This window comes from Mytilus edulis, chromosome 14 (assembly GCF_963676685.1).
Source record: "Mytilus edulis chromosome 14, xbMytEdul2.2, whole genome shotgun sequence".
NCBI classification, from domain to species: Eukaryota; Metazoa; Mollusca; class Bivalvia; order Mytilida; family Mytilidae; genus Mytilus; species Mytilus edulis.
This window is the reverse complement of record NC_092357.1, coordinates 30,770,776-30,832,252: the sequence shown is the minus strand read 5'-3', so window position 1 is coordinate 30,832,252 and position 61,477 is coordinate 30,770,776. Positions and strand designations below refer to the sequence as shown.

The following is a 61,477-nucleotide window of genomic DNA, read 5'->3' as shown; positions in this document are numbered from 1 at the left end:
AAATATTTGATATAGCATAGGTTTATGACACAGAATGAGTGTGGTCTAATGAAACTTAAAAAAACCAAATTGACCGATTATGGTTTGATATCCAAAATCTAAATACATGGATTGATTCAGCATATCAAAGAATCTAAAAAATTAAGTTTTTTGATGAAATCAAACATAGTTAGATTTTGTACAATTTGGACCAACTTGAAAACTGAAACCATAATAAAAAATTTAAATACATTTTTAGATTCAGCATATTAATCAACCCAAGGAATTCAATTTTTGTTCAAATTTTGAACCCTTTCGACCTTGATGTAGACCAATTTGAACACGGGACGCACATAAAAAATCTAAATACACGGTTTGATTCGGCATATTAAAGAACCCCAATAATTTATTTTTGATAAAGTCAAACAAAGTTTAGTTTATGACCCTTTGGACCTCATGTGGACAAATTAAAAAGCGGGGACCAAATTACAAAAAAAAAAAATTAACATTTTGATTAATCATATCAAAGAACCCGGAGATTTCAAGAATAAAACCCCATTGAAATTGGTCAAGAAATAAGCAATTTATACAATATATATGTTTGGACCCTAATTCCTAAACAGTTTGGGCCATAACCCTCAAAACCGAACAGTCCTTTTTTGATATGGAAACTTGTAGTACAATTTCATAAACTTATACACAGGTTATTGCCTTGAAACTAGAAACTTATTTTGACCTCTTTGGGCCCCTTGTTGTTCCTAAACTGTTGGATCCATAACCCCAAAGTCATTCTCAACCTTCTTTTAGTGGTTTCACTCATTTTGTTCAAATTTCATTCACTTAAACGTAAGTTATTGTCCGGACGGACGAAGTATGTTTTTATTCTAAAAATGTGCACACGATCAACGCTTTTACAATCCTATGAAATTACTTAAAGAAGCAATCAATACTTAATAATCACATTTTTTAGCTAGATGGCGAAAACACGATTTCTATCAAGTTTTTCTTTAATTCACTTGTAAACTTCATTGTTGGACCTCGTGACATCATGAATGTTACATTTCATTGTGTTATGAATGTCAATTTCAGAAGGACGCGAGATTACTGTTAACCAATCAAAGTAAACATACATGCGATGTTTTTATGAGACAATGGGTTTTTTTTAACGCGACATTTATGTTTACTTTGGTAGTAACATTCGTATATGGAAGTTGATGTTATAAAGGTGCATAAATTAATTTGTTTAAAAAGGCATACTGTAGATTAATTAGGTACCCTTACGGAGCATATGAGATCGCCCCTATTTTTGGAGGGGTTCGTGTTGCTTGGTCTTTAGTTTTCTAAGTTGTGTTTTGTGTCCTATTGATAATATGTCTTTTTCCTTTTGATCCATGTCGTTATCAGTTTATTTTCGATCTATGAGTTTGATTGTGCCTTTGGTGTACTTCGCTTTTCTTTTTTTTTCAACATATACCCACCTGAAAATGTATAAAACAGCATTTACATCCCTACATACTTGATTAACTGCCTTAAAAAATCTTAAAAGACAAAGAAACGAACCCCCCCCCCCCCCCCCCCGATTTATACACTTTTGAACCTCTGGTTCATCATGGACCTATTTAAAAAATTCTTATGAACGTAGTGTTATAAAGAGGGTTTTTCCTGACATCGCACTCGGACTTCTCTAAAACCGAGTTTTACTGTTGTGTGTTTGTTTTTTCTACCTTGGCTAGAGGTATAGGGGGAGGTTTTAAATCTCAAAAAACATGTTTAACCCCGCCGAATGTTTTGCGCCTGTCCCAAGTCAGGAGCCTTTGGCCTTGTATCATTTTTTATTTTAGTTTCTTGTGTATAATTTGGAGGTTATTGTGACGTCCATTATCACTGAACTAGTATACATATTTGTTTAGGGGCCAGCTAAAGGACGCCTCCGGGTGCGGGAGTTTCTCGCTGCATTGAAGACCCATTGGTGACCTTCCGTTGTTGTTTGCTTTAGGGTCGGGTTGTTGTCTCTTTGACACATTCCTTATTTTCATTTTCAATTTTATTATTCTCTTTGGTAAAATTCAAGACAATGCATTTTCCCTCTAAGCTGCATCCCAACTGTATGTACTATTAGTTACATAGTTTGCTAGCAAAATTTTAAGGAGTCATTGATGTTTAAAAAGACTAAGAATGAATCTAAACGTTGACACGAGAGAGAAGAATTGCCTTGTCTAGCTTTGGCGACTTTGGTAGCAGACTAGACATGTTTTTAATTTTTTATTATTTGATGTAATGACTTTTAAAAATCATTCCGGATTTAAGACATCATTGTATGCACTTTATAAATACGAGAGCATTGTATTCTATATCTGCTTAAGGAAGTTCGCTGCTCAGTTTCAAAATAAATAGCTTTCCATGACACTAGTATATAATGATAGGGGATTAATTGAAGAATCAAAAAAGCAAAAAAATATAGGGGTCAACGTGCTTGTTTTCGAGATACTAGCCATTGAAATTTTGGTGGGAAAATGTTCTCTCTTGATTTTTCATAGCTTTATCAATGACCAGTTAAAGTTCTAAAAAGCTATTAAAAATAAAAAAGATTTTAAAAGACTTTTACAAATGGCTTATAATCATACATGTAGAAGATTAATAAAAAGAAAAACGGGGGTCCATGGGCAATTTTTTTTTAAGGCATTCAAATTGATAAAACCAGAGAATTTCAAAAATCTGACAAAAAATCCAAAACATGACAAGCAAACATCCTCAAGCAGAAATCGATGGGTCTCTGTGAAAACTATTAAAATATGGAAAAATAAAGGTTAGCAGGTAGGTGAAACTTACATAAATGGAGAGATAACTGAAAAATGAACAGATTGATGCCCGATTTATATAATTCCAAGGTCCTCAATCGGCACCAGAAGCGACGAAGCAGCGCACCTATTTTGGGTGGGCAAATATCCACTTTTTGATATGGGACGAGCTCTGACGTCCCACGGCCCCAATTTAGTTTTTTTTTTTATATATATATATCTCGTAGCTAGTGCCCCTTTAAGATCATTTCAGTTCACAATGAAAATATTTTTTGAAAAGATGTTGATTCTTAAAAATTAGTCATTGCTTATTCATACATGTATTTATCTTATATACATGTATCTTAAACATTTATTTTTTATATCAAACATGAAGTTCCTCACACAAATATATGATTTTTTTTCATTTCACATTGTCTTGTTATAATTTAAAAAAGGGGGCATCTTATCGTCCATAAAATCATCCAGAATTTTGTGATTAAAACAAAAATCACGTTTTGTTTTCACTTGATATTATAGAAGAGAGCAAAAGATCATACTTTGAACTTTTATACATTTTATAAATAATTGTTAAGAGTTGTCACCGTGTCTATATAAAAAAAGAAGATGTGGAATGATTGCCAATAAGACAACTCTCCACAAGAGACTAAAAAAAAGAGAACCCTATAGGTGCACTGTTCGGCCTTCAACAATGAGCAAAGCCCACACCCCTTAGTCAGATATACAAGGCCCCGAAATAACAATGTAAAACAATTCAAACGAGAAAACTAACGGCCTTGTTTATGTTTGTTTGCTTCATTAGTTTTTCAATAAGTTTTCTGTCATTTTCTTTTTCATATTTTACTGTTTGTTACACTATGTTACATTTGATACGCTAACCTATTAATGTGTACAAGTCTTTTTTAATGATGTTACCTTTTTTGTTTTGTTTATCAGATAATTGGGATTATTTGTCGATATTTGATTCAAATATTTTATTTATTTCATGATTTAGTTTCTATGTGCTGCCTGGATTACATTAAAAAACGACAAACTTTAAAAAAATGGAAACATAATGCGGAGTTGCATGCTATTTTCACACAGCCCTACAATCTACAACAATCTAATTAAAATTAAATCCTTTAATTGCTCCTGTTCTGATATGTCGCGCTAATCTACAATTAAATCCTTTAATTGCTCCTGTTCTCTTATGTCGCGCATCTGCGCGACATATCAGAACAGGAGCAATTAAAGGATTTAATTTTAATTAGATTGAATCTACAATGACTAGAGAGAAAAAAGAACAGAGAATAACGCCAATAACGTGGTAGGGAATAATGGGGAAAATTTGAATAGATTACATGTTTAGAGCAAATGGCGGAAAATAATGAATGTAGAAATGTAGAATCCCTATCAAGATTAACATTGTGATATCTATAATACTAAAATTACGAGGTCCAATTTTTCAGCCGTCATCACGTAAAAACGACGAATCACAGAATTCAACTTTATATATAACTAATATAGTACAAAGGTGTAGATTAAAAATTACACCACTCCAGGCCCTTTTGTTTTCCACGTAATTAATATTGCCAATAATTAAGAATTTCCGGGTCGAGTCCGCTACCGATACCAATAGTATATTCACCTGTTACCTTATCTGTACGTTCCGCATCTGACAGGCGCACCACCAAACGTTGTATTCAGGACTAATATGCTATATACACGGGTCATAACCACAGGGTTAATTTGACACTACTAAATTGTAAAATTGTTACCTATTGTAGTATTTTAATCTGTAAGACTTTCTAAGATAACAATACGAATACTAAAAATTAGGCCTAAAAATAAGGCGTATAGGTACAGTTTTCAATTTGTTAGTGGGCATGACGTAAAACAGCAAAGCAAAGAATTCAACTTTATTTATAACTTATATAGTACAATGCTGTTGATTAAAAAATACTCCATTCCAGGACCTTTTGTTTTCCAAATAATTAATATTACCAATAACTGATAAGTTCCGGTTCAACGGGTTCAAACAGAAAGACTTGAAAGCAGAGAAAAACTGTGTATCTTATAATCGACATGACTTTATCAGATGACAATACTAATACTAAAATAAGGCTTGCGCATAGTTATATACTTTAATTCAGTCACGGACCCGTGATATCACGGGTGTGTTCTAGTATCTCAAATAATGATTCATATCAAATTATATTCTATGATAAAAACAACGGTGAATTTTTATAGCTATTTTTCCAAATTGTCCAGTGAAATAAAGTTCATGCATATTGAAGGTGAGACAAGCTTAAAGGTTTCTACCAATAAGAAAGTCTTCAATTGCTTGTTTTTACCACCCCCGTATGATAGATACAGGCCGATCATGTGACTATTTAAGCATGGAAACTTAGTTTAACAATAAAATGATTACAACAATACTTTCGTTACTTGCATGATATTCATCGTACATGGAGATGGATTTTATAATTTATTGATCATATTATATGGTAGTTTTTCCAGTTGCAAATATTACATACACATTCTAGACTAGAACAAACTTATACGTATGGTAGTTAGAATTTTGATGCAAGTGTAATTGTGCCCCCAAACTAGTAAAAGATTGAAGTAGGACACGTAAGAAATATTTGCAATAACGATATATGTAGTTCAATCAGGGGAGTCATTGTCACTTACTTACCCCCCCCCCTCCCCTAATTTGGTGTAGATCCAGGACTATGGTCTATGGTTGTCGGAAGTAAGTCCGAACATTTCCACTGACATTTATGGACTCTCGAGGTAGTTCGCGTCATAGAATAGAATACATGTAGAATAGAAAATTTTATTTTAAGTCATATATTAAATTCCGGGTGCTGTATTGAATTCTAGATATCAGGTGATCGTCCGTTAACAGTAATTTCGCCAGTAAATTCGTATTTGTAACTGCTATTGATATTATATATACATGTATGTTGTTAAACATATACAATGTATCTATAAAGAAATATTTTAAGTCCTTCTTGTTTAGAATTAAAACGAATATTCGTTCTTCATTATATATTTTGTCCGTAGGCTACTTATTCTGGAATTGATAAAAACGTTAATTGATCAAAAAGGCTGTGGTCAAATGAATGTTGTGAGTACTTTTAGTGTCGAGGGTGTGTCATGTTCTGTGGGTTTTCATTGGTATTGCGATCCTCAATGTTTTTAAATAGCCACACAAGCCAGCCATGATTTTAAGAAGCAACAGATTGATTTTTAAATTTGAAACTGTTTGAACAACTACATATACAAGGTAGATATTTATTCTTTTATTTTTTCCAATATCATTTTCGTTTCATGTTATTCATGAAAAAAAAACTTTTTTTTCTCATTTTCTCTTGAATATTGATTATGACACAGAACTCTATCTGACATTGAATTTTTGACGAAGTTATGACTTAGATTATAATAGATATGTATTGGCGGATCCAGGGGGGGGGGTCCGGGGGTTGGAACTCACCCTTTTTTTGGACGATCAATGCACTCGAATGGGGACATGTAGTTGGACCCCCCTTTTGTCCTGGGATAGGACCCCCCTTTTAACATGGCTGGATCCGCCCCTGGTATGATATTATGCACCTTCGTAATATGGATTTAACAGGATATGCATGTATGGCTCAAGTTATTTAATATGTGATTTTAAAATTTTAAAAGACACAATAATTTAGATTCCACGATCCCAGAACAATATTTCAAATACCAATTCAAAGTTTCTCGTGTTTATCATTAATTAATTTATTCATCTAGATCTGTAATTAAGTTAAAAGGAGTGACTGATGGAATTTGTGAGGCAGCTAGGTTCGTGTTAGACAATAGAATGAAAAAACCGATGAGATTCCATTGGCTATTATATAGAAAAGGTTAATAGCTTATACTGATGAAACACTTGAATACTTATATCATTATATGTCCATGACAGTCAAAATAACTTGGCAGTCACAAGTATCTTGATATTTTAAAGTGGCAACAGCCGGAAAATATATGATTTAATACGGATAGCCTAAGTTTTACCCTATCAGGGAGGGAGGGTGAAGAAGAGCAAATGTTTTAGTCATTGCGGGAGGGTGCTTTTTAGTAATTTTTGAATTGTTGCTTTGTATGCAAGTTCCTATTTTGAAAAATAGTTTTTACCACGGAGGTTTTTGTCTCTTTTGATTTGATCGTCCTAAATATACACGAAGTCTTTACCACAGAGAGTCAAGCAGGACATCAATCAATATATTAATGAGAAATGTTATTTATTATTTAAAATTCAAATCGTTTGTCCTATTTTCAGAAACCAATGTCAAATTACTGGGAGATGCTATATTATCCCAGGGTTTACACCCTCCCCCCTTCCTCCCTGGTGCATGCATATTGTTTCCATTTGAATTTAAGTTTGATTTCAAACATTTCACGTTGAGCATAGATAAGAAATAGCTGTGGAGCTAAAGTCTTGTCAGTCGAATTTTTTCCCCAAACTATTGACTATAAACAAGGAATAGTTATCGAAGGTACCAGGCTTATAATTTAATACACCAGACGCGCGTTTCGTTTACATAAGACTCATCAGAGACGCTCAGATAAAAAAAAAGTAGAAAACAAAAACAAATACAAAGGTGGTGAACATTGAGGATCCAAAATTCATAAAAGTTTTACCAAATACGGAACTATTATTAAAACAGCAATTTAGAAATTTGAAACCGATATTTGGAATACAGTTGTGTAAGCATTCAATTGGGGACGTTTGTTTCCATTGAAATTATTTGGCCCCAACCAAACATACATGGTCTTTTAACTCTGAAGCTTTTCCATAGTTTACTTTTTAAATTTTGATTAGGTCAGTTTAAGAGGAATCACTTATGATGTGTAATCTATAATGTTTGGTACGCAGTTGTATAAGCATTGGTATATCGTGTATAGGCCCTGTACTCTCGGCCATGAGTCGCTAATTTCAAATATTTCATATATAAGAAGAATTGCTATTTTTATTTCAACATTTGCGTGTAACTTTTAAAATAACAATTAGACGAAAAGAAGGGGAAATCATACCAAAGGAACAGTCAAACTCATACATCGAAAATAAATTGACAACGCCATGGTTAAAAATGAAAAAGACAAACAGACAAATAATTTTACTAGAAACAACACAGAAAACTAAAGATTGAGCAACACGGACCCCACCAAAAACTGGGGATGATCTCAGGTGCTCGAGAAGAATATCTCAAGGATGTATAAAATATCGGTGTATTTAGTTAAATATTTCTTAAGATTTAAACTGATTTCATCTCATTTAATATGCTCTACATGTAGCTCCGACCCCTACTCATACCATGAAAAATAATAATATATAGGGGCATCGTATTAAACTACTCTTAGTGATATATTGTATTCATTGCAGCAAACAAACAAAAATAAATAAGTAAATATATATAATCATTTTAAAACTAAAACGATCACACAAAATTAACCAAAAATTAAAAATTCTAGAAAGTTCATGTCAAACGACCATACATAGTTTAGACATGGAGGTCCAGTTAAAGTCGGATGATAATTCTAATTGTAATTTTAGATCACAACATTATATTTACTTAAGGAAATATGTCTTTTTATGCCTCACCTACGATAGTAGAGGGGCATTATGTTTTCTGGTCTGTGCGTCCGTTCGTCTGTCCATCCGTCGTACCGTTCGTCCGTCCGTCAGTCCGTTCGTTCGTCCGTCTGTCCCGCTTCAGTTTAAAGTTTTTGGTGAAGGTAGTTTTTGATGAAGTTGAAGTCCAATCGACTTTAAACTTAGTATACATGTTCCCTATGATATGATCTTTTTAATTTTAATGCCAAATTAGAGGGTTTATCCCAATTTCACGGTCCACTGAACATAGAAAATGATAGTGCGAGTGGGGCATTCGTGTACTGGGGACACATTCTTGTTTATCATATTTTGAATCGCAAGGTTTTATATTGAGTTATTGAATTTTTTTTTTGAAAATATCTGAATGGGGCCAAAAATATAATTAAGATTGTTTGATGTTACCTACCTACCCACCTGAAAAGGGTTCCTTGGAAGGGGAACATGTCTGTCAGACAAGGTTAACATAACCTCGTCCTCATATCATGTTTTCGTAGTCAACTTTATATAGCTCAGATACTATAAGTAATACGTGAACTATTTTTATGTATGAAATGATTGTAAGGTGAACATGTCAGAATGACAGGATTCTTTAACCTTGACCCCATTTTTATGGTATATTGAATAATTATTAGTTTGAGTGTTCTATTCTTTTTTTAAATTACTATGAGCAAAAAGGCCACTATATTTATTGTGTAGAATGATTGTAAGTTATACATTGTACATATCTGTCTGAAAGATTCATATGACCTTGACCTCCAGCTCTTAATTCATTAGACAGTGAAAAGTTTTCATGATTTTTGTCTCTCTTGACGAAGTCAAAAAGCGAGACAAAGGTATGCTGTTTCCGGCGACGCCGGCGACTTCAACAATGTATTAGTTTGTGATAAGGTCTAGTTTATGGTGAACAAATAGTGATAAGTCAAATATATTTGGTATGCAGTTGTTTTAGTATTGGCACATCTCATTACCATGAAGATTATTTGGCCCCGCCCCCTCAGTTATAGTCTATTGACTTTGAAACTTTTGCTTAGTTTTCATGTATTAGTTTGTGATAAGGTCACTTTATAAGGAACAACTTGTGGTAAGTTAATGATAATTGGTATGCAGTTGTATCAGCATTGACATATCTCATTTCCACGGAGATTTTTGGCCCCGCCCTTCAGTCATGGTTGATTGACATGAAACTTTTGCTTAGTTTTAGTTTAAACAATATTTATTCAGATAAATCAACATTAAACATATTATACAATGAAATAATATTAAGGATTCAGAAACAAGCAATTTGCTTTTACAAATATGTCTCCCTTTACAGACATAATACACTTATTGAACAATACATAAATATAAATACTGGCATGCTCTGTAATAAATATATGAATATGAAAAAGGTGAAAAAGAAAGAAGAAAAAAAAATTCACGAGAAAAATAAAATAAAAATAATAATAAATAAACGTGAATAATTGTAATTTATACAGTGTGAAATGCTTGGGTTTCTATTGAGTGATGAGGCATTAACATCAAGGGTTAAAACGTTTACTTTTAATAATATATTTTTGCACCAAACTGAATAAAATACTATTTTGCTCATCTGAGAGTACCGTTGATCCAAAAATCAAAGTTTTTGTGTTTACTTGGACAGGAAGAACTGAAATAGAATCTAATAGTTCATGTCTTAAATTAATGTATATAGGACAAGATAACAGAAAGTGAGTATTTGTTTCTACATCACCACAACGACAATTTGGAGAGTCTACTAAATTACGATCGAAAAGGTGAGAATTCAAAGAACTTGAATCCATTCTTAAGCGAGCATGAAGAATTTGACCGAAACGATGTCCTATATAATAATACGTTGGGACCTTACTATTTTGGGTACTAATTTGTTTTTTGAATAATGATAGAGATTCACATTTTCTTATGTTTAAGTTAAAAGTGTTCCATAGTTTTGTTGTTGCAGGGATGAAATATTCAGAATATAAACGGGTCCGTGTGTTGACTTGGGTAATATTATTTCTTTGTCTTGTATTATGATCATGCCGACTTCCTACTGAATCAGACCATAAGTCTCTTAAATGCTCTGGAGTTTTATTATTCAAAATTTTGTGATAATGTATTAGTCTATGATTGCGTCGTCTTTCAGATAATTTTTCCCATCGAGTTTCAATATATAAATTGTTTATACTGGTAAGTTTAGTACCCCCCGTGACGATACGCGCTGCGTCAAGCTGAATATTTTCAAGTTTAGCAATCAAATTCTGATTTTGGGAGTCCCAAACGACATCGGCGTATTCGATAATTGGGCGAACAAATGATATGTAAACTTTTTCAAGTGAAAATCTATCAAGAACATTTTTCATTTTTCTCATTATATTTATTCTTTTGTAAGATTTAGAAACTATATATTCAATATGGTCATTCCAGGATCCGTTGTTAGAAAAAAAGACACCTAGATGTTTGTGTTTGCTAACTGTTTGTAGCTCTTGGGTATTCATATTTAATGGAGGATGAAAGGGTCTATTTACTTTTTTTGAAATTATCATACTTTTAGTTTTTTGGGCATTAAAATTCACAAGCCATTTTTTTTACCAATTATAAATCTTATCTAGATCGTCATTTAAAATTGTAGCTGTTTCTGTTGGATTGTCAACCATAATATATAATGAAGTGTCATCTGCGAATAGCTTAATTTGAGCTTGAATGTCTTCTACAATATCATTTATAAATATCAAAAAAAGGAGAGGGCCTAGAATGGACCCTTGTGGGACGCCTGCATTAACAGGTAACCATTCGGAACATGAACCGTTAATAACCACCCGCTGCTTAGTTTTAATGTATTGGTTTGTGATTAGGTCGGTTTATTAGGGAACAACTAGTGGTGTGTCAATGGTATTTGATATGCAGTTGTATTAGCATAGGTACATCTCATTTCCATGAAGATTGTTCAGCCATGTACCTTCAGTTATGGTTCAATGACATTGAACATTTGCGAAACTTACTTGTTCAAGTGTTTCTATTTTAATTTCAACATTTGCATAATCAAAATTACAAAAAAGCGAGACATATATCTGTGATAACAGTTTATGTCAGTTAATTAGGATTTTGAAAAAGAGGTTGAGCCTTGCGAATACCTTTCAATCTTTCCGTACATTAAATATACTTCAAAATCCTAAATAAGCTTTAAGCAATACTTAAACATATTTGGTGTATGGAATAGTTGTAATGTATATATGTCTGTTTGGTAGGGCTCATATGACTTTGACCTAATTTTATTTTGTCCGTACATTTTAATGGTGCATTGGTCAATATTTAATATTTTCATATTAGTCTGTTTCTTGTGTACTTATAAGCAATCGAACCAGTATAATTGGTGTACGGAAAGATTGAAAGGTATTCGCAAGACTCAACCTCTTTTTCAAAATCCTAAATCGGCGTCTGTCACTTGTACGTCTAGCAAGGCTAGTCTGACTGCGAACTCATTTTCATGATCTTTTCGTGGATAATGATAATGTTAAGTTTACATGAGGGAATGACTAATATTTTTGAAATGTGGTTTCGCTACTTTTTAAAAAGTAAAAGTAAAAGAGGGGGACATACTTCAAAAGTTTAACGGGGATGCATTTTTGTCTAGTTGCAACTTTTATTGCAGAAAGCTCGACATAGGGATAGTGATCCGGCGGCGGCGGCGTTAGCTAACTTCTTATAAAGCTTTGTATTTTAGAAGGTGGAAGACCTGGATGCTTCATACTTTGTATATATATGCCTCATGTTACGAACTTTCCGTCAGTCACATGTCCAATGTCATTGACCTCATTTTCATGGTTCAGTGACTACTTGAAAAAAGTTAAGATTTTTTGTAATGCTAAATTCTCTCTTATTATAAGTAATAGGATAACTATATTTGGTATGTGCGTACCTTGCAAGGTCCTCATACCCGTCAGACAATTTTCACTTGACCTCAACCTCATTTCATGGATCAGTGAACAAGGTTAAATTTTGGTGGTCAAGTCTATATCTTAGATACTATAAGCAATATGTCTTGCATATTCGGTGTATGGAAGTATTGTAAGGTGTACATGGCCAACTGACAGGTGTCAGTTGACCTTGACCTTATTTTCGTGGTTCATGGTCAAAGTTAAATTTTTGAGTTTTGGTCAATTTTTCTAATACTATATGCAATAGGTCAACTATACTTGATGTATGGAAATATTTTATAATCTATATGTCAGTCGCGCAGGTTTTATTTGATCTTGACCTCATTTTTAAGGTTCATTGCACAGGGTTAAGTATTTGTATTTTGGTCTGTTTTTCTTAATTTATAGGCAATATGTCAACTATATTTGTTGTATGGAATATTTGTTAGCTGAACATGTCTGCATGGCATGGTTCATTTGACCTTGACCTCATTTCCATAGTTCATTGATCAATTAGTTTTCTTGGTTAGTGTTGAGTTTATGTTGCAGTTGTAATAAATCTTTATATTTAGGATTATCAACATAATATCAATGATTAGTAAAGAAGGCGAGACATTTCAGCGTGTGCATTTTTGTGAATTATTAAGATGATATTAGTTCTTGCTTTCAGTATTGGTTAGGTTCCCATCGATGATTGATAATCACTAATTCCAAAAAAATGTTCTATTCCAGAAAATGTCTTATTCCAGGCATAGATTACCTTAGCCGTATTTGGCACAACTTTTCGGAATTTTGGATCCTCAATGCTCTTCAACTTTGTACTTGTTTGGCTTTATAAACATTTTGATATGAGCGTCACTGATGAGTCTTATGTAGACGAAACGCGCGTCTGGCCTACAAAATTATAATCCTGGTACCTTTGATAACTATTAAGGATTCCAGCATGATTTAAAATTCTTCCATTACTAAGAATCATGTAAAAACATTAACTGATAAAGAAAATTGCTTTGTAAGGAAGACAATTTGTATATATGTTTTGTTATTTGTAGCACATGGAAATACAGTACTGCTTAGAGAGGAGCTGACATAAACAGAATGACAAAAGAACACAAGACTAAGAATAAGAAATTTGGATGATTGGTTGCTGAATGGTATGTAATTTTATTCGTTCATTGTATGTTCACTTGTTTGTGTTAATATGTCTTTCGATTAAGTTAAGCCATTTCAATTGATATTTTAAAGTGTGTCACTATATTTTGTGATGTAACACTATTTTTTCAGGCTAGGGTGAAGGTTGGTACCTATTAAAACGTTTACATCCGGATCATTTGTTTACATTTGTCCTAGGTCAGAAACCTTTAATTCAGTGGTTGTCGTGTGTTGATGTGGTTGATAAGTGATCTTTTTTTTTAATGTAGATTAGACCGTTTGTTTTCTGTTTGAATGGTTTAACACTAGTCCGTTTTGAGGCTCTTTATAGCTTGCTGTTCGGTAAAAGCTCTTTATAGCTTGCTGTTCGGTAAAACAACCCATAGAAATTAAATCAGAAAATTTGTTCTTACAAAAAATTGACGTCTTCGTCGACTTGTAAAAATAATGTTGACCAGTTAAGCTTCAAACCGTCGCACTTCAGCATGTACATCGTGGTTCGGTGTACCGTATGGCGGGTTATTTTCGCGGGTGTAAAATTTCCCGATTTTCATTGAAAAGGGTATACGAAATGTTTTGGCGGTTGTTATGTTGGAGGATTCAAAACTTTTATCAATACCTTTGCTTGTACACTTTCAAATGGGCGGAATTTATTTTGGCGATTTTGTTCCATCCGCGAAAATGAGCAATAATGTACACTCCGTGAAAATAACCAACTATTCTGTACTATCACGGTTCCGAGTCTCATATATAACGTGACCTACCCCAAAACCTATTCGAAAAAAATGAAAATACTGATCAAAACCAATATATGTTCTAGAGATTTACCCGAATTTAATTAATCGTTACTTCTCGGCCACTCATGCTACGCCTATAATAGCACGCGTACACTATATCACGCCTCTATATAGCACGCATATAATAGCACGCCTCCAATACTTCACGCTTACACTATTGTAGGCGTTACATGAATAGCCCACTAGTTATATTAGATTGCCACTTATTAGTATTATTCACAATGAAAGCATGGAAAGAAAGAGAAGTGCAAGAAGACGACGAGAATTTTAATATGTTGAAAAATAGTCTAATTTCTTTTTTAGAGGAGGAAGGTATTTAAATTCCTGAATTTGAAACAAGGACCAATATTGTTAAAATGACTTGGCACTAGTAACAAGATTTTAGTGTGAAATGGTCATTTAGCATAAATAACACGATTTCAGTCTGAAACGATCATTTAGCATTAGTAACAAGATATCAGTCTTCAATGGTCATTTAGCACTAGTAACAAGATTTCAATCTGAAACGGTCATTAAACACTAGCAAAAAGATTTCAATCAGAAACGATTATTTAGCACTAGTAACAAGATATCAGTCTGAAAGGGTCATTAAGCACAAGTGAAAAGATTTCAATCTGAAACTATCATTGAATTTAGCACTAGTAACACGATTTCAATCTGAAACGATCATTAAGCACTAGTAACCGGATTTCAGTCTGAAACGGTCATTAAGCAGTGGTTAAAAGATTTCATTCTGAAACGGTCATTAAGCACTAGTAACAAGATTTCAATCAGAAACGATCATTTAGCACTAGTAACAAGATTTCAATCTGAAACGATCATCAAGCACTAGTTACATGTTTCAGTCTGAAACGATCATTAAGAACTAGTAAAAAGATTTCAGTCTGAAACGGTCATTAAGCACTAGTAACAAGATTTCAGTCTGAAACGGTCATTAAGCACTAGTAACAAGATTTCAATCAGAAACGGTCATTAAGCACTAGTAAAAAAATGCAGTTTGAAACAGTCATTTTTCTCTGATCAAGTTTAAATCGACTGAATCTATCGAGATAAGTATTGTAAACAATGAAAGCATGGAAAAAATGAGGAGTGCAAGAAGACGACGAGAATTTTAATATGTTGAAAAATAGTCTAATTTCCTTTTTAGAGGAGGAAGGTATTTAAATTCCTGAATTTGAAACAAGGACCAATATTGTTAAATTGACTTGGCACTAGTAACAAGATTTTAGTGTGAAATGGTCATTTAGCATAAGTAACACGATCATTTAGCATTAGTAACAAGATATCAGTCTGAAACGGTCATTAAACACTAGTAAAAAGATTTCAATCAGAAACGATTATTTAGCACTAGTAACAAGATATTAGTCTGAAAGGGTCCTTAAGCACAAGTAAAAAGATTTCAATCTGAAACGATCATTTAATTTAGCACTAGTAACACGATTTCAATCTGAAACGATCATTAAGCACTAGTAACAAGATTTCAGTCTGAAACGGTCATTAAGCACTAGTTAAAAGATTTCATTCTGAAACAGTCATTTTTCTCTGATCCAGTCTAAATCGACTGAATCTATCGAGAGAGAAAATCCTGTTTTGTCAGACTTTCATACGCCTTTCCGATCGATAGGTAATACAGTCCGTAATTATTAAAAAGAAATTGTTGATACAAATTAAATTTTAGATCCTGATACGGAATAAGCTCCAGATGTCATAAGCTATAAAATGCTAAAAAAGAGTCTTGAAAAAATAGAAATTCTTTTCAAAATAATAAGTGATAATTCCCTACAACAGTTCCAGTTTCAAGTTAGCTGAAAGACTACAAATTTGTTGTAATAGCTTTTTATTTGAAAATGAGATACTAGTTGGTCGTTACCATCTAATTATAGGCCAATTACGCTTTTATTTAAGTTGTGGAGGGGAATAATGTGGCGAGTTGTTTCTTAACATGTCTATAATTACCTACTCATAAGTAAGTTGAATTCACAACAACAATTCGTTCATGCAATCCGTCATATGAATTATAAAGTGACAAATTAACTTTTTTTCTGTAAGATTTGGCTTGGTTATTTGAAAAAATCTGCAGAGGTTTCCACAACAGCAATGATAACATAGTATTCAGACCTTAATCAGATGAATTAAAAGCTGTACAATTACTCAATAAAATGAACACTAGAAATGGAACCATCTTCTGATATTAAAAGCGTTGCCCTTACTTGGTCAGATGTATATGAGATTAATGAGGGTCTTAAGCAGATCTATTTTTTTAAATTTTAGTTTCTTGTGTACAATTTGGAAATTAGTATGACGTTCATTATCACTGGACTAGTATATATTTGTTTAGGGGCCAGCTGAAGGACGCCTCCGGTACGGGAATTTCTCGCTACATTGAAGACCTGTTGGTGACCCTCTGCTGTTGTTTTTTATTTGGTCGGGTTGTTGTCTCTTTGACACATTCCCCATTTCCATTCTCAATTTTATACCATATTAATAGCACATTAATTTGTACATCGCAAAGCACTAAGTTTTAACTTAAAACATAAATATAAGTACATTATAATATATCAGTTCTTATTAAATAACACTTAATACATTCTAAAAATATAATATTCAAACATTAATCAGATAGATAAGATGCCGTGCCGCTACTTAATAGAATGTAAATAGTACTGGAACCATATTCTGATATGCAAAGCCGCTCCCTTACTTAGTCAGATCCCCCCTGGACATCTCCACCGTAAGCCATATAGACACTTATGATGTATTAATTCTCAATCACATTTATGAGGTGTATTCTACATGTTGTACCCCTATTTTGACTATTTTATTTATTATAATGTCTGTTTAGTTCACGCATCAGTGTAAATATAACGGAATTTGATGATACTGTCGTACAAAGTGAACGGTTTAGCGCTATAAAACCAGGTTTAATCCACCATTTTCTACATTTGAAAATGCCTGTACCAAGTCAGGAATATGACAGTTGTTGTCCATTCGTTTTTGATGTGTTTTGTCATTTGATTTTGCCATGTGGTGAGGGACTTTTCCTCCAGTTAAGTATTTTTGTGATTTTACTTCTCACTTCATCCCTAAAAAAATACGCAAGATTTATTTTTATAGCATATCATTCTCATAATATAATACAAAACACAATCTGAATTGTATGACTCTTAGTAATCAATCAGGTGATCGATGTACACTTACTCAATATAATGTACATTTGTCTGGAACCATATTCTGACATGCCAAGCTACACCCTTAGTCAATCAGATGTCTACAGATGAGACAGCTTGGGATCTGAAACAGATCTATGAGAAGCTTTACCATTCTTATTAATTTGGACATTGTTAGCGCAAAGCACTTAGTACATTGTTATTTAATTACACTAGATACATTCTAATAACATAGTACTCAAACTTTAATAAGTTGAATGAGAAACTGTGCCCTTACTCAATAAAATGTAGATAATACGTGTTCTGATACGCAAAGCTGTGCCCTTACTTTAGTCAGATGTATTTGAGACAGCTTGAAAAACTGTATCCTTATTGTAGCATGTACATTCTTTAGCATAGCACTAAGTTCTGCCTTGAACATAACACTATGTACATTATGATAACATAGCACTATGAACTTTACTTATTAGATACCACTAGGTACATTATATTAACATAATAATAAGTACATTCTTATAAGATACCCGTTTTCCACTAGGTATAGTATAATAACATAGTATTCATACTTTTATCAGATGAATGAGAAGCTGTACAATTACTCAATAAACTGTAGATTAGACTGGAACCATATTCTGATATGCAAAGATGTGCCCTTACTTATTCAGATACATTTAAGGCAAGCTTGAGATCTCAGGCAGATGTTTGAGAAAGCTTCAGTCTAAGCCATACAGACACATATGATGTATCCTTTCTGAATCTTATGTATGAGCAGGTGTATTCTTACTTATTTCGTTAAAGATTTCGCAAGATACATTCTTATAGCATAGCACTAAGTACAATATTATATCATAGCACTAAGTATATTCTTATAACATAACACAAGACACATTCTGAATTTTATAGCTTTAGTACTAAATCAGACGAATAAAAACATGTACACTTACTCAATAAAATGTACATTCGTATAGCATTGCACTCAGTTCTTTCTTTATAAAAACAAGACACTGGTTACATTATATTAGTATGAGATTAAGTATATTCTTGTTACATACCACTAAATACAATATAAAAACATAGGATTTAGATCTAAATCAGATGAATGAAGAACGGTACAATTACTCAATAAACTAAAGATGTGACTGGAATTATATCCTGATATGTTGACAAAGCTGTGCCGTTACTCATTCAGATGCATTTGATGAGAAAAGCTTTGGATCTCAAGCAGATGTTTGAGAAAGCTTCACACATATGGTGTATCATTTCTCAATCTTATGTATGAGGAGGTGTATTCTTACTTATTTCGTTAAAGATTTTGCAAGATTCATTCTTATAGCATATAACTTAGTACATTATCATATTATAGAACTTAGGACATTCTTATAAACATAACACAATACACATTCTGAACATTATAGCTTTAGTACTAAGTCAGATGAATAAAAACTGTACAGTTACTCAATAAAACGTAAATTAGTATAGCATGACACTAAGTACATAATTATAACATAACACAATACACATTCTTATCTTTATAGCTTTAGTCCTCAATCAGATAAATACAAAAATATACACTAACTCAATAAAATGTACATTATTATAGCATAGCACTTTGTTCTTACTTTTAAATAGAACACTAGGTACATTGTATTAACCTAAGATTAAGTACATTCTTGTTAGATACTACTAAATACAATATAATAACATAGGATTTAGACCTTACTTAGATAAATGAGGAACTGCACAATTACTCAATAAACTGTAGATTAGACTGGAACCATATTCTGATATGCTAAGATGTGCTCTTACTCATTTAGATGCATTTAACAGAAGCTTGGGATCTTAAGCAGATGTTTGTGAAAGCTTCAACCTAAGCCATACAGACACATATGATGTATCATTTCTCAATCTTATGTATAAGAAGGTGTATTCTTACTTATTTTGTTAAAGATTTTGAAAGATACATTCTTATAGCATAGCACTAAGTACATTATTATATCATAGCACTAAGTACATTCTTATAACATAACACAAGACACATTCTGATCTTTATAGCTTTAGTACTAAATCAGACGAATAAAAAAATGTACACTTACTCAATAAAATGTACATTTGTATAGCATAGCACTAAGTTCTTTCTTAAAATCAAAACACTGGGTACATTATATAAACATAAGATTAAGTATATTCTTATTAGATACCACTAAATACAATATAATACCATAGGATTTAGATCTAAATCAGATGAATGAGGAACTGTATTATTACTCAATAAACTAAAGATGTGACTGGAACCATATCCTGATATGTTTGCAAAGCTGTGCCGTTACTCATTCAGATGCATTTGATGAGACAAGCTTGGGATCTCAAGCAGATGTTTGAGAAAGCTTCACCCCACGCCATAGTGACACATATGGTGTATCCTTTCTCAATCTTATGTATGAGGAGGTGTATTCTTACTTATTTCGTTAAAAATTTTGCAAGATACATTTTTGTAGCATAGCACTAAGTACATTTCTATAACATAAGACACAATCTGATCTTTATAGCTTTAATACTCAATCAGATGAATAAAAAAACTGTTCATGTACTCAATAAAACATACATTCTTATAGCATAGCACTAAGTTCTTACTTAAAAACATAACACTAATTACATTGTATTATCAGAAGATTTAGTACATTTTGTTAGATATCACTAGAGACTATATGATTACATTTAAACTTTAATCAGACGAATGAGAAGCTGTACATTTACTCAATAAACTGTAGATTAGACTGGAACCATATCCTGATATGTTTGCAAAGCTGTGCCCTCTCTCATTCAGATGCATTTGAGACAAGCTTGGGATCTCAGGCAGCTGATTGAGAAAGCTTCACCCTAAGCCATACAGACACATATGATGTATCCTTTCTCAATCTTATGTATGAGAAGGTGTATTCTTACTTATTTCGTTAAAGATTTCGCAAGATACATTCTTATAGCATATCACTAAGTACATTATTATATTATAACACTATGGACATTCTTATAACATAACACAATACACATTCTGAACTTTATAGCTGTAGTACTAAGTCAGATGAATAAAAAACTGTACAGCTACTTAATAAAACGGACATTATTATAGCATGGCACTAAGTACATACTTATAACATAACATAAGACACATTCTGAACTTTATAGCTTTAGTACTCAATCAGATGAATACAAAAATATACACTAACGCAATAAAATGTACATTATTATAGCATAACACTTTGTTCTTACTTTAAAATATAACATTAGGTACATTGTATTAACCTAAGATTAAGTACATTCTTGTTAGATACAACTAAATACAATATAATAACATAGGATTTGGACCTTACTTAGATGAATGAGGAACTGTATAATTACTCAATAAACTGTAGATTAGACTGGAACCATATTCTGATATGCTAAGATGTGCTCTTACTCATTTAGATGCATTTAACAGAAGCTTGGGATCTTAAGCAGATGTTTGTGAAAGCTTCAACCTAAGCCATACAGACACATATGATGTATCATTTCTCAATCTTATGTATAAGAAGGTGTATTCTTACTTATTTTGTTAAAGATTTTGAAAGATACATTCTTATAGCATAGCACTAAGTACATTATTATATCATAGCACTAAGTACATTCTTATAACATAACACAAGACACATTCTGAACTTTATAGCTTTAGTACTAAATCAGACGAATAAAAAAATGTACACTTACTCAATAAAATGTACATTTGTATAGCATAGCACTAAGTTCTTTCTTAAAATCAAAACACTGGGTACATTATATAAACATAAGATTAAGTATATTCTTGTTAGATACCACTAAATACAATATAATAACATAGGATTTAGATCTAAATCAGATGAATGAGGAACTGTATTATTACTCAATAAACTAAAGATGTGACTGGAACCATATCCTGATATGTTTGCAAAGCTGTGCCGTTACTCATTCAGATGCATTTGATGAGACAAGCTTGGGATCTCAAGCAGATGTCTGAGAACGCTTCACCCCACGCCATAGTGACACATATTGTGAATCCTTTCTCAATCTTATGTATGAGGAGGTGTATTCTTACTTATTTCGTTAAAAATTTTGCAAGATACATTTTTGTAGCATAGCACTAAGTACATTTCTATAACATAAGACACAATCTGAACTTTATAGCTTTAGTACTCAATCAGATGAATAAAAAACTGTTCATGTACTCAACAAAACGTACATTCTTATAGCATAGCACTAAGTTCTTACTTAAAAACATAACACTAATTACATTATATTATCAGAAGATTTAGTACATTTTGTTAGATATCACTAGAGACTATATGATTACATTTAAACCTTAATCAGACGAATGAGAAGCTGTACATTTACTCAATAAACTGTAGATTAGACTGGAACCATATCCTGATATGTTTGCAAAGCTGTGCCCTCTCTCATTCAGATGCATTTGAGACAAGCTTGGGATCTCAGGCAGCTGATTGAGAAAGCTTTACCCTAAGCCATACAGACACATATGATGTATCCTTTCTCAATCTTATGTATGAGAAGGTGTATTCTTACTAATTTCGTTAAAGATTTCGCAAGATACATTCTAATAGCATATCACTAAGTACATTATTATATTATAGCACTAAGGACATCCTTATAACATAACGCAATACACATTCTGAACATTATAGCTGTAGTACTAAGTCAGATGAACAAAAAACTGTACAGTTACTTGATAAAACGTACATTTTTATAGCATGGCACTAAGTACATACTTATAATATAACATAAGACACATTCTGAACTTTATAGCTTTAGTACTCAATCAGATGAATACAAAAATATGCACTAACGCAATAAAATGTACATTATTATAGCATAGCACTTTGTTCTTACTTTAAAATATAACATTAGGTACATTGTATTAACCTAAGATTAAGTACATTCTTGTTAGATACTATTAAATACAATATAATAATATAGGATTTAGACCTTACTTAGATGAATGAGGAACTGTATAATTACTCAATAAACTGTAGATTAGACTGGAACCATATTTTGATATGCAAAGCTGTGTCTTTACTCATTCAGATGCATTTGAGGCAAGCTTGGGATCTCAAGCAGATGTTTGAGAAAGCTTCGACCTACGCAATACTGACACATATGATGTATCCTTTCTCAATCTTGTGTATGAGAAGGTGTGTTCTTACTTATTCCGTTACAGATTTCGCGAGATACATTCTTATAGCATAGCACTAAGTAAATTCTTATAACATAAGACACATTCTGAACTTTATAGCTGTAGTACTCAATCAGATGAATAAAAACTGTACACGTACTCAATAAAATGTACATTCTTATAGCATAGCACTAAGATCTTACTTTAAAACATAACACAAGGTATATTATATTATCAGAAGATTAAGTAGATTCTTGTTAGATACAACTATAAACTATATGATTACATACCATTTAAACCTTAATCAGACGAATGAGAAGCTGTACATTTACTCAATAAACTGTAGATTAGACTGGAACCATATCCTGATATGTTTCAAAAGCTGTGCTCTTACTCATTCAGATGCATTTGAGACAAGCTTGGGATCTCAGGCAGATGTTTGAGAAAGCTTCACCCTAAGCCAAACTGACACATATGATGTATCCTTTCTGAATCTTATGTATAAGAAGGTGTATTCTTACTTATTTCGTTAAAATTTTTGCAAGATACATTTTTGTAGCATAGCACTAAGTACATTCCTATAACATAAGACACAATCTGATCTGTATAGCTTTAGTACTCAATCAGATGAATAAAAAACTGTTCAAGTACTCAATAAAACGTACATTCTTATACATGTAGCAAAGCACTAAGTTCTTACTTAAAAAACATAACACTAGTTACATTATATTATCAGAAGATTTAGTAGATTCTTGTTAGATACAACTATAAACTATATGATTACATTTAAACCTTAATCAGACGAATGAGAAGCTGTACATTTACTCAATAAACTGTAGATTAGACTGGAACCATATCCTGATATGTTTCCAAAGCTGTGCTCTTACTCATTCAGATGCATTTAAGACAAGCTTGGGATCTCAAGCCGATGTTTGAGAAAGCTTCACCCTACGCCATAGTGACACATATGGTGCATCTTATATATGAGGAGGTGTATTCTTACTTATTTCGTTAAAAATTTTGCAAGATACATTTTTGTAGCATAGCACTAAGTACATTCCTATAACATAAGACACAATTTGAACTTTATAGCTTTAGTACTCAATCAGATGAATAAATAACTGTTCATGTACTAAATAAAACGTACATTCTCATAGCATAGCACTAAGTTCTTACTTAAAAAAATAACACTAGTTACATTATATTATCAGAAGATTTAGTACATTCTTGTTAGATATCACTAGAGACTATATGATTACATTTAAACCTTAATCGGACGAATGAGAAGCTGTACATGTCCTCAATAAACTGTAGATTAGACTGGAACCATATTCTGATATGTTTGCAAAGCTGTGCCGTTACTCATTCAGATGCATTTGATGAGACAAGGTTGGGATCTCAAGCAGATGTTTGAGAAAGCTTCACCCTACGCCATAGTGATACATATGGTGTATCCTTTCTCAATCTTATGTATGAGGAGGTGTATTCTTACTTATTTCGTTAAAAATTTTGCAAGATACATTTTTGTAGTATAGCACTAAGTACATTTCTATAACATAAGACACAATCTGAACTTTATAGCTTTAGTACTCAATCAGATGAATAAAAAACTGTTCATGTACTCAACAAAACGTACATTCTTATAGCATAGCACTAAGTTCTTACTTAAAAACATAACACTAATTACATTATATTATCAGAAGATTTAGTACATTTTGTTAGATATCACTAGAGACTATATGATTACATTTAAACCTTAATCAGACGAATGAGAAGCTGTACATTTACTCAATAAACTGTAGATTAGACTGGAACCATATCCTGATATGTTTCCAAAGCTGTGCTCTTACTCATTCAGATGCATTTGAGACAAGCTTGGGATCTCAGGCAGATGTTTGAGAAAGCTTCACCCTAAGCCAAACAGACACATATGATGTATCCTTTCTCAATCTTATGTATGAGAAGGTGTATTCTTACTTATTTCGTTAAAGATTTTGCAAGATACATTCTTATAGCATAGCACTAAATACATTATTATATCATAGGACTAAATACATTCTTATAACATAACACAAAACACAACCTGAATTTTATAGCTTAAGTACTCAGTCAGATGAATAGAATACTGTACAATTACTCAATAAAACGTACATTATTAAAGCATGGCACTAAGTACATACTTATAACGTAACACAAGACACATTATGAACTTTATAGCTGTAGTACTCAATCAGATGAATACAAATATATGAACTATCTCAATAAAACGTACATAATTATAGCATAGCACTTTGGTCTTGGTTTAAAATATAACACTAGGTACATTATATTAACCTAAGATTAATTACATTATTGTTAGATATTACTAAATACAATATAATAACATAGGATTGAGACCTTAATTAAATGAATGAGGAACTGTATAATTACTGAATAAACTGTAGATAAGACTGGAACCATATTTTGATATATGCGATATAAAGATTTAGCAAGATACATTATTATAGCGTAGCACTAAGTACATTCTTATAACATAAGACACACTCTAAGCTTGATAGCTTGATAGCTTTAGTACTCAATCATATGAATTAAAAATGTACACGTACTCAATAAAACGTACATTCTCTTAGCATAGTACTAATTTCTTACTTAAAACATAACACAAGTTACGTCATATTATCAGCAGCCGGTTGTACGAACGTTTCATTAAATTTAACGACTCATTAAAGTGTCATTAGCGTGTCATAAACTAATGTGTCATTAAGTCTGTTGTACAAATAGTTTAATGAAGTAAAATCTCATTAAAGTGTCATTAAAAATCAACTTATTTAATGATGCACAGGAGGCATCATTAAGCGTTCATTAGCAATAAAAAAAATGGCAGCCAATATTTTGTTTGCCCCAACTTGGACTCCCAAAACATGACCGCGTTGATAGAGAACGGGTTGACCATTTAGATTAAATGCACGACGAGGAAGTTAGAAGTTGGTACAGATTTAGCCGAGCAACACGCGTTTCATATGTAATGTATTTAGAGACAGTCAAATTACAGCAAGCAACCAACAGATCGCATGCTCAGTTTGCCTACAAGTTCATTTCCACATGTCAAAATACTGTTTACTGCCATACTGGAATCCCCTAGTTACTAAATGAAGTCATATAATATTTAGAATGGAAGCGACTATGGGCACTATCTTGGTCCTGATCCGGTTTCTTCAATTAAATATGTAAACCTCATTGTAACACCTACCTGCCTGTATCAACCACGGGGTATCAACTCGATAAAAAAAGAAAATACAATTTTATTTTTTTAATTACATGGTGATGTTCCTTTTGCACCATCTTACGGTGTTTATATTTCACAACTTGTTCGCTATGCCTGTGTCTGTTGTGACGTTTTTGATTTTAACGAACGCAACCTATGTATTACTGGTATATTATTAAACCAGGTTTATCGTTACCATAAATTACTTAAAACCTTTACTAAATTTTTCCATAGATATATAGATTTGGTTTTGAAGTTTGGTTGTACCTGTAGAAAACTCATTTCAAATGGGATAGCACATCCTCATTTTTACGGAAATATTGTTAACCGTGCCCGGAAATTAAGAAATGATCCATGTAAACTTGTCGCTCCTTTAAATAAACTTATCCAAAAAATTTACCTATTCAACACTGTAATAAGATCATTGGATATTGTGTTTATTGGTATAAATATTGATTTTGTTATCAATGAATTAAAAGCTAACTTAATATTACTAGTATGTTATATACATATACATATTCATGGATCTACAATCTGTCGATACCTGTAACTTGGCATTGCACAAGGTCATGTTTTTCTCTCGCTGTTTATGACGTCTTTACACTAAATCCATTGGATGTTGGATGTGTACGGATTGATAGTTTAGTCTTAGATGCATGATTTTTAGGATACGATTGCTTTCAAGCAATCTGTAGACTTTTACCGTTGACTCATGCTACATTCCCTCACGTCATTCGTTTTATTCTAAACATTTAGCAACATCTCAGATTCTTATGATTGTCTTGCTTTAAAAGGTAAAAACAAGCAAAAGGATTGAACATAAACAGCTTTCCTGTAATGTTCTTCTCATAATCTTCATGTGTGATATTTTCCTTGACTTATATGCGTGTTTTTAACAACACGGAAAATCAGAATTAAACAGTATTTATATTTTGTGTTTTTATAAATTTAGAAACACGTCAGAGGGAATTCCCCAGATTTGATAAATGCGAGAGTTCTCTGAATTCCGATAATTCTATTTCTGTGATAAGAACTGAAGTGGAGTATTTCTATATTTTACTGTTATGAAACTGATATTTGATACTATACTCTCATAAAGAAAGGAAGAACCATTCATCATATCATTTAATAAACGTTCTTGTTCCAAATCGCAAGTCGCGGTTTGTTTATGTATTAATGCGAATGCGTATAGTTTTCCTGATTTCAAAGGGTAGCAGATTGAGTGGTTGCTCTTGATTCCCTGCTTCATTGATTAATTTGAAACTCATGGGATTCATTTTATGTCTGTCTGCTATTGAGGGTTATTGAATCGTAAAAGTTTCCTATAACACCCCTTCAGCCGAAATTGAGTCTTCCATATTATCGTTTCGAGTTGTCTCCCTTCCGGAAGTATTTTCCGTCAAAATCGAAATGGAAGTACACCACTAATTAATGGCCCCATTGCTTTCTATGTTAAATTCCTCAATTTCCAGTGGTCACAGCTCTTTTATCTTAAGTTCAAATAAAGTGACAATCATTGCATGTCAAAGCAACACCTTCTGGTGTCCTGTACTGAAAAAATCAACATACCTTACATTGCATATAAGAAAGAACTGGTTCCCGGAACTTCGGATGTACCAAAACAGGTACTTCCGATCTGACAAAAAGGCAAAATCTACCCTCCTTTTTAAATTTCATGCCATTTTTTTATTATTCAAATTTATCAGTCTAAAATTGTTCTGCAATGATCACCAGTCATGCAGCTTTCATTTGATACCAAAAGTAATAAAATATTCTACATATATTGAAAGTTATGTCCATGCGTAGGAACTATTTTGTGTTAAATATGTACTACTTTCTGGTATGTGCTTTCTGGCCGTGCCTGAATTAGTGGTGTTACACCAAATACAATACGACTCGTCAAGATAAATGAACTCGTTAGATGCCGATAAACATCGTATTATATTGATAACGATCTCAATTTAAACAGAGGAGTGTGTCCGGAAAGGAGTCATGCCCTCTGACCCAAAGGAACTTCAATATTTAAAGAGTTAGAAATGGGGTTCCTCCTAGAATTATGGTGATAAGTTACGGAAGCAAGTTAACTCGTACCACGGTAACTCGTACCACAAAAGTTAACTTGTACCACTGGGAAGTCGTACCATTCAGAACTCGAACAACTGTAAACTCGAACCATTAAAAATATATTAATAAACATGATAAATATGATGTTTTATGGGTTTTTGTTTGTAAACTTTATAAAAATAAAGTTGAATTACTTGAATTTTATACTGGATTTAATGAAAACTTAGACAAAAATAAAGAATGCTTTTTAAGCATTATTGTTTAAACTGATCTTTCAAACTAGAACTTAATCCAGAAGAAAGTTAAAACATTGCTATAACTGTACATTAAATTGAATATATATATATATATATCCAATTTAAGTTAATTAAAGCTGTAATCCATGATCACAAATTGAATGCTGTGTTTACAATTGTTGAAAGCCAGTGCAGTGTCGGATCCAGAATTTTTCCTAAGGGGGGCCTGCTGACTGACCTAAAGGGGGGGGGCGCTCCAGTCATGCTTCAATGATTCCATATAATAATCAACCAAATTTTTTCCACGAAAGGGGGGGGGGGGCGGGCCACTCACCCCCCTGGATCCGCATATGCAGTGGCGGATCCAGAGGGGGGCGTAGAGGGCGTACGCCCCCTTTGCTTGGACTTTTTTTTCCTGTAAAATGATTAATCAGACTAGACTTCGTAAACTTTGCCATTTCCCGTGTATTTAACTTTTTTTGCGACAATTCTTTACCATTTAAGATATTTTTCGCTGGTATTTACTGATTGTCAAAGTCATGTGATTCGCTGCGGTGGAGTTGACCAGTGCGTCGAAAAAACGTCACTCAGTCATTTTGAAATTCAAATTACAGTAACACATGGCTAAGGCTGAGGATGACAATCACGACACCTTCAAAGTGACACAGAATTGAACAAGAACGTATTAGCTTCTATTTCACTATTCCACCAAACAGATTGTAATACCGTCATAGACTCTTACATTCTCATTAATAAAAGTTCCACAGCAATATTATTTACCTACGAAAACATGTTTAACCCCAAACACCCCATCCTTTTTTTAAAATTACAGCTGAATAATGATCCCCAGTTAGTATTTATTAGCTCGAGATAAATTCAAAGTCTAAGGTACGAAACATTTGATTTGAGGAGGTAGTCAGATATTTGAGAGAAAAAAAAATTGACTGATATTTGCCTTTAACAAAAATTCTGGTCGTATCTAGATTTAAAACAATAAACTTGTCCACGTTTTTGCTATTAGAAACAAAAATCCAACAGAATTATTGAACATGGTGAATAAAAACGGGCGTATTTTTTTGTAGCCAGGGTTTGCATGTCTGACCGAATGGCTGTTTCGCCTAACTGCTATATTGAATACTTTTTTTAAGACCAGACGGCAACCTGCTTGCTGGGTGTGGCCTTTATGTCTAAATATTCGACCGTCATTCACAAATTCGTTGTCATTTCAGACCCATTGGTAGCCTTTGATTGATTTAGAACCCCTCACTTCCCATAATTTTGTTGGCTGAAACATGTCAACAAACATTTGGATAGAAATTTCTTGTTTTGTCTTTTTTAACTCTTGTCCGTCGTATTGAAATCTTCATCGATTAGCCCGGCGTATATCTGGTTTACAACAAGAAATCGGCGAGAATTTTCCATGTCTATTTTTTACTGAAAAGTCCCACATCGAATTTATTAGCACATAGCTTTGAATCCGTACTATCATTTTATGATAGACAATTGATAGGAACTTCGAATACAGCATCGCAAAAGTCCAACCCTTACACTTTACATCAACGACAAAATATACATGCAGAGGCGGATTTAGGGGAAGGGGCCTTTTTGGGGAAAAAATTGGTTGCTTATATATAGGGAACCACTGAAGCGTGACTGGAGCGGGCCCCCTCTTAGGTCAGTCAGTGGGCCCCCACTTATGAAAATTTCTGGATCCGCCACTGATGCCCCACGACGGGAATCGTTTAAAAAGTGCATATTACACTTATTTCATGGTTTTTAAGCCCCAAAAAGGTCCCAAATTTTTTTCGCCTCACTCCGCTCGGGAATGTTTAAAAACTTCGCCCCCCCTTTCCAAAATCCTGGAACCGCCCCTGAAAGCCATGTGTTTTTTGGGCCGGACAATGCCGGACCCCTAAACAGGAATCAGTTACATTTCATTGTTATTTATAGCAATACAAATAATTTTGGAAATCATTTTGACTAACTGCTAAGATTAATTCATGAAAAATTAATATTTTCTTCGGATGAAACTGTTAATACTTTAATAATCTACATCTGCCACAGTATTTTCTATCCAATAGACAATGAACATTAGCTACAAATTGGTCATTGTACTTTCAAATTATATACATTTTACAGACTTAAGAGGTATTGAGTGAAAGTAACGTATATCATGTATATTCATCATTTAACACCACTTAAATGCATTTAAATAAGTTGGTACGAGTTAGCATTGGTACAAGTTTTTTTTAGTGGTACGAGTTTACAATGGTACGGGATAACTATAATTCGATAAAACACAATAAGTACATGGCTCATACACTTGTAACCGGGATTGGCTATTTTTAAAGTTGAATGACTATTCAGATTATTACATTTTGCATGTGCAGTTGAATTAGTTTTGAAAATAATACTATCCAGCTGTACCAGGGTTGCCAAAAATGCTTGAGACTCACGCATGTTCATGCTTTTTTGCGGCAGTATCCTTGGATCTATTTTTTTCCTCTTTGATCTTTTCAATTTTGGCCAAATCTCACGCATTTGCTTAATGAAAATTTGGCAGAACTGCTATACATGTCTCAATGAAAACTATATGGCAATCGTATCCCTCAGAGCATTCTGGTCTTTGATTTTATTAGTTGTTAGTGGCTTTGAACTAGCTGTCAGATAACTGCGAGTACTCTCAGATCTGTTCATTGCGTCTTTTTGTGTCGGGATGTATAAGTACCCGGCCACGTCTACTTGTATTTTTGTCCATCTGATGAGTTAAGCCTTTTTCAACTGATTTTTATAGTTCGTTCTTATGTTGTACTGTTATGCCACTGTCCCAGGTTAGGGGGAGGGTTGGGATCCCGCTAACATGTTTAACCCCGCTACATTATTTATGTATGTGCCTGTCCCAAGTCAGGAGCCTGTAATTCAGTGGTTGTCGTTTGTTTATCTGTTACATATTTGTTTTTCGTTCATTTTTTTTACATAAATAAGGCCGTTAGTTTTCTCGTTTGAATTGATTTACTAGTACCTTGTCTTATCGGGGCCTATTATAGCTGACTATGCGGTATGGGCTTTGCTCATTGTTGAAGGCCGTACGGTGACCTATAGTTGTTAATGTCTGTGTCATTTTGATCTTTTGTGGGTAGTTGTCTCATTGGCAATCATACCACATCTTCTTTTTTATACATAATAGGTCAAGGTACGGCCTTAAACACAGAGCTTTAGCTCACACCAAACAGCAAACTATAAAGGGCCCCCAAAAGTACTAGACTAAGTGTAAAATTATTCAAACGGGAAAACCAACGGTCTAAATTAGTCTATATAAATAGTATGTATTTACGATTCCCGCGTTTCCTGGATATTTAATTGTCCTGTCATTTTTTAAAATGTCAACATTTATATAATGATCATGGGGCATACAGTGATTATCAGAAAACACTGCCTCCAGCCTCGATGTGAACACCATGTTGTACCGGGTTAAGAATGATTACTAGTTCGACACATTGTTTATGCAGTTTGTTGCACTTAAAAATAAAATGAATTAAACTCGTTTCTGCATATTTTGTCTTGTGTCAAATTCTATATATATCTAACAAAAACAAAGTTGTTAGAATTTTTTTTTTAATAATGATGTCGCAATGGTTGTCAACGAGCCATTTCATAATTTGTGTTTCATGTGTGTTTTTATTTTATTTCTCTCTTTCTGTTCTATTTTCTTTGATTGTTGTGGTTTCTTTAGCGTAAGAAAAATAATGAACAGTTATCAGAACTACGCAGTGTAACTTACAACATTTTTGAAATTGAAATGGTTTCACAAGAATGTCTTTTTTTTTTGGAAAACATCTCCAGTTTTTCGACAGCACTGGTGGCACACAAATGTTAGACAATGCACCAGGATATTAGTAAAAGGTACAGAGCTCTATTTGTCATCATACAGATACCGGGGGGAAGGCATTGCGTTGTCAGTTTCTCTTTGATTAATCGGAGTTTTATGTCCCTTTGCATGTTAAGCCTAGTTGTATTATATGTGTACATGTATGTTCTTCGTGAAGCTCATAGATATTACCACAATCCTGCTGTCAACTGGTACAAATCTAGGAGAAAAAAATATTTTAAATTCAACGAAAATGCGAAAATTCAATAATGAACTACATGTAGATTTAAAACGTAGTTCGTTACAAAGTTTGACAAAAAATGTTAATGAACTTTCTTAACCCATGTAGGTATAAAAATAATTAAGTTGGAGACTAGCCATTGTTTATGTCGTCATAAATAACAACACTAGGTTAGGACGGAGACAGTTTACCTCACTACATTAAACTTGTGATGCGGACAAGGTTCAGTAATGAAATGATTTATACTTTCTCTGACGAGAAGACAACCTAGTCAACGTAAAAATCATATTTTATTATTAATAAAACCATTGTTGGATATAGACAATAGTGATATTTGTCAGGTGTGGAACATATTCTTTTTGTCAGGTATGTAACCTTAATTTTCCTTGAAATTTCAATTTCATCAATGATTTTATTAGGTTTTTTTTTACAATATTTACAACTGCCACATGGTTAATTGTCAGATGTGGAACTGTCTATTGTACAGGTACATGTATGAACAAAATTGTAACATTCAAATTTCAATTTCATCAATGAAAATTATTTTATTTTTTTAAACAATATTTACAACTGAAAATTGTGTTATTGTCAGGTATGGAACTTTCTATTTTTCAGGTACATGTAGCCTTAATTTTTTAAATTCCAATTTCATCAATGACTTCATTTCTATTGTCTTTACCTTATTGTAAAATTGAATATTGAATTATTAATCAATTTAATTTTGGCTAATACGAACGTACTGTATAAGAATGTCTAATATGCCACGTCTAAATGAGACAAGGTGTTATAACTGCGACGCAAGAATCCTTGTTTCATATGACTTTTTACGATTTTTCTTCTTATTCGTGTGTTTATCGCAAACATCAAGGGAGTTAAAATTATCATTTGATCGTTTATAGGCAAAATATGTGATTGCTTAAACGGTATTGATCACTAAAATGTTTTTTTTTTCATTTAGTTTAAACATTTTTATTTATAGTGGATTGGGAAACAAGTTTTGCAACTTATATTAATCTCTTTCCACTTTGCATGTGCGAGTGCTGCCTTGTAGCGGCATTGGCCTACTCTTTTTCGAAATCTACAAGGGTGTCTTTAACGTGCAAGAGATATGGCTCTCTCTTAACACGGGTCAACCATTTATCGTTTCCTCAAGACCATACTCGCAGATTTTTTTTCTTTCTATGAAGTACATTGTAAATTCATTTTTGTGGATCCTTAAAAGTTTGCCGAAACAGTTATTTCATTCATATTTTTCACAGGTTAGAAAAGGGCAAATTCTTACTTCTGTTAAGGTGGTACCCAACACTAGAGGGAGAAAACTCTGTAAAATCAGCTAATCGTTTTAATTACGTTGTGGGAATATTAAGCTTCTCATCAATGATCAAAATAAGTGTTTGTCAAACTGCTATATAACAAGTGTAATTTTTCTGATAAAACGGTTGGTTCAAATTTTTTGAAATTTTTATATTTTTGTAAAAGGGTCAAAGTAAATACTTCAATGTCAAAATTTGAAAAAAATTAAACGAGCCAAAATAATTTTAGTTAAAGTGTTGGGTACTACCTTAAATTATAATTGTAGACCCCTGAAGGATCTATTGAAGTAATTATATCACACGAAAGGAGCGTTGCATTACCCCTAGTAACGATTTAGCAATCCGAACACAATCCAAAAAACGGCGTATGATATTTTCTCCGTTCTTCTATTGAATTTTAAGTATGGACCCCTGATGGAGCCTTTAAAGGGGTTATTTAACACAAAGAGAGAGTGCAATACCCCTTACGTATGAAAATTACGATCTAGCAATCCGAACACCACCAAAATACCGGCGTATGATACTTTGTTCTGCTGAAGGATATTTTCAAAGCAGTTCGCGTCTTGTTGTTAATCTAAATACACGAGGGTCTAGGATAGGTTTACAGTATTATAGACCACAGAAAATAAAAGAATAGGGAAAAATAGGTCTAAACAATAAGGAAAAGAGAAAAATGGGCACTTAAATGTAAAAAGAGTAAAAAACCCTCTAAAAATAAGTAGATAACAGAAATGGATACATACTTTCATGCAGACCCTTATATACGCTAAGCCTTGATATATTTGGACTATAATAATCGAATATGTATAGTACAATGGAGTCCCTGATATGACCATGCTTAATATATATAAACGAGTTGAATTTATTAAGCACCATTGAAAGTGAAGCCTTTTCTTTGTTTGTCTGTTCATTGATTTTCGGATTTTTACCTTCCACTTTTATTACATGAAACTGTGCTTAACATATTTGTTTAATATACTTGTGGTCCTAATTATACAAGTTTCGTTTTATGAATATGAAGCATTTTTGTGAATATCGAGTGCTTCCTGGAAATTTTTTAGCGTAATTTATGTTTATTTTATTGTTCAATTTCTAGCTGTTTTACCAGAAGGCGCTATAGCGAATTGTTTTATTCTTTGTTTGCATTTCTATTTAATGAATAGACTTACGTAACAATGTAAAACACACGTGTATGTATACATGAATAGGGCTAACATACAAAATTATATACATGTATGTATCATGAGAATTTTTTCTTTCTATTTGATAGATAGTACAAAAATTACTTGATCAAAGCGTTTGAATAAAGTGAACTGAAAAATGTTTCAAAAAAATCCAAAAGAAAAGTCATCTGACACAGTCGACATGGCATTTGGAAAACCAAGAAGGCGAAGTTCAAGTGTATCCATATACAAACCCGATAAAATGACAAGCCCTGTCGTGCGACAGAGACGAAGAAGTTCCAGCATTAGCGTACAAGCGAAATTGTCCGCTGAGGGTGCGCCAAGTCCGCTATCAGGTGCATACAAAAGGCGTGGCAGTAATGTATCCTTGTCTGCTGATGGTTTATCAAATCCCATGGGATCGGGGTATCGAAGACGAAGTTCTAGCATGTCACTTCACGACCTAACAAAAAATGTTCATAATATTGAACAACTGCAAATGTTACATGCTGTTTATCAAGATGACACGGATCATGTTTGGGAATTACTCAGTTCTGGTTCTGATCCCAATCTTATCGGAAGTGAAGGGTCGCCATTATTGCATATAGCAGTTGAAAGCGGAAATGAAGAAATGGTTAAAGTTCTGCTCAGTTCTGGTAAGTTAAATACCTTTTTTGACATGGTTATTGTTGTTAAAAGACTATCATTATTCTATGATACCGCTGTGTGTACCTTATGCACTAGCGCTTCGTTAAAAACCCGCCTTAACGTATCGTTATAGGGCAAAGCAGGGTTCATACACGCATTACTAGGCATACAATATGCCGCTGGACGTTAAATAACCAATCATCATATCAATATGTGTGCACTTTTTCGCTACTATTATATATTATATTTATCAATGAACTAGTAGTGTGCTAGTCTAATGTAAGACAAATCAGTAAACTGAGAACACTCATAAATACAGTAGCTTTTGCACTTATCTCAAAAAGGTGTTTATAGCTTCTTATAATGCGTTTGCATAGCTATGGGTATGTCGGCATATTTTCGAGAAAAGGTATTAATAGGCCTAGATCTATCTGTAAATATATTGCTGTGATCTGTTAGAGAACTCAAAGTATCGAGGGAATGAATTGGGATTTAGATCTCTTATTAGTGAATTTTTAATCTTTGATGTATGTTGTTGGCATGAATGATTAATGTATATAAATCCACGTCACTTTAATCCATTTCTTGTCCACATCATATATAGATAAGGATTGGTTACTGTAGCTCTGTGTGTAAACAAGCATATTTTTAAAGTAACAACAAATAGTTATCACGATTGCCTGTAACCAAAGATAATCGTTGTAAATAAAAAAACAAAATCACTTTTATCTAATTAACGCTTACCTTTAAGATGTTTTGTATACCAGCACAGGGACATATATATACTGAGTGCCAATGAAAACGCAACACTTTTGTTTTTCCCAAAAATCTTATAATTTTTATTTTATTTATATTAGAACTTTGTATAGTTGGTTGAAAATGACTTTTAAGACAATACAACTTTACGGTTGAGTGATTTTTGGAACAAACGCGAAGTAAAGGTTATTTTGAACGAACAAAAACCGAGTTCACCGCTTTTCAACATACGCGCCATTTTCACGATTTTGTCATTTAAAGCTTGGCTAATGTCATGAATTTTCCCGCCCTTATTGTTAGGAAACTGCAATAAACATCTGAGTAAATGCCAGGACTTTCCGACAACCATCGACATGCAATTTTGGGAATGATCCAACGAAGCCTTTCACAGTATACAATTACGAGAAGACTGAAGTTGTAGCCTCTACAATAACCCAAATAATCCACAAATTCAACCAAAATGGATCATTTAATGATAAGACACATCCCGGGGTACAAAAAGCAAAAAACGCTCAGCAAGACCGATACATTTGGTCTTTCACATATCCGATATCGACTATGATGGCTGTCCAAATGTCAAAGAGTTCAATGGTGGTCACGGTAGAACCTTTGGAGCAATTCAGTTGAAAGCACCATTTGCGCAGAAATTGTTTAAGAGCACCATAGTCTTTCCTTTAGGACATTTAAACGGCCGTCTGGCGTAAATATCGAATTCTGTAGACCAAAAATCATTCATTATGTACAAAAAACGTCAATGGTGGTTACATAGACATTTGGCACCCGCCTTGGCTAAAAGTCATGCTTTTCGCCGGATTTTGATCCGATCGACCAAATTTTGCATCAGATTTGACATGTTTTAGACGATGAAAACCACCTCCAATATCATAAAGTCAGCTTGAGTTTGCTTTGCGAGACAAGTGGAATAACATTTCTCGGGATCACATTAAACGTCCGGGATGATCAATTCCACGGCGCTGTCGAGATTGCGCTGCACCACGGGGTTGTAACATTTTTTGTTAGGACTGTTAGTTGATGATTCGACATTGGATGTTTCGTTTACCTATTGCGCCCGAAAGATGACAATAAAACATTTTTGTTTGATATCGATCTATTGTTAAAATTGTTAATTTTGAACAATTTATTTTGAGAGATTATCATTTCTTATATAAATTTTATTTTTGAAAAACCAAGTGTTGCGTTTTCATTGGCACTCAGTATATTAACTTAGATATACTGTTCCCAGGTACCAGTCACTGCATACAGTTTAAAATGCTTTATTTATTTGAAATACAACAAATAAATCGCACTGATGCTGCTCTCATTTATGTTTGGTTCATGGGTTAAGTACACATTATTGTATTTCTCTTTGTAAAGTTAACACGTGACTGTCATGTGAAAGAAACACAATTGAACCTAGAGCCAACCGCTAAATCAGTGAACACTTTATTCTGAGGCATATAGTATTGTTTAATGTTTCGGTCTAGTTACATGTATATGTTACGCCTCGATCGTTTATGTCGGTTTTTCAAATTTCATTGTGAGAAGAAAAGTCTTAAAGTCAAATGTACTTTTTCGAGTAAACATTGTTATAAAGGGGCCAGCTGAGGTCCTATTCCTGGTGCGTGATTTTTCTCGCCGTGTTGGAGACCCTTTGGTGGTCTTCCATTTGTATTCTGCTCGGATTATTGTCTCTTGAACAATTCCCCATTTCAATTCTCAGTTTCATTAACTCAATCACACTCTGGTTGTCTCACGAAACGGTTCACTCGGGAACTATAGGGGCATTCCGGGATTTTTTAGAGAATATTATCACCCCGAATCAACCAAATGGTACCTTGTACTATTAATTTCATACTCAAATACATCAAACGAATGAAAAACAACTGTCATATTCTTGACTTGGTACATGCATTTTCTCATGTAGAATATGGTGGATAACCCTGGTTTAACAACTAGCTAAGCCTCTCACTTCTATGACCGTTAATTAAAATGCCATTACATTGACTACCATTAGGGAGCACAATTGAATTATCTCCATGTATTGAGGACACATTGGCCGAGTTCACTTGAAATTCTAGAGTATACTTCAGAGTTTCAAGAGTATCACGTGAACGCTCTCGGGTTGCTATTCGGAACAATTCTAAGTAACTCTTGGGAAAGGCCCTGACTAGGCATAAATTACGGAAAAAAGTCTGATTGATTTGACGTCATTCGAGGGTTTCTCGAGTTTAATCCTGGCTCAGTAAGGGTTGGAACCGGGATAAGAGGGGTTAACGCGAGTGCTCCGAGTAAAATCTGATTGTTGAAACCCGAGTAAGTAAAGTTAACTCTAGAGTTTCAAGTGAACTCGGCCATTAGCGTGTTCTGCTCTTTAGGTGCGTTGTTGAACATGTATCTTTGGCACATTCCTAATTCCATTCTTAAAAAAAAGCTAAAAATGTCTCAAAAAAATGGTTGAAACAATGTATGATATCGCATAGGCCATGTTATAAAAAAATAAAAAGATAATGACAAATACGAAATATTGTGCAAGGCTGTCTTATTTCATTTAACAATGTTTACAATAATTCATGTTTTTTTTCTCTTTGAAATTCGTTCATAGCCTTTAGTTATACACCTATGAAAGATGTCTTGTGTGTGTTCATTGGTATACCAAGTAAGATGCAATAAACATTAATGTTTGACTTCTTTTCGCGGGCTAAATAGTATACCTATAACTCAACAGTTGTGATGCATATATTCTATATTTAGACCTCTATTAATTACGTGCTTTTCCAAACTGTGGTAAATATACGTCTGAATTACAAATTACACTTTCAACGGCATTCATATAACTTTTAAGCTTTCTTTTACACGATCATATATGACATATATCTCTTAACCCATTTATATGTGTTTGCAAGTTGAGTGAGGGGGGTGTTCATGTTCCACTTTGAACAGATGTAAGTTTCGAAGGACATCAAAAACATAAGAGAAACTAAAAAAAGAAGAGAAACTAAAAAAAAGCCCCAAAACACCATATTTCAAAATGATCTGCGATGCTTGAAATGATACGAAACAGTATTTTCTGATCTACTATACCTACCTAATGGCTGTATTCATGAGTTAAGACAATTGTCTGATCTACTATACCTACCTAATGGCTGTATTCATGAGTTAAGACAATTGTCTGATCTACTATACCTACCTAATGGCTGTATTCATGAATTAAGACAATGTATATAAACACAGGACTTTGTGATCTCCTTGTCAAACTTTCAATTAATAATCCAAAATCATATATAACACTTAAGGTCATCTAAAGTCGTTGCACATACGACCGAGAAAGGGTTCAATTATATGTCAGTGCAAGCATACCAATTTCCTCAATATATGATTGGTCATCTCCTTAGTGGCTCTCTCCGAAAATCTCGCTTTATATTAAAAAGAAGATGTGGTGTGACTGTCAAGGATGCAACTCTTCACAAGAGACCAAATGACACAGAATTAAACAACTATAGGTAACCGTACGGCCTTCCACAATGAGCAAAGCCCGTACCGCAAATACAGCAATAAAAGGCTCCGATAAATGTTCAGTGAAAAAAGGCTCTGACAAATGTAAAACAATTCAAACGAGAAAACTAACGGTATAATTTATGTATAACAAAAAACGAAAAACAAATATGTAACACAGCAACAAACAACAACCACTAAACTATAGGCTCCTGACATAGGACACAGACATCAATACAGAATGTGGCGGGTTTAAACGCGGTAGCGGGATACTAAACCTCCTTCTAGCCTGGGACAGTAGTATATATAAGAGTATAACATAGGAACGATCTATAAGAATCTGATTGAAAGGCTTAACTCATCAGATGGATACAAATAGAAATATATGTAACAAAACACAGAGTGGACGTGGCCGGGTACTTGTACATCCCAACAATTTTGTATGACTGTTTGGTACAATGATCATAATCTGGACTGAACAGAAGACCTCACACCTTGTAAACTTTCATATACAGAAATTTGAACAAAATAGGCAGGACAGGAATTTTGAGTAAAAAATAAGGCAGGATGAGACACTTGCAAAAAAAAAAAAAATCAGGATGACAATTTAGGTAAAAAAAAGTCAGGATAAACTTTAAAAATAAATGCAGGACCGAATAGAGTGGGAAAAAAAGCAGGACAGAGATTACAACTAAAAAAAAAATGCAGGACAAAATTTTTCATTCTAGCCCCCCCATAAAAATCAAATGGTAGCTCCCTAAGCTCCTGAATGTTGTATAATTTTCGGAACAGATATGCACCGGAAATTTACACCTTACAGTAATAGATGTAATTTGAAAACGATTATATATTTAATATTACCTGTTTATGTATGTATCAATAAACGTCAACGCCTTTATCTTAACTTTATCTTAATGCATATTCGTTTTGGTTTTAACGTTGATTATTAAATGATTTATTTGTAAATGTAGTCCGTGTTCAAAGGGTTGACTATTAACGTCTCGTGAAGTCGACATAATTATGTTCATCATAAAATTATTATTACTTGTTAATTGAAATACTTTGTCAATCTGCCCAAGTGATGTCATATCTTTAACTAGTTTCTTTGAAGGGATAAATACATTTGAATATGTCCGGCCTTTACAGTACAGAATATATATAGAATTAAAGACAATTATTGAAATTAATTAACTTAAATGATGTCCTAATGGCATTTATTTACTGTTAATTGTCTTTACTTATGTATTCAAGCGTATTCTACTCTAGTTAAATCTTCTAATTCGTCTTTAAAACAGTTTATTTCTGACCCATTTGCCTAGTAAACGAGCAAGGGTCAATGCTCCTAGCCATTTTCAAAATACTCAATGTTTTATAACTTACATTAACAGTATCAAATCTCGGTACACTGACATATAGACGTCTGCATATTCAAATAAAAAAAAGATTTTAAATAACAAAGATATAAAAAAGAAGATGTGGTATGATTGCCAATGAGACAACTATCCACAAAAGACCAAAATGACACAGACATTAACAACTATAGGTCACCGTACGGCCGTCAACAATGAGCAAAGCCCATACCGCATAGTGAGCTATAATAAAAGGCCCCGATGAGACAATGTAAAACAATTCAAACGAGAAAACTAACGGCCTTATTTATGTAAAAGAATATACATATAATCATGACATTTAAAAATTAACCATATTAGTTTTTTTCAAAAATTATTTATCAAGTAAAAATGTATATAAAATCTGCGATTAACACTTTGTTTAGTACATAAAAAAAGTGATGGTAATAACGGCTGACATGCACAAAACCTCCTAAGTTAAGATTCCCAGTCGTAGTACTAATTTATCGTACATAAAGAACATGCCATTGTAGACAAATCCGTCTGTTCGGAACAAATCTTATCTTAAGTAGCTTTATATGTATTTGGGCCATTGCTTTTCATCGTCATTCCATTTGTTTAGAACAACCATCTCAGACGATAAGTATAATTCTCGTAGCACGGCTTTGATGTGAGCAGAACTTATCAGCAAAGTCACAGTGACACTTAGGACAGTCTGCTCTGGCAAAATATACAACTGTACTTAGTCTCCATATTTCGTTTTAAAGAGTTATTGGATATGTTCCTTATGTCGTAAAGTTCTACAATCCCGGTCCCTTTCCACGAATATTACCTACCGAATTAGACTATTTACCGGGTTTGTAATAACATGAGCAACACGACGGTTGCCACATGCTGAGCAGAATCTGTTTACCTTCCCGGAGCACATGCGACCACCCCTAGTTGTTGTTAGGGCTCGTGTTGCTTAGTCTTAAGTTTTTTGTGTTGTGTCTTGTGTACTATTGTTTATCTGAAATGTTCTTTTTTAGCCATGGCGTTGTCAGTTTATTTTTTATCTGTAAGTTTAAATATCTCTCTGGAATCTTTTGTCACTCTTTTGGATCAACTTGTGCTTTTTAATATTCTTAAATTGACTTGTCAGTACTATGAATATATGAAATATGCTCAATTGTATGTTTTTATTAGTTATTTGTCTGTTTTCCAGAGAAATGTAAAGTTAATATTGATGATGTGTTTGGTCAAACACCGATGATGAAAGCCACAATATTTGATGACGTCACTATCATGAAGATTCTACACAAAGCAGGTAGGGAAAATTATTTTCTGATGCAATGTATTATATCTATAATACTAAAATTACGAGGTCCAATTTATCAGCCGTCATCACGTAAAAATGACGAATCAAAGAATTCAACTTTATCTACAACTAATATAGTACAAAGGTGTCGATTAAAAATTACACCACTCCAGGCCCTTTTGTTTTCCACGTAAATAATATTGCCAATAATTAGGAAGTTCCGGGTCGAGTCCGATACCGAGACCAATAGTATAATCACTTGTTACCTATTACCTTATCTGTTCGTTCCGCATCTGACAGGCGCACCACCAAACGGTGTTTTCAGGATTAATATGCTATATACACGGGTCATAATCACAGAGTTGACACTACTAAATTGTCAAATTGTTACCTATTGTAGTATTTTAATCCGTAAGACTTTCTAAGATAACAATACGAATACTAAAAATCTGGACTAAAAATAAGTTTCAATTTGTTAGCGGGCATGACGTAAAACAGCGAATCAAAGAATTCAACTTTATTTATAACTAATATAGGACAATGCTGTTGATTAAAAAATACTCCATTCCAGGACCTTTTGTTTTCCAAATCATTAATATTACCAATAATTGATAAGTTCCAGTTCGACGGGTTCAAACAGAAAGATTTGAAAGCAGAGAAAATTGTGCATCTTATAATCGGCATGACTTTATCAGATGACAGTACTTATACTAAGATAAGGCTTGCACATAGTTATATACTTTAATTCAGTCACGGACCCGCGATATCACGGGTGTGTTCTAGTGTCAGATAAAACCAAGCCCAGGTCTGGTAGGTTTCTCTAGTCACTCGGACTCAATTCAGCGACCGCTTTAAACTGGTCGATATTAGATAGCAGAAAGTGCCAAAAGCGGCATTCAACACCGACAATCAGTAGTCATCAACCTATAATTTTTTAGTTGGTGTTGTTGGTTCAGGTCTGTCATATATTGTTTCGTAAATTGATGTTACAAATTAAGCTGTTTGATTTATTTTTATTTTCGTAAATTCCTGTTGAAAATTAAGCTGTCAGATTTTCAGTATTATTTTTCGTAAATTCCTGTTGAAAATTAAGTCGTTACATTTATATTGTTTTTCGTACATTGCTGTTGAAATTAAGCTGTTAGATTTTTTTGTTTTTCGTAAATTCCTGTTGAAAAGAAGCCGTTACATTTATATTGTTTTCGTACATTGCTGTTGAAATTAAGCTGTTAGATTTTATTTTTACTTAAATAGCTGTTTAAAATTAAGCCATCAGATTTGATTCGTTTCATATTCTTCGTGTTGTGGGATCTTTTATTTCAGACTATGTGGTATCAGGTTTTGTCATTGTTGAAAACCAGACAGTTCAAAATATTTTCTTATATCCTCACATTTAAACTCCGGTGGATAATCGACAATCATACCAATATATTCTTATTTTCATATCAAGGTCAGGAAAATTAAAAATCCAAATTATAATACAAATTTTGGAGACCTGATAAAATAAAACCGGACCAAAGTTATAGCCTTAGAGTTTACATTGATAACCTACGTGTAAAATTGATAAAAAAAAAGTATTCCCAGTTATCTTGTAAGTGAAAGAGTGACCTCAGTTGACGTTATTCATTGCTTCAAGTTGACATATGTTGTATTTTTATGTTATTAATTGGTTTTGATATGACTTTTATTTTGCATTTTACGATCTTTTGACATATGTAACGTTTTTTATTGTTATACCTTACAACTGGTTAAAAGTATAAAAAAGAAGATGTGGTATGATTGCCAATGAGACAACTACCACAAAAGACCAAAATGACACAGACATTAACAACTATAGGTCACCGTACGGCATTCAACAATGAGCAAAGCCCTTACCGCATAGTCAGCTATGATAGGCCCCGATAAGTCAATGTAAAACAATTCAAACGAGAAAACTAACCGCCTTGATTTACACACATCATTGAAAGATCAATCAGTACTAAAACAGGCTATTGCTCTTATAATAAGGAGTGGACAAGGTGTCCCTGATAACATTTTGCATCCCCGTACACCCAGATGCTTGAGATCTCAAATTTCATGTTTTTTAGCTATGCAATTTATAAAAACTTGAAAGTATACATTTAAAAATTATAAAATACGTGAAAATGGTTGGGTAACAATTCCCCTATCAATCAAATATTGAAGTGTAACCCCCTCCCCCACTCCCCCCCACACTTATTTTGTACTGCTAATATTAGTCAAACTTACATGCAAAATTATAATATATGCAAATCTAGTGCATTATGTATTCTTTTACACGTATCAACAAAGGTATTTCAATAAAAAAAAAATATATGCATGTCTTAAATTGTTGTCTTATTCAATGCAAATTATACAACGTAAATTAAATCATTTGTACATGAACTGTCCATATCTATTAAGTCGGTATCATTTTTAAAGATAATAAGTCATAATTATTCGCTTTTCAATCTTCACTACGCTTCTAGTTAATATACTTTCCAAATGTGTTCGCTAAAGCTTAAGGGGGGACTCTTTAAAAATCAGCTGAGCGTTTAATCGCACATTATCAGTAAGAAGAAATCAAGCCTTTCAACGATCAAAAGTAGTGTTTGTCAAACTGCTATATATCCAACCAAATTATTCCTGCGGATTGTGTGATTCAAATATCTAGAAATTTTCATATTTTTGTAATCAGGTCAAATTTAATATCTTGTCAAAACTTTATGAAAATAAAACTTGCCAAATCTATGTTAGTCAAAGTGTTGGGTAAACTTATTTAATAAATCTTAACGTTAAATAATTTTTTGAATGTTAAATTTGTAAAATATTTAAAACTATAGTCAATGAGTATACGTCTGTTGTTAGGATTTTGAAAAAAAAACCAAATGTGTTTCTAAATTTGAATGTTTGAAGTAGTATCACTTTACTAGAGATATTACAGCCGATTGCATTGCGGGTGTAGGTAAAGGTAATATATTACGTGAGCTTGCTTGCTAGCTGAACTGTGAAGTCATTATTAAATAAGGTATACTACCATCATTTCGAAGTAGCTTAGTCCTACAGACAGATAGATTGGTTGTATGTCGGACTATCGTACTCTTAAAGGAGGGTAGTTTACCTAACTTATAATGACTTCACGGTTTAGCTATCAATCAAGCCAACAAAAGATATTACTGTTACCTACACACTAAATGCAATCGGCTGTAAATATATGTTGTATGTTAGACTTATTGCCCAGGTACATGTTTCTGTTGTTTAATCCAGAAATGATGACCATGACATTGATGTCCTGCAGCTGATTGTTTTGTCCATGTGATTTACCGATTAAGGACAAGGACATGTGACGGTCACGTTTATTGAGAAAACAAGTCATTAAAACGAAAAAAAGATATAAATGTTGACGGGTCACCGTGAGAAATATTTTCTGTCAATTTGTTGCAATTATTGTGTTTTATATTTATATCAGGATATATATATCATGACGTTTTTTGCAACTTGCAAACTTCAGTTTATTTTGATGACAGCGATTTTAATAGGAATTTACTTGGCCGTAAAAATGCAAATATATAAGTTCTTATGTCTTATCATCAACTATTTGTCTTTTTTTTCTTGTGAAAATAAACATTAATCTGTTTGGCGTCTGTTCTTGCACTAAACAAACATTGTCCTTCGTGACTTCTGGTCGTACACAAATAAACATTCTCAACGTTAAAACGGTCTGCCTATATGGATAAAAAAAAAGGGTTAAAATCTGCCCCAAAAGTAAAGGTAAAAAAAGTAGTAATTTTTGTAATGAAACTAGAATCAAACTTAGAAGTCTCAAGTTTAATATTTACAAATTAAGACATATTACGCAGTGCGGTAACAACGAAGGGAACTTATTGTATATGTTGGTAGAAAATTATAGTTGTCCTTTATTTTTTGTATTCTAATGCCAAATTACCGAAAAGGCCGCACATGTGATTATTATGACACTTTTTTCCATACTTAATTTATCTTGTCCCCGCCACAGACGGAGGGGTACAGTTTTATCTACATTTTGTATGTCTGTCTCAACGTTCATCCGTCCGGTCATCTAAAAATTGGTTTCTGTTCTCTAAATTTAGTTTGCCTCAACCAAATGTTATGAAATTTTACACAAAGCTTATTGTCCTAAAACACATAACATGTGTAGTCGCGCCACATGACATATTAGAGTATATAATATAGGTATTCGCAAAGAAACGTGTCGAAACTGTAATTTGACCTCTGTCCCTCTTTGGGTGATATGTTGTCTCAATGACGAATATTACACGTCACATTTTTGTTTATTTCCTGTATCATTTAATGAATAGAATATTTTTCATAAAAACAATTAATTGTGGTCTTAATAATGCAAATCCAATATTCATGTACTTAACCGAATTTATTAATTTAAAAGCGTTCATAACACGCAACCAGAGTGGAAAACCACTATCAATTAATGTTAATCGTGTTAATTAGTTATTCTAATGAACTTGTAAAACAATAGATTCTGTGAGAACTACCAAAGTATTACCTCAGAAAGGGAACGGCTAGTTTGTATATACGCAATACATCTTAGTACACTTTAATAATGATAAATGGTCAGTCAAAGAAAGTGATAAAATGTACACGTACGCAACAGATATTTCAATGGTGTTATTAACATTAAATTTATCTCATAAAGTAATTTAAAGGACACGTAACAGATTTTTAAATGGTGATATTAACATTCTCGCATTTAATTAGTAAAGTAAACAAACACAAAACATGAAAGAGTTTTGAAAAAATTCTTGATATTTCTAATTAAATTTTTAATATTGGCGAATGTTATGGTCAATGAATTAGGCCTTCAAAATTAGTGACATAGCTTATTTAATGCATGTAATCACCGTTAAGTATTATTTGCTTGCCCAACTTGCCTAACGACACAATTAGAAAAGAGACAAACGGAAAAACAACAGTATGCAAGACAGAATGACTGACCATCTCAACCCACACCACTGACCACAGTACTGGTTCTCCGGAATTGTAACAAACCCAGTTCCACAAGAGGCACTTGTCGTGTTCCTCGTGTAAATACACTGGGGTATCAAGAGAATTGATTTTAATTTGCTCATTGTAAAATGCCCGGTAGTTGTCACACCCTTGTACTCTGGTCCAAAGAGTATACATCGCTATAGTGTTAATCAGAAACACCTTTGTGCAATGATACATTAAAAATGAATAACCGATGTGTTTTATAAATATACAGTTTACTGATAGAAATTAAACCGGTTTCGCACTGAAGCTTAATATATAGTCAAGCTTAAAACAACTTTTAAATAGTGATTTTTTTAGCAGTCATTTTATTATGCGCGTTCGTTTTATTTTGGGCTGTATGTTAGAGTATCAACGTGTTTATTTTGAAAATATTTGAAGCTGTTCATTTTATTTCTGAATAGAGAATTAAATGCAAGTCAAACATATTTATAGTTTATAATTCAAAAGTTGTGTACACAAAACATGTTTCAAATGGACAGTGTGAACGAGGAGAGTTACGAGAGTTCACACGCGGCATATTTCACATGGTCAGTGTGAACGAAGCCTTCAACATAAACACGTGACATTGTACAGGCACACGTGAGTTGTAGAGGTGAACAAATGTGTAAGTGATTCACATCAACATTCAAGGAAATATGTTTAACAATGTCAAACATCAGCTAACAAGGATGTATGATTTCTTGACACATAGGGTCAGGACGCCAGGTGAAATAAATGTTTTTGTCTATAATATTACATTCCCAAGAAAAATCGGTTAGATACGGAAAACCAAAGAAAATTTTAGTAAAATATTTGTTAAGGCTAACTAGACATGTTAACACTATAACAAAAACACTGAGTTTTTCCCTGTAAAACCTAGTCATTCAATGTTTTATTCTATTTCAAGGATGTTTCATTTTGATTGAGGGCAATGCGTTCTTATTGTTAGAAAACAGAAATATAAATATGGATTATTAATTGGTGTAGGTTGGACAAGGAGATCACATAAAGTTATGTGTTTATATACATTTGTACAACTCAGCAATACATCTTATAGGTTAACAAAATACTTTTGTTTATATAGAGCATATGTCCCTTTGTAATATATTTATTTTTTGATGACCGAAGGAGAGTTCAACTATATTAGTACAAGCATTCTATATATTTCTAAACATGGTGGTTTCTTTATTCTTTCTTTAAGTTTTATCTAAAAATTCTCTCGATGCCCATCGATAAACGCTACAAATGTTTTTAAAATAATATCTATATACATATATTAAAACATAATTTTGAGACCATCTTCAAATTTTGCATTTTACTGTCAAACACAACAAAGCTTAAATGCGAGTCACAGGACACCATCGAATAGTTCGATAGACAGACTTGCAAAAAAAGTAAAATAACAAAAATACCAAACTCCGAGAAAACCCAAAACTGGAAGTCAGTAATCAAATGGCCAAATCAAAAGCTCAAACACATCAAACGAATGGACAACAACTGTTATATTCCTGACTTGGTAGAGGCATTTTCGTATGTAGACAATGGTGGATTAGACCTGGTTTTGTAGCTAGACAGTGTAGGTATATATCATGATTGATTAGATTTATATGGACACTAAAATATTTGGAAATGATATGATTTGTCTTCATATCCCCTTCATAATGTCGTGCAAAATGACTTTCTAGATAACGGTTATTTTGATTGTTATAATGCTTTAGAAACATCATTAGATAACAGCTATAGAAGGGTGCTTTCTATAAGTCTTTGTCGTCAGTTTCCTCAGATGGTTTTCAAGAACAAATTTATAAAGTTTAAGCTGATAAAAATATTGCTGTGGTCTTGTCGACTATGTATGTAAACGAAAATATTATCAAGTGAATGTTATCAAACAATCGTTCATTGATAAATAATTCACATTCAAATTCTTTAATAAATGCCTTCTTTTTGTGTTCATTTTTGTTTATTTAGCTAGTGTTTAATGTCTTATGGAATGCATGTTCCATTGCAACTTAAAGTACATTTGTTGCGTCAAATCGATGTGTAGCGAAGAGAATTTAAACAAAACCTGAGAGAAAAAGCACCACAATAAAGTGGATCAAACTTTTAGAAAGCGTACATTAATGTATTTGAACTCTTTTTCGGACGTATGTTCAAATCTGACGACCTTACATGACCTTAGTGATATATAAAATATGGATTATTAAGTGATAAAGGTTGGACAAGGAGATCACATAAAGTCATGTGTTAATATACATTTGTATAACACTAAGTCTTTATAAGATATGTATGTTTGAAATCCGTGCTCGATAGATTCAAAGCGGAATCGTTCCTTTTTCCCCCTAATATTTCCGATTGAATTTTGCTTGTATTCGTCAAATATTTTACAATAAAATACATAAGACCAAGGCAACATTTGCAATCGCGAGTTCAAGTAAAATGGCATTAAAAGTACAGCATAACATTTTTTGAATTGTTCATCTAACTGATACCCATTGCAAAATTAAAAGTTGTACAAGATCATTCAAATTGAAAAGTAAAATCTGTGAATTAAGAAATTTACGTTTCCAGTTTATACCAGTTGTGAAGTTTGGAAGACGCTGTATTGTCTAAAGATTGCAGGTGATTTGAGCCACTGAACGTGATCTTGGCTATGTATTTGTCATTTTTAGTACACGACTGTATACATTTCTAATTGTTGACAGTTTAGTGTCCATCTGTATAAGATAAACAAATTTATACGGTTTAATGAACGAAAAATAAAGACAGCTTTTCCTCTTTCTTTCTTGTTACATACATGATATATATATACAATTAATCTAGACGTTCTTAGAATTTTGAAACCCTTAAAAAACATCGATAAAAATATCATTATTTTATATTCGAAATTCGAAATTCTTTCAGACGATGATGATATGTAACATAATGTAAACGATTATATGTATGTTGCAAGATTTCAGAGGAAAGAAATGTACTTGTGTTCATTCGACATGGTCATATAATTCAGCAAAGACGACAAACATGACTAAGAACAATGAATATGAAATATTATGCAATGCTCATCTGAGTGATACCCGTTCGTTCCACTCGCGATTATAGATATGAATTAATAAGGGTATATGTCTAGTTAAAACCAGTTGAGCAGTTTGTAAGACGTTGTAATGTCAAATGACTGCAGGTGACTCGACCTAGCATGAACTCATATTTTGTCCAGATTTGTCATTTAAGTGTCACTATTTACAGTCTTAGTGTCATGCTGTACAAGATAGAGACATGTATAATATTGTCTGTTATTGTTGGTAAAATGTATTTTTTATTGCTATAGTATTATTGCGAAACCTTTGTGACAATATACAATTCTATAAAAGTCTTAATTGCGTTGACTCTCATCCTGATTTACTTTAAATACTAGTATTACTCTCAACCCAACTTTATACTGTTATTTTTCTTTCGAAAAATCATCATAAATTTAAACATACTTACTTTAGTTTGTTTGAAATAAAAAATGGGGGAAAATATTAAGATAATATTACCAGACATACATTTGATATTTTATTTATATAGAGAACGACAATGATTACTTATCTATATTTAAAAAAATGTAATGACTTGTAGACATTTAAAGATATATTAGGTGCCGATGCAAAATTGTTATGGTCACTTTGATACCTGTTAGCAATATATATACAGTATGCTTTATTTTAAAAACACTCCGCCACATTATCAGCTCTATTGCAAATGTGTACTTTAATACTGCAAACATCATCATCCAACATTGACATTTTATCAAACAAAAAAAAAACATTTTGTATTACTAATTCAATAACAGAGAAAATGGACATACATACATAAAATCAAGAGGTCATTCTCAAATACATGTTTGACATTTTCTTGCATAAAAGGGAAGCGTACACCGCCAAAAATAAAAATAAAAAATTGAAGTCGAAAACAAATTGACAATTTTAGACAAAGCGCCTTTCTGGTTTAAAGAAATTCAAATTTAAAGGCTTGAATTGAAAAGTTCGCTGTATAGATCATGGTTTGCGCTTTGCCCAGTGTTACACATTACATATTCAAAACTACATTTGAAGCCTCCTCCTTCTTCTTCCCTTCCTCCTCCTAATCACCATCATTACCATGATAGATCATTGTTTCATGCCTAATTTATTAACCATGAGATACTACAATACTATAATTATTTCCTGATTTTTTGAATTTTTATCTTGGAATTGTAGGAGCCAATTTAGACAGTGTGGATAAAACAGGAAGAACTGCTTTACTGTCCTGCTTAATAGACGGGAAGTCTCAGGCTGCAAGATATTTAATTAAACACGGATGTGACGTCAATATTGTAGATGATTTTGGTCAAAGTGCACTTTACCAGACGATAAATAACAAACAACCCAACTGTGTGAAAACTGTGCAGCGATTATTGAAAGCAGGTAAGACATTATCTTATGTCTGACATACTCGCAAGTTCAGAAACACTGTCGAAAAAGCTTATGTGTTTTATGCACTTTTTTATTTTGTCTTTTCAAAATGATGTACAGTGAAAGATGATGAAAATCGTCGCACTCTTCGCAATTGGCCGTTTCCGAATCCAAAGATCCACGGGTTGTTTCATTGTTCGTACCGAAATAGAAAACAACGTCACGTCATTTGTTAAATCTCCATTGTTTATAACATCTTTTACCAATCACGACATTTTTGTGTACACTTTTGAAGGTATTACCCAGGGTGCATTAGATTCTGAAACGGCGAATTGATAATTATGTTTTCAAATTAGTAACGCTATGTTTAATAAAAACTATTATTTTCATATACATGTCAAAAGTCAGTCACCTCGTCAGCATTTTGTTTTGTTAATATGAGGCCGGTATTTCCTGTGAAAATGGACGAAGTCTGTATAAATTATTATTTTTTAATTCAAACTTATTTTAAGTTCTAAATCTGTCACGTTAAAAGAGAAACATTAATACCGTAACGTTTCTGATTTTGGTTCTGTTGTTAAGGATTTTAGTTGTGACTTTATTTTTGTTATTACGTCATATTCAATGTAAACTAAGAAACGCTATCATCAGGTAACGTTTTTTCATATCAAAGAATAATTAGAAATGAAATTGTTATTGTGTTTCTTCCTATATTGTACTGGACTGATAAATATATATTTCCCTTAAAATTTCATGTCATGACAAAAACAAGATAACAATTTTGAGTTCATTAGTACAATGAAAATTTCGGGGAATTGCCCTATAATGGTTTACTTTTACAAATTGTGACTTGGATTGAGAGTTTTCTCATTGGTTCTTAAGCGATATCTTCTTATAGCTAGCCATATCCAGTGAGAGCTCTTAAGGTGGTACCCAACACTTTAACTAAAATTAATTTTCTTAAAATTTTGACAAAGTATTTACTTTGATCCTTTTACAAAAATATAAAAATTTCAAAAAATTTGAACCAACCGTTTTATCAGAAAAAAATACACTGGTTATATAGCAGTTTGGCAAATACTTATTTTGATCATTGAGAAGCTTTATATTCCCTTAACAACACAACATAAGACATAAGACATAAGACATAAGACATAAGACATTTTATTTCACTAAAGCCCCCACATGGGGTATGTTAGTACAACATTTTTAACAAACAATAAAAGTGTGAACATATTTACATTAGAACAACATGGTTAACAAAGGTGCAATAATAGTATATATAATTAATACAGATATTTGACAGGAAGTACAAATTATAGTAACATGATTAAGCACATGTATTAAAAGGTTTTAATAACACTTTTGCAAAATTTTGCTATTCCAGTAAGTGTAAATAAATCTGATGTATTCATCAATTCTTTAAATTTTAAAACATTTGGGTTATTACATATATTTAAAGGTAAAAATTTAGCTCTTTCATTGTTGAAAAAGGTACATTTGAATAAGTAATGAAACTCATCACCAAGTTCATTAGCATTACAAAGATTACAATGTCTTTCAGTTCTATCAATATTAAAAAATCTGCCCGTTTCAACGTAATTAAAACGTTTAACTGATTTTACAGAGTTATCTCCCTGTAGTGTTAGGTACCACCTTAAACGCAAGTCTCAACATTTAAAACCGAACAAAACAACATTTCTTATAAAGCACATCAACAGTAACTCACCATAGTTATCGCGTTTTTATTTTATCATATCAAGATTAGGCGACGGTTGGGTCTGTCTTGCATGCCACTTTAACCAGACCGTGAGTCAGCACTGAATTATTCAAAATACATTGTACTAAGGATTTTCTCACTTTAGTATACCAGGTATAGATTACCTTAGCCGTATTTGGCACAACCGTTTAGAACTTTTGCTGTTCAACTTCATTATTGTTTTGCTTTCAATCTATTTTGATATGTGCGTATGACTTTTTTTGTAGACGAAACGCGCGTTAGAATGGCGTGTCAAATTATAAGCCCGGTACCTTTGGTAACTATTATTTCATTTTAATAGAAGATAAATCAAATCTCCTATAAATAAATAACTTTTCTTTTATCATTTCAGGATATAAACTTGACAAAGACAAGAAATGGATGGAAGAAGACGGCTTTGATGTTAGAATTATTCACACGAGAGGATTTTGTAGAAAACTTTTGGGGAAATTTAGAAGTAGAATGAACAAAATTAAATCGGACAGGTCTGCATCTTCTGGGGTTCGTCGACGTATTCTGACAATATATGATTGACATTTTTGTGTAATTTATGTTTATTTGACCGACATTTTTGTGTCATTTTTCTGCAAATTTATGATTTAATGGACATGTTTTTTCCTAAGACATCTATTTAACATTAATGATATTTGTTTTGTATTTTTATACTGTATCTTCCTAACTTGTTTAGAAATTAAGCTCTACTTCTAAGTTTGTATATTTTTGCTAATCTCTACTAAATACCAGGTTTTTTCATCATTAGTATTATTTCAGCGCAACAATGATTTTTCACTCTTTTTACCAGTATTATACTTCTGTTATCAACGTTAGTAATTTTGATACTAGACTTTTGAAACTAGGTTGAATTAAATTATCACGAAATAAGTCAGATGCAATTAACTTAAATACACTTGTATGCACTTTTGTTCTCCATTACTTTGATCAAACAAGTTCCCGTAAAATTAAAACTAGTAAACTTAAACTGTGATAAATATTGACGAGACAAGTGGTCAATTAAAAAAAATAAAAACCATGCTAAAACTTTGAATATACGAACCGTCTTTGATGAAGCTTACTATTTAGTTAATAAACTTTCAATAATTATACGAACTGCTTTTAATTTTTGGTGAAGCATAACAACAATACTGTTAATCTCCGCCAATAAATATATCTGAATGCTGTGATAATTCTATACATGCTTTTACTAGAATACTGTCATGGACGAATTTGGTGACATATGTTAGTCATTATATATTTGTATTTGTTGACTGATTGTATATATCTACAGAATCAAAATTGATAATCTAGATACATATTATATTTTTACAATTTAAAAAGTTTGTTAAAGCAATCGGAAGTATGCATAAATGTGGACACCGTCATTTTGTTCACTCTAAAAATAAAATATCACATTCCTCTTTCGTTTCGTATTACATATGCTATAGTTGATGGTAATGTGGTTTTTTTTAAAGAGAAATAAAATTGATTTCGGTGACAGCAATAAACCTATTGTGTTAAAGAATAACGCTATTTAAGTATGTTAGAATTTACCCTGCCACCATACATTATCTGAATCCTGCATTTTAAAACTATAAATACTGGTCCGTTAGTCATCCAATTAACATGTTTGCTGACAACTGAGCTGTCTCGGAAAGAAATCGACACGTATATATGGATATGCATATGATATCGATTGATTTAGGAGCATTCAAATACGAAATAACAAAAACTAATTTGTCTCTGTGTGAGGGTGTTACTATATTTTCAAATAGTAACAAAATGAGCGCAAAGATTTTTGCAACGGAAAAAAGTTAACTGAAGTTTTGATATTCATTTGCCTGAGGTCGAATATTATCCGACGTAGCTCATTAAATGAATATGCATATCACATATACCGCAAAAACAGCTCAAGCTATTATAAATGATGTTCTATCAATTATTAAAAGTACAGTCTGTATTTGAGACAATGTATATACAATTCACATGTGTCACTTTCTACATAAAGGAAGCAGCCACCATTCAATCTTTCCAAACACATGTTTAAGCATATTTCTACCTAAATTTTGCATATGTTTAATGAACTTTTCCTTTTTTTACACAAATGACAGAGGCCATCAATGATCGTACTGGGATAGGTCTGAATGTAGTCATAAAATTTCTTTTTTTTAAAGAAATTTAGTTCATATGCATAACAAAATTAAAAGAAATGTTTTATAAAGAAATTATAGATACAAATAGCAGATGCCTAAATGCCTCTAAACCATATTACCGTATACAATAGGTTGATTGCATCAGTTTTTCTGTTAAAAGATAAAAACGTGACTGTATGTTAAATTCAGTGTTTTTCAAATATATTTATTTTTAATCACTTGTCTTTATAACTGAATTTTTACCTCAATTTGTTTAATTTTTTTTCCTCATCATCTAATATAAGTTATGGCTTTTACGAGAGAAAAAATACAGCATCATATTATAGTATCAAATAATAATATCGAATAATAACATGAGTATCGGAAAATGTAACGACAGTTGTCTTTTAGTGCTATATTTATTGGCTTTTCTTTTGATGATATCACGTGACTGTATATTCAGAAGCAAATACACATTTTGATGTTATTACCTCATTGATTATGTTATCACCCCGTTTAATATGTTATCACTTATTTGGGTATTTTTATGTTATTAGGTTTGTATTTAAGTTATCACTCAATTGAATATCTTGATTTTATCACGTGATCATTTTTTTTTTTTAATTTTAATTGTATATTTTGTAATAAAATGTAACCATTTGAAAAAGTATTTGTTCATTTGTGCTTGACATCTACAAATGAGAGCTGATGGTCGATATAATGCCGCATTTGACTTGGTCATAGGCTAATTTAAGGTCAAATATGTTTTTCAAAATGCTGTTAACATATAAAGTGTGTATATAAACTCATCATAAAAACCAGGATTGATTTTTTTTACGCCAGACGCGCGTTTCTTCTACAAAAAAATCATCAGTGACGATCGAACAAAAACATGTTAAAAATCCCAAATAAAGCACGAAGTTGAAGAGCTTGTATAGTACAAACATAGGAAGATATGGTATGATTGCGAATGATGCAACTTTCTTCTGGATACGAAATGATGTAGGTGGAAAAGCCCGTCGATCACTCGTAATGCCTTCAACAATCAACAAACCCCCATACAGAATAACAAGCTATAAAAGTCCAAAAATTACAAATGTCAAACAATTTACACGAGGAAACTAACGGCTTGATTTATGAAGAAATCAATATACGAAAATATTGAAACATGCCTAATTTGCTTAACCTCGGTTATTGGTGTAGCAGCACAACTGAAAAACAAGTTGAAAAAAGCTCAATATATTAGATCAATACAAAAACAATAACAACTAATAAAACCAATATTGACGCAGCACTTGAGTGTACTCACAGATACTGAAAGCTGGTCCAAAGTAAATAACAAGACATAAAAAAAACTTATATTTAAGACTAACATATAAATCAGTTCACAACCATTTTCAATTGTATTTAGACGTCATAAAAAGTAAAGAAAACCACATGAACTTTTAACTTGAATAATTGTGAGAATCGATAGATTATAGGAACTTAAATGCTAATGTGATTGTATAACAATAATATGTACAGTTCAATTTTAATTTATTGACAACAAAACCATTTTTTTTACCGATAAACACAATATTGGAGGATCTAATTACAGTATTGAATTGTTATCTTATTAGAATATGTTATTTAAAATATCGAAGTTTACCAGAATGTACACCAATTACACCTTGCTTCAAGAAACTATTTTCCCATCAAAGTATTTGGTCTGTCGAAAGATGCAAGTTTACCATTAAATATTTAAATGCAGCGTATAAGAAATCAATTTTTTTTCTGGTAGCAGAACTGATATTAAACACAAGTATTATGTTATGTTGAATCTGTGTATTTGAACCTGATAGCTGAAAAATGGTAGAATCCAAAATGAAAAAGATCTTTGAAAATAAAATTACACGCAATCGTCTAGTATCAGTTAGATTGGGATCTTTATTTGTTCCTTTTAAAGTTTTTGAATTCGAGCGTGAATGATGAGTCTTTCGTACATGATACGCACGTCTCGCAAAAATAAAAAAATATCATCCTGGTATCTATGATGAGTTTATTCATGGAGAAATTAAACTAGGTCTACAAGTCCTGTACCAAGTCAGGAGTATGTCAGTTGTTATTTCATAGTTCGTTATTTATGTATGTTGCATTGTCGTTTGTTGGCTGCTGGTTTTTGTTGTTGTTCTGTTGTTTCCTCTAATAGTTGATGTGTTTCCCGTGGATTAAGTTTGTCACCGTTTTTTTTTCTATCAATCGATTTATGACTTTTGAACCGTGGTGTACTACTGTTGACTATATTGGTCTTCCATATAATTCTGCATACTATTGCATCAAATGAAATGCAAGGTTTTATCAGTTTCAATGAAGGTCATTTTTAAAATTAAAAAAAAAAATTTCCGGCGTGCCAAAAACAAAATGAATTTATCTGTGGCATTCTACGAAATCATTTCGGTCAATTCATGAAGGTTGTTGACTAAGTGATCTCTTTTTTTCTAACAGTTGCTGCATTTATCGTTTAAAAATGCCCTGTACCAAGTTTATCATTTAAAAATGCCCTGTACCAAGTCAGGAATATGGTCATTGTTATATTATAGTTCGTTTCTGTGTGTATTACATTATAACGTTGTGTCGTTTGTTTTCTCTTATTTTTGAGTGTAAATTCACATTGCGATAAGACGTGTCACGGTACTTGTCTATCCCAAATTCATGTATTTGGTTTTGATGTTATATATATATGTTATATTTGTTATTCTCGTGGGATTTTGTCTATATGTGTTACATTTTAGTGTTATGTCGTTGTTCTCCTCTTATATTTAATGCGTTTCCCTCGGTTTTAGTTTGTTATCCCGATTTTGTTTTTTGTCCATGGATTTATGAGTTTTGAACAGCGGTATACTACTGTTGCCTTTATTATTCATCGGACAATGAAAGTTAACCTTTGCATTCATAATGAGATACGTCTTTGTCAAACCTGTCCAGAAAAGGTGAATGCTTAGGTAATTCATCATTACGACATGTGTTGATACTAAAGATGTAGTCTAAGAAAACTTCATACCCTCATAAATGAATAAGCATACAAGGTCGTTTTAATCGATTGATGTTCTGGATTGCCTTATTCTTATTTATAAACAGTGTGAATGCTTTCGTACCTCTCTTAACATCTGTCCGGAACTGTATGATGGAATCTATTGAACAGTTTCCCTGTCGCCTTTAAAACGTTTCCTACGACAAACGGTTCTACTTTATAAACTTCTTTCTTTAATTTAGTAATACTTATGTATTTAAGAATTATTGGGTCAAAAGAAAAGAAAAAGGAGAATTGAGTGTTAAAATATAAAGAATAAACAATAAAGAGCAAAAAAAAAGGAATAGATATTTGCAACATTGTCTCGAACTCGGTTGACTCGAAATATCGAATGAGTCGGTGTTGTCTGATATCTACTCATCATTTTTGGGGGTCATACAAGGGTATACATCATATAGTAATATATAAAGTATATTGTAATGGATGTGTGGCGTTTTAAATTAGATTTTATGAATTGTAAATGGTATCCCACTCGGACTTGGTGTGTCAGTCTTAGATCACCCTCTGGCATCCGGCCGTCGGGTTGATCTTACACTGACACGTCGCGTCCTTGTGGGATTACTATTAATTATCTTTTATAGAATTTTTATAGATAATTAGTGATACACTGCTAATATTCATGAAAAAGTATTTAAAAGCTTTATAAAACAGTTAATTGTGATTAACACTAATTAACTTGGGTGTGTATAAAGTAAGGATTATGACTTTTGTTGATGATCACCTAAAAACTACTCAATCGGCGTTAATTTTGTTGTATATTCTTTTGAAAAGAAAGAGTGAGATAAAACAAAATGAAGAGAAATCTAAATTTCTAAAATTTCTTGTGTCCGAGAATAAACAATTTTGTCAACTATAAACGACCTGAATAACGAAACTATCGATTGAAAATTTCTCTCTCGGATAAAAGCCATAGGAAAAATATTGTAACTGAAACAATTGAATGAGTAAAATAATGTTATTATAATATTGAAAGACCATGACATACAAATACATCGATCTGATACCAGAATATCGTTGACGTTCCCATATTCACCCGGATTTATTTTAGCTTTACCAAGCTAAGCGAGAGTTGTGCTCCTTGTTCCGTCAAACTTACGTTTTTCGTTCGAGTCGAACTACGTGTATCTCGAAATATTTCTCTGGTCCGGCTGACTTCGAGATAACGAGAGTCGACTGTAGGTGTATAAGTTTGCAGAGTTCACTTGTCGTGAACTTAGTCCATATATGCATTTTCCTTCGATTTTTCATTTCATTTACTAGTATAAAGTTTTGTGTCATTTTTTTTGTGCGGGTTTGACTATTGATTATAATCTTAATACTTTTTAAGACAAACTTGTTTCTTGTCATTGACTTGTAGACATATGCTTTTTACTAAATACTAAACTTGTTTAAAGGGTATCTACACATCTCAATCTTCAAAAATCGGTTATCTAAAAATACTACCATCGCTAACATTTTTAACAATAAAAATCGTGGTTACCCTTCTATCGATAAGTGTCATGCCAAAAAATGACTTACCTGTCCCCGTCTTTCCACCAACAATACGGTAAGGTCAACGTTTAATGGTCGCACATTTTCTTTAAATTTTGAAACTGATATAACTTGAAAAACAAACAGTATTATTTATTTACTCACATAAAACAAACCGGGGTGTGGTATTCAGTACGTAGGAGAAACTGGACGTAGTTTTTCGTGTTTTGTCATGGCGTTGTCAGTTTTTTTAACTAAAGGCAATGATTCTTATACAGTCATAATGGATATTTAGAAAAAAATCAGATGATGCTGATTTACAAAGTGATAATGCATCATGATTTAAACAATTATTATGTAAGATTTAAGAAGAAGTAATTCATTCGACCCGGTCAGCTCAAATACGACAAACTTGATAACAAACCATAAATCTGTAATATTGTGTTTTGTTCATCTAACCAAACCCCGTTCGTTAAAAAAACAAAAGGTGATATGGATCGAATATGAAAGGTATATTTCCAGTTTATACCAGTTGTTGAGTTTTAAGACTCTGTTGTGTCAAAAGACTGCAGGTGACTCGAACGAGCTTAAACTTGTATATTTTCCAGATTTGTCATTTTAAGTGTAATCGTTTTCAACTTTTGTGTCATGCTTTGAAGATTGACATTTTGTAAGATATTGATGTTGTCTGTTGTGAAGGACGTTTTATAATAATGGTAGATTTTTTATTGTCTCTATAAAATTGGTTCCTTATTTTGTTTAGAATCAAATATTTTAACAATTGTTTATCGGTAAAAAAAAAATTATGTTGACCACTTGTGTTTTGATTTTGTTTGGTTTTGTATGCTTATTTACGATTAACTGGATATATATTATATCGTTTCCAATACAGCAATTGAACATCATTTTTTTATAGTTTAAAAACTGTTTTCCTCTAGAAAAATTGGTGCTTCATTTTTTTTTTATAACGAAGCATTATTTTCTTTTAAATATTATTCAGGTCTATAAACATGATAGATTAATTTTGAATTGTAACATGTATTTACCGTAAAGTTTTAAACACATTAATTTGTACTATTGTCATTCTGTATAAGATTTACAATAGCACCGCGTTGATAAACATCATCATATTAAGGGTGTTGATTCCACTGTAATATTGAAAATGTGTATAATTTCAACTAAAATGCTTGCCTCAGTTAACCCATAAAATATCAATATACGTTATAAATGGGTTTATTAAACAGTTTTTTTTTCTAGACATATACGTATTTGGCTTATTGAGAC

At 32.6% G+C, this 61,477-nt stretch overlaps 1 protein-coding gene across 1 annotated transcript; it reads left to right on the top strand.

Moving 5' to 3' along the window:
- The first annotated feature begins 32,509 nt into the window (after positions 1–32,509).
- LOC139503927 (receptor-interacting serine/threonine-protein kinase 4-like) lies at positions 32,510–56,320 on the top strand. Its single transcript, XM_071293948.1, has 5 exons — positions 32,510–32,667; positions 34,885–35,433; positions 42,227–42,328; positions 51,574–51,780; positions 53,880–56,320. Exons 2-5 carry the CDS (start codon positions 34,935–34,937, stop codon positions 54,059–54,061), a joined length of 990 nt encoding a protein of 329 aa, XP_071150049.1. The 5' UTR covers positions 32,510–32,667; positions 34,885–34,934; the 3' UTR covers positions 54,062–56,320.
- Positions 56,321–61,477: the final 5,157 nt, after the last annotated feature.

Excerpts from the sequence above, each read along its gene's own strand:
- LOC139503927 (XM_071293948.1), top strand. The coding sequence starts at position 34,935 with ATGTTTCAAAAAAATCCAAAAGAAAAGTCATCTGACACAGTCGACATG. Across the intron at positions 35,434-42,226 it reads TAAAGTTCTGCTCAGTTCTG|AGAAATGTAAAGTTAATATT; the intron begins GTAAGTTAAATA and ends TCTGTTTTCCAG. Across the intron at positions 51,781-53,879 it reads GCAGCGATTATTGAAAGCAG|GATATAAACTTGACAAAGAC; the intron begins GTAAGACATTAT and ends TTATCATTTCAG.